This window comes from Ranitomeya variabilis, chromosome 3 (assembly GCF_051348905.1).
Source record: "Ranitomeya variabilis isolate aRanVar5 chromosome 3, aRanVar5.hap1, whole genome shotgun sequence".
NCBI lineage: Eukaryota > Metazoa > Chordata > Amphibia > Anura > Dendrobatidae > Ranitomeya > Ranitomeya variabilis.
This window is the reverse complement of record NC_135234.1, coordinates 638,415,227-638,487,315: the sequence shown is the minus strand read 5'-3', so window position 1 is coordinate 638,487,315 and position 72,089 is coordinate 638,415,227. Positions and strand designations below refer to the sequence as shown.

Genomic DNA, 72,089 nt, shown 5'->3' with positions numbered 1-72,089 from the left:
ACCCTCCCAGCGCTCAGGCCCTGATGCGTGGGATACTCTGACAAGGAGGGAAAAGTTTTTGAAGATGCCGAAAGAGTAACTTGCCGACTGTAACAGCGTCCTCCGTGATTCCTCTGTGCCTTACAGCTATTGGGTATCCAAGCTAGACAAGTGGCATGAATTGTCCCTCTACACCTTGGAAGTCCTGGTCTGCCCTGCTGCTAGCACTTTGTCAGAGAGGGGTTTTAGTGCCGTCGGTGGTATTATAACCGATAGGCGCATCCACCTGTCAACTGAAAATGTGGACAGGCTGACTCTTATTAAAATGAACAAGAGCTGGATAGAGTCAGACTTCTGTACACCACCGAATGCCAGCAGCGGAACATAAACTTAAATCCATTGGGTTTTTATTTCTGGTCTATTGGCATGCACCCCATCCCATCCAAATATGGGTATGCGCTTCACGATTTCGTCTTTTTTGTGTCATCCTCCTCCACCACAATATCAACAGGATGATCACACTACCCTTGCTATAAATATTTTAAGGATTTTTTGATGCCCTCATTAACAATTTTGTGAGGCCCACCTCGAACATTATTTTATGTATTTATATGTACCCCAAGGGTAAATGTTTTTCAGCCCATGCACTTAGTGCATGAGCATTACCAATCTAGGATACCTACTCCTTAATAATGGGAAAAAAAATATTTCTGAGGTATTCCACTACGTCTCTAGAAAGGTGTTTTGGAGTGCTTCCTAATTTTTGAAATCCCTCACACTTAGTGCATACTCTTTACCAATGTAGGAAAACCACTACTTAATAATGGGAAAAAATGCTTTTCTGTGGATCCACCTTCTAATTGAGGGGAACATTTTTTAAACCAAAAGAGCTAATGGGTTCTATTAGTTTATGATCCAGTGCCTTGTTGTGGGCTGTCAGGTGGTTGTCACATATGGAGTTCTCACACTGCATACAGGATTTCACAGCCGGAACAGGAGAGTTTGTACAGAAGATCCTGGTCTCCTCCATATTAGGCTGAGTAGATGCGAAATGCTCCACTATATTCCCCAGCAGGGTTGATGAAATAACAGTCCTTGATGCTGCTACATTAAACTAATCGCTTTTTCAGGGCTAATTAAAATAGATTCTATTCTGTCATAATAATACCGCTCTTATCTGCAATTTGTGTAAGGTGAGGTGTGGCAGTAGGTATAGCGTATGACAGGTATCTAGTCAGGGATTATTGCCTTATAAATTGTAAGCATTGTTGCTGGTTTCTTCCTTGCACTCATTGACCAATTCATGTTTTGCATCATCATCTGTACTCAGAAATTAATCAGAGCTGGCAGTGTTACTTGCGTTATTCCACGTTTTGTTGCTAGCACGTGCAAGAAAAAAGTCAGGGCTGATTAAAATACCTTCTATATTCTACAATAATACCGATCTTATCTGCAATTTGTGTAGGATGAGGGTGGCAGTAGAAATAGTGTATAACAGGGATATAACAGTGTATAGTCAGTGATTATTGCCTTATAAATTCTAGGCCTTGCTGCTGTCGTTTTTTTCCCACTGACTCATTAACCGATTCATGTTTTTTACAGTAATCTGTACTGAAAAATCATCAAAGATGCCAGTGTTACTTGATTCCTTCAGACATTGTTGCTTCCGTGTACAAGAAAAAATCTTTTCATGGTCGGTTCAAATCCCTTCTATTCTACAATAATACCTCTCTTATCTGCAATTAATCCACGGTGAGCGTATTACAGCCATCTAGTCTGGAATTATTGCCTTATAAATTGTAAGCCATGCTGCTGTTTTTTTCCATGCACTCATTGACCGATTCATATTTTTTACGATCATCTGTGCTCAGAATTAAATAAAAGCTGGCAGTGTTACTTGCACTGCTTCAGATAGTTGCTGCCACATATAAGAAAAAAAACTTTTCAGGGCCCATTCAAATCTCTTCTACAGCTCTGGCCAAAATTAAGAGACCAACCCCTGCAAAATGTTCAGTTTGTCTGATTTTTCTCTTTATAGGTATATTTTTGAGTAAAGTGTAAATTGTTCTATTATTCTATAAACTTCTGACAACATGTCTCCAAATTTCCAAGCAATAAATTTTGTATTTTTTTTCTGAAAAGGAGAAATGGTCAAAATTACAAAATGAAACCTCAGTGCTTTTAGACCTCAAATAATCAAATAATGCAAAGAAAACAAGTTCATAATCATTTAGAAACAACAATACTAATGTTTTAACTCAGGAAGAGTTCAGTAATCAATATTTTGTGGAATAACCATGATTTTTAATCACAGCTTTCATGCGTCTTGGCATGCTTTCCACCAGTCTTTCCCACTGCTTCTGTCGCAAATGTGTAGGAAGTTCTTTGTTTGATGGTGATTATCCATCATCCTCTTGATTACATTTCAGAAGTTTTCAATGGGGTTCAGGTCTGGAGATTGGGCTGCCCATGACAGGGTTTTGATGTGTTGGTGTTAGGAGTCGAGTTCCCACCGCTGCACAGGGGGAATCTCAAACTATGTCCTCTGCAGTCTCCCATTCTTCCCTAACCTGCAGTGGAGTCTGCTCAGCAAAGATGTTGGTCCCAGCATCTGGCTCAAGCTGATACTGTGCCTCTGGTTACAGCTGCCGTCCTAGGCTCAGACTTTGTAACCAGCATTGATCAGCGGCGAGCATACATTCCAGGGACTAAGTCCTGCCTTTCGTCTACTGAGCATGCCCGTGGAACGACCTCTCATTGGAGGTCAGAGGTCACATGCTCAGGTCTCCTGTGAAGCAACAGAGTCCGCTTCTGTTCACATCGGGTGATGTTAACTCGCGTGTGTTCATATATTATACCGCCACATAGCGTCCGCCATTACCGGGCAGCGGGTAACATCACTGCCCGGTGGACCCCGGGCTGCGAACGTACCTTATTACTACCTTTCTATTATTTGGTGCATTCCGCCAGCCCTAACACCCTACTGGTAATTCCACTCTATCAGTCTTGACTACCTTGCCTCTCTTTATTACCAACCGGCCACACTTTTCTCTAGTCCGAAGGACATCCTGATGTCTTCACTGTAGATCCTTGTCAGTTGTATCAGTGAATTGATGTCTCATCCTTTTTCACAAACAGCTTGATATCATCCATGTAGAGGAGGTGGCTGATGGTGCTTCCATTCTTCAACTTGTATCCATAGCCAGACTCTAACTATCTGAATGAGATTTTGGCCAATAACCTCCTTCCCTCAGTAAGAGTATTGAAGATGGGTCGTGGCTGGGTCTTCCAGCATGACAATGACCTGAAACACACAGCCAGGGCAACTAATGATTGGCTCCGTAAGAAGCATTTCAATCTCCTGAAGTGGGGTAACCAGTCTCCAGACCTAAACCCAATAGAAAATCTTTGAAGGGAGATGAAACTGAATGTTGCCCAGCGACATCCCCGAAACCTGAAAGATCTGGAGAAGATCTGTATGGAGGAGTGGGCCAAAATCCCTGCTGCAGTGTGTGCAAGCTCGGTCAAGAACTACAGGAAATGTCTGAACTCTAATTGCAAAAAAAAAGGTTTCTGTACCAAATATTACATTCTATTTTTTTATTGCATCAAATACTCACAGTGGGGTAAATAAGTATTTGATCCCTTGCTGATTTTGTAAGTTTGCCCACTGACAAAGACATGAACAGTCTAATATTTTAAGGGTAGGTTAATTTTAACATTGAGAGATAGAATATCAAAAATAAAATCCAGAAAATCACATTGTATAAATTATATAAATTTATTTGCATTTTGCAGTGAGAAATACGTATTTGATCCCTCTGGCAAACAAGACTTAATATTTGGTGGCAAAACCCTTGTTTGCAAGCACAGCAGTCAGACTTTTTTGTAGTTGATGATGAGGTTTGCACACGTCAGGAAGAATTTTGGTCCACGGCTCTTTCCAGATCATCTCTACTGTAAATCATTAAGATTTTGAGGCTGTCGTTTGGCAACTAGGAGCTTCAATTCCTTACATAAGTTTTCTATGGAATTAAGGTCTGGAGACTGGCTAGGCCACTCTATGACCTTAATGTGCTTCTTTTTGAGCCACTCCTTTGTTGACTTGGCTGTATGTTTTGGATCATTGTCTTGCTGGAAGACCCAGCCACAACCCATTTTAAATGTCCTGGCGGAGTGAAGGAGGTTGTCACTCAGGATTTTACGGTACATGACTCCATCCATTCTCCCATTGATGCGGGGTGTATTCCTGTGCCCTTAGCAGAGAAACACCCCCAAAACATAATGTTTCCACTTCCATGCTTGACAGTGGGGATAGTGTTCTTTGGGTCATAGGCAGCATTTCTCTTCCTCCAAACACGGCGAGTTGAGTTAATGCCAAAGAGCTCAATTTTTGTCTCATCTGACCACAGCACCTTCTCCCAATTACTCACAGAATCATCCAGGTGTTTATTGGCAAACTTCAGACGGGCCTGCACATGTGCCTTCTTGAGCAGGGGGACCTTGCCGACACTGCAGGATTGTAAACCTTTACGGCGTTATGTGTTACCAATGGTTTTCTTGGTGGCTGTGGTCCCAGCTGCCTTGAGATCATTAACAAGTTCCCCCCGTGCAGTTTTAGGCTGATCTCTCACCTTCCTCTGCCCCAGATCGATGTCGAATAACAGTCATTTTGTATTCCATTTTCTTACTATTCCACCAGCAGTCTCCTTCTTACCCAGCGTCTTACGTATGGTTTTGTAGCTGGAGCGCCCCCACGTAAGGGCAATGGGGTACTCGGCACCGGGTCCTTCAGTGTTCTGCGGGGATGTCACGGTGGCCCGACCCGGTCCGTGGTCCTTTGAGGGATGTCCAATAAAAGGAAGAGTTTTTATGGTTTTGGGAAAGGTCTTTAAAGGGGAAGTGTTCGTGACGCCACCTGTGGTATTCGGTCAGGGTGACCAACGCTGCTTAGGGGTCCGCTGGGGTGATGTTATGGCAGCAAGATGGTATACCTTCCCACAGGTGAAGTGTATCCCCAGGGCTTCCCAGAAGTGTAGATGGTTATGGTGGATGGTGTGAGGCGCGGTGAAGAACGAGGACACAAGGTTGCAGTCTCTTTACCTTTACTGAAGACTTCAGCATCCACAGTCCAGGGTACAGACCACAGGGTAGGCAGAGTCCAGCCAGTCTGAAGGCAAATCCAGAGTCCCCTTATCCAGGTGGAAATCAGTAGCCTTCCTCTAGCGCCTGTGTCCAGATGGTATGGATAGGACAACCCGTATGACTGATGGCCTGAGGCTTGTTTATAGGGACCCTAGAGATGCCCCGACCCCCACAAGTTGCCACCGTGTCTCCTAGGTATTAAGGTCGGGCAGCCAACTTGGAATTCACTGTCCTGCCGGTCTCTGGAGCAAGGCTTGGAGACGGTTGCTCCCTCAGTGTTCCGGCCACCGGCTTCGCGCCTCAGAAGGAGGCAGCCTTCTACAGGGCAGAACGCCTCCTGGTGTTATCTCCCTGTGCCATGACCTTGCTTCTCACCCTCTACAACACAACTCTCTTCGTGTCCTTTTCTAGGATGCTGCCGCACGTGGGGAAGGCGCAGCTCCGTAGCCCTCTATCCAGGCGTCCGACAGGATCCCACCCCTGTCAGGGACCCTCTGTCTGCAGTTCAGATGTTCCTCCTTTCCCCCTTGTCTGCCTGACAGGTGTTGCCTGGGCAAAGCCCAGCCAGCTTCTCTCTAACTTTCTATCCAGCCCACCAGTTTTACCCAACTGTGAGGAGTGCCCTAGTAGATAAGAGCAAGGCTCCCCCTGGTGGTCTGGAGTGTGAAGTGTGGTGTATGGTTTGTGATACCTGGTAGGAAGATCTCCTTTATTGCCATCAGACGTAACATCACTCCCCCTGGTGGAAGAATGACATTACTGCAATGACCAGGACTCTGGGGCGCTGCACTGCCTATTCCAGCTTTGTGCAGGTATATGATCTTGTCCCTCACATCCTTAGATAGCTCTTTGGTCTTGCTCATGTTGTAGAGGTTAGAGTCTGAATGATTAATTGAGTCTGTGGACAGAAGTATTTTATAAAGGTGACTATGTAAGACAGCTGTCTTTAATGCAGGTAACAAGTTGATTAGGAGCATCTATATGGTCTGTAGAAGTCAGAACTCTTAATGGTTGGTAGGGGATCAAATGCTTATTTCAAACTGCAAAATGCAAATACATTTATATAATTTATACAATGTGATTTTCTGGATTTTATTTTTGATATTCTATCTCTCAATGTTAAAATTAACCTACCCTTAAAATTATAGACTGTTCATGTCTTTGTCAGTGGACAAACTTACAAAATCAGCAAGGGATCAAATACTTATTTCCCCCAGTGTATTTCATGCAATAAAATGCAAAATAATGATTTCTTGGATTCTGTCTCTTACATTTGAAATGTACCTACGATAAAAATTGACTGACCTCTCCATTCTTTGTAGATAGGAAAACGTACAAAATCGTCAGTGTATCAAATACTTGTTTTACCCCACTGTACTTAAAAAAGTTAGAAATCTTGGAAATTAACTGCATACATTTTTTTTTACAAAGTTCTGAACTTTTTACCCATTAAAATATATATATATAAAACCGTTTAGTTTAGTATCGCTGTAATCGTACTTACCTGGATAATTACCGTATATACACGTGTATAAGCCGAGTTTTTCAGCACATTTTTTTGTGCTGAAAACACCCCCCTCGGCTTATACACGAGTCATTGTTCCAGAAAGATGGCGGGGGAGGAGGAGCAGCGGAGCCACTGTGGTGGCACACATCCTACTTACCTTCCCTGCGTGCCCTCGCTGCATCTCATTCGTTCCGGTGCCAGCAGCTCTTCTGGCCTTAGGCGTGGAGTGAATATTCATTATCTTAATGAGCGGGGCCACGTGATCGCTCGGCAGGAAGAGCTGCTGGCACTGGAACGAGATGCAGCGAGGGCACGAAGGGAGGTAAGTAGGATGTTTTTTTGTTTTTGGCATTGAACCCTGAGCTGCAGGGTGAGATGTTGGAGGCTCAGGGGGACGCCCCGGCCTCCTGCCGTTCAGGAAGGTTATTTGTGCCATCTAATCTGCTCCTCAAAGTAATTAAGGAACATTACAACTCTGTGCTTGCTGGCCATCCAGGTGGTAAGGCAACTGCGGACCTCATTTCCCGTCGTTGGTGGCCGGGGTTGCATCTGGATGTGGTTGAACACATATATGCTTGTAGTATATTCTATGGTATCGCATACCTGTCCGCTGCCTATTGCTAACAGGCCATGGACGCACTTGTCCATGGACTTTATTACTGACCTAATGGTATCTGCAGGCAGTACTGTGGTTTTGGTGGTTGTAGATAGGTTTAGTAAGATGGTTGATTTCATCGCATTATCAGCATTTCCGAATGCCAAGACTCTTGCTCAGGTGTTTAAAAATGAAATTGTGAAGCTTCACAGGTTTCCCGCCGATGTGGTGTCAGATCAGGGGACCTAATTTGTTTCCAAGTTCTGAAGGGCATTCTGTTCTCAACTGGGGTGCAACTGTCCTTTTCTTCTGCCTTCCATACCCAGTCAAATGGACAGCCGAGTGCATTTTGTCTCCGAAAATCAGGAGAATTGGGCATAGTACTTACCGCTGGCAAAATTTGCTATTAATAATAATCAGGAGTCTACCGGCAGGTCACACCGTACTTTGGTGGGTACGGTTACCATCCACAGTTTGGTGCTTTTAGCAGGGGAGGGGCTTCGGGAGTTCTTGAGGAGGAACGTTTTGCTTTGTCACTCTCTTTGCTGTGTTGGGTTGGTTCTGAGTAGTTTGAAGATCATGGGAGACAGGTACAAACATATGGCTCACATTCCAGGTACGGACCTGAATGTGAATGACTTTGTGTGGTTGTCTACCAGGAATATCAAGTTAAGGGTTCCTTCCTGGAAGTTGATTCTAGATTTATTGGCCCCTATAAAATAAAGACCGTCATTAACCCAGCAGTATTTTGTCTTGAGATACCACGGGCCCTTAAGATTCAGTGTCTTTCACAAGTCTCTACTCAAGAAATATGTGGAACCTCTTGCGTCCTCATCCCTACTACTGCCCCCAATGATGGTTGATGGAAATCTAGTGTTTCAGATTTTGAGGATTGTAGATTTTCTTTTCCAATGTTGTTCCCTACAATACTTGGTTCACTGGAGGGGTCATGGTCCAGAGGAAAGGATGTGGGTTTCAGCATCAGAGGTGAATGCCACCAGGCTGGTTCATTCATTCCATACCTCTTATCCTGAGATACCTGGTCCTGAGTGACCGGAGGCCACTGGTAGAAGGGGGAAACTGTCACAGGTGTGTCAGATGCTACAGGCAGTCGCTCTGCATCTGGCTGTAGAAGGTTTCTGCGTTTGGCATTGCAGATGCCTTCTTAATCCTTCTGACTTTAGGACTCAGTGGCAACCTCCCGATAGCTCTAATTGACACACCTGGACCTGGGTGTTTATAGACTCCCAGTTTGCTTTAGGGATGCCCCGGTGATATTCTCATTTTCCCTTATGAATGCTTGGAGCAATAGCAGTCAGCTAACTTCCTCTCTGGTGCTGTTGGAAGACGTTTGGTGTTAGCTTTCTGAGTCTGATCAAGATAAATTGCTTCCCCCTTGTTTGTCTCCCCTCTTCTCTTTAGTGTACAATGGGAACTGACCAGGCTCATCCCCCCTTCCCCATTCAAGGCCTAGCTCTAGGGCTTAAGTTCCTGCTTGGCGATTGGTGTGGAACCAATATAGGGACAGTAGTGGAAGAAGGGTGCCGTTAGATCTGCCTAGGGGTCTCCACTCCTCCTTTCCCTAGTGTTTGGGCTTCCTTCCCCTCTTCCACTTGTGTTGCACTTAGTTTTCAAACACTGTGCATGACAGTTGGACAACGCTTTAGCATTGAACAATGACATAAAGGGAATCTGTCACCACATTTTAGGCTTATCAGCTAAAAATATCATTGGATTGAGTGTTAGCTTTGCATTTCCCAACTACTTTTGAAACCCCCTGACTCCCCATGTATCACCCAAAAATACCTTTTTTATTTCACCCGTTCTGTATGTTAATGAGTTGGGTCCGGTCCGATAGGCATTGTCTTTGGTCCTTCACTCCACCCCTCCTTGGCTGCTGTACGCAATATTTCTCATAAATTTCGTAGGTCGCGGCCATATTTTGCGCGTGCGCTTTGCAATGATCTCACGCACGTGCGCAGTATGCTTTGCCCAACTGTGGGCATAGCAGCAGAGCAGCACGTGGGGAGAGAAGCACTGTGCCCGTCCCTCCAGACAGTACCGGCGCTGCGACAGGCCCCACAGCGGAGAATAGGGCCAGGCATACAGAGAAGAGTCGTGCAGAGCCGTGTGCGCAAAGCAGAGCCAAGTCGGGTACTGCAGCAGACAAAAAGGGGAGTTCTCCGTCCGGGGAGCACCTACGCCACACAGACCAGTGACCACAGTCGCCCGCTGCCATCAGCGAGGACAAGAGGAAAGGAGACATACAGTTTGTGCCCCGTGACTGCCATAAAGTCAGGTGCCAGACACCCCGGGAAAGTGAGTACCGTGCACGTGCTGCTTGAAAAGAGACTGGGAGCATGACCTTCAGCTATCCCCGACTGTGTTAGTTAATAGCGGCCCTGACACGCATGACCAGACTTCGCCAGGGGTTATAGTTTTTACAGTTTCTGGTCCATATACCTGCACATGCCGCTGTTGTCGGTGCCATCGTTGGAACCCTGAGAGGCCGGGCACAAGAAGACTACAGTCTGATAAGTTTTCTCTCTCTAATAATCGACTCTCGTTTGTCCCTGGCCTACCCTGCCACTCTCCCAGTTCTTCATCATTTCCCTACCGCCACCCTGCAACCCACTACTCACTGCATGGAGTGTGTTTATTGTTAATAAAACTGTTAACCCTTGCTCTGCCTCCCGTCCGTCACTGCATCCCGCATTCCTGCTAATACCTTACATTTGGTGTAGTCGGCAGGATGCAGTTTACCGGCATGGGGGTGGCAGACCAAGTGGTTAGGGGCCCCAAGAGCCACCATACAGTTGCGGACAATATTGAATAATCTCCCCAAGTTCACAGGGAGCAATGTTCCGTTATGGAGTTGGACTCAGCGGGTCAGGGGGATGATGAGGATGTACCCCATGACTCCTATGTTAGAGGCAGAAGTTGCAGTGATGGCTTTGGATGGAGAGGCCAGGAATTCCGTCATGCTATGACCCCCCCCCCAGGCACAAGACACCTTTCACAAAGTACTGCAATTACTTGAAGAGACGCATGGTGATCCCACGGACATAGTTACGCACACGTTTTTTAGGCGTATTCAAAGAGAAAGGGAGACTGTGACTTCCCTGAGGAAGGTGTAAAAACCGAAACGTGCGTCGGGGAGGGCGCACGGATCCTATGTGCATCCCACCCAGCTTCTTACTAAAAGGTAAAACAAAAAAACGCTATATTTTTCTATTTCTGTGCCCGGTACAGGTACTTGAGACTGGATGTTTCTTTGATACTGTTGGTATTGGTTGTACTTTGAGTTAGGTTCCATTATGGATACTTACCTATTTATATGTAACATACATCCTTTGTTCATGGTTGGCACATGCATTAACCCATATGGGTGGGTTTGTCCTTGGTTCCATGCGCCCTTAACATGTTTTTAAACGTATGTGGTGCCTAGGCACTTTGCAGCACTACACCCCACTTGTTCTTTATATTTATAGCATACATTGATATATCATGTTACTTATGATGTAATAAAGGTTTGTACTTTTAATATATTACTTGGACTTATTGGTCGTTTTCTTCTGTGGGTCCCCGGTGACCCATATCCTCCTGATTGTTCAATTAGCGACTTGTCCAGTGTTATAGTCCCCTCCCCCTTTCCTCTAGGGTTTGTTCATAGTCCTGTCACTTGCTCAGCCTTTTTTGGCAATTATATTAGTATCTGTCACAGCTATGTTCTACTCTGTCCTGTTTCTTGTTACTTAAGATGCTGGGGGAGCAGAGCCATACATACAAGATGGGAGGGGGGAACAGAGCCATAGATACAAGATGGGAGGGGGGAGCTGAGCCATACATACAAGATGGGAGGGGGGAGCAGAGCCATACATACAAGATGGGAGGGGGGACCAGAGCCATACATACAAGATGGGACGGGGGGAGCAGTGCCATACATACAAAATGGGACGGGGGGAGCTGAGCCATACATACAAGATGGGAGGGGGTAGCTGAGCCATACATACAAAATGGGAAGGGGGAGCAGAGCCATACATACAAGAAGTGACGGTGGAGCTGAGCCATACATACAAGATGGGAGGGGGGAGCAGAGTCATACATACAAGATGGGATTGGGGGAGCCGAGCCATGTATGCAAGATGAGACGGGGGGAGCAGAGTCATACATACAAGATGGGGTTGAGGGAGCCCAGCCATGCATACCAGATTGGGGGCATGTATGAAGAAACCATATGGGACAATGAGAGCATGTATGAGGAAACAGTACAGGGGAATGGGGGCATATCTGAGGAAACAGTATGGGGGAATGGGGGGAATATATGAGGAAACAGTATGGGGGATGGGTGCAGACACTATGAGGAGCGAATGGGGGAATGTATGAATGTATATGGACTGTATGAGTAGCGATGTGAAAAATGTATGAGGACAGAGGTCGGGGAGTGAGGGAGATGGGATTTGTGCAAACACAGAATGTGGAGTCGGGGGGTATGTGTGAGCAGGCAGTATAGAAAGTGAGGGGGTAACTATATGAGGAAACAGTATGGTGAACAGGGGGATGTGACAGGAGACAGTATGAGGAGGGAGGAGAATAGAGTGAGGAGACAGTATGAGGGAGAAAAGTGAGTGGGCACAGAATAGAAACTGAGTAGTGGGGGCGTAGCATGGAGGGACAGTGTAAGGGCACAGCCAGGATGGGACAGTATACCAAGGAGGGGGAGTGTGATGAGAGAGTACGGGGGGGACACAGTATGATAGGACAGTGCTGGTATGGAAAGGAGAGGTCAGTGTGAAGAGCATGTTCCATAAGAGGGACAGTGTGGGGGTCATATTTTGTGCAGACAATATAGTGAGGGGCAATTTTTTATACAGGAACATTTTAATGACACTTGTATCTTTAAGGGCATCATGTGGAGATTTTCAGCAAAAGAGCAGTGAAGATGGAAATCTGCAGAGATGAGCTGTGGATGAGAAAACTCATCATGGGGTCTGGACAAGATGAAGAAAAGAAGGAGGACGACTCCAGAGACGACGTCATCTATAAGGTACCTGGATGTAAATGTTATTTGTGATGCTAACTAACTCTCATGTTTTTGTTTATGTTAGGCGCTTTAAAGGGAATGTCCAGGCTTGTGATGAGTCTGCAGTCATTCTTTGTGACCTCAGACTTCTGAATTCTCACAGTGCGCACTGCACGCTGCCAGGATTCTCTCATGCTGGCGATTTACATACATGTGATCACTGTCATGTCGGACGCTGTTCAGACCAGGTTGTTCGACAGACAGCGGTAATTCCGCTTTTGACCACTATTTGCTCATTGGCGTCGGCTAGATTTTATCTAGCTGTTCCGGGGTTAATTTACCTGATCCTCGGATTGGAAGCTGGGCCATGCCCATTGCCTTTAAATAGTTCTCCTGATCATTGGGCGTCGCCGATTATAGCTTCTGTCTTGTGCGTTGTTATCTTGGTCTGGAGTGGAGAGCTGGTTGTTGGAGATTCGTTGCTGGTGGTGTATTTTCCTTTGTCTTATTTACTCCTTCCTATATTTGTATTTATTTTGCCCTGCACATTTATAGTGTATTCCTGAGTGACTGCGGCGTGGTGTATATTTTACTTTATCCTTGTCTGTGCTAACTGTGGGTATTGGTGTATTACCTCTTCACTGGGTGGTGGGCAGTTGGTTTCAGCCTAGGGTTGAAACAGGAGACATGGCGAGGGTCGAGGCCTGGACATGCACACCATCAGTGTTAACTCCAGGTAGAGGGTCAGTCAGGATTTCCCTAGTCTGAGGGAAATTGCAGGGGCCCGGGTTATTAGCTCTCGCTCACCTAGTCTCCCCGTGACAGTCACGTGCTGACTAGACATGTGTGGCCTCCGTCAATGAAAATGAACTGAGTGAGGCCGGGCACGTCTAGTCAGAATGTGGTCAGAAGTATACAAATCACATGCTTGTGCTGACATGACTGTCCACTGGCAAGGGAGAATCCTAAAAGTGTGCAGTGCATTAGTTGTGAGAATTCAGAAGCCTGCAATGTCATTATTCAGCTCTGCAGGTTCCAGTAGTCATCACATGGACACGTCATTCATATGCGATTTTCATACTTGTGGTCCTGTGACAACGAGCTTCTCTTCTGCTTCTCTCAGTTTTTCACTAAACATTGAGAGCATTAGGGAGAGGAGCTCGTGGGTATATGACTAAGTGTGCAAATCACATATATCCTGGGGGGGACCAAACTGAATTCTTGCTCCGGGTGCCAGAAAACCTAGATACACCTCTGCCGGAATGCTACTGCGAGCGGTGGTTACCGTATCTGTTGGAGGGATGTCTGTGCACAGGCAGTGAGGCAGAGACTGAGGTGCTGCACAGAGACCCTGAGACTGCCCGTCCCAGTCTACGCCATAGCCTGGAGACCTCATTATCATAGGAATATGTCAGTTAATAAATTGTTTTTCTAAAGCTTTATAGTGTAGTTTTAGGTCAGGGAGGGATGGTTAGGGATGAGCTAGCAAGGTGCAGGGACAGGTAGTGATGGCTACTTGCGGTCATGTGCGGCACTTGCGGTTTTGCACTTGCCGTGAGACAAAAAAAACACTCCTAGCAGCGTTGCGTTTTTTTCCATTGCTGCAAATACCGCATTTGCCAGATCGCAGCAAAACCGCAAGTGCCGCACATGTCCGCAAGTCCCATAGGGAATGAATGAGGCAGAACGCACTGTTGCCGTAAGTGATCCATTACACGGCAGATGCGGAAAAACTGCCGGATCTGCTGCAAAAGGCTACTTTCATATCAGCGATTATTGCCAAAGTCACTGCCGATAGTGTCATACTCACCAAAGGGGGAGGCAGCACTAAAAGTGCCTAGGGCAGCAGAAACTCTAAATACGGCCCTGTAGATAGGTCAAATGTGGTGACAGATTCATTTTAAGTGCACCTCCCCACCAGCTTGTTTTTCATTTATCTCTGCCCTTCTCTAGCTCTATGGAGCCAGAGTTGTCAATCAAAGAAGAGGTGGGGGAAGAGATATAGGGAAAACAAGCTGGTGGGAAAGAGTAGTTAAATTTTTGGCCACGCCTTTGTGTACCGAATGCCTGTACTTGGTTTGTACAGTCATTCTGTGGTGACAGAGTCCCCTTAAAGAAACCTATCATTTGAAAACATGCTACTCACTTGGAGATATGGGGTTAAGGTGCAGGTTTATAATGTTCTGAACCTGCCTGGCACCCACACTTAGAGCCCCGCTGCCAGGAGGAAACTAACTTTATTCCTCCCGGCATCATTCAGCGTTCAGTCATGGGGGTGGCACCTACATTTCACCACGGCCATGGATCTGACTGTCAGCTGGCTCAGCATTAGGGACAGCTGTCAGTCAGTACCTGGGTTGCGGTTTCAGATACCGCTCTCAATACACGGCACCACCCTGTGACCGAATAACGAATGCTGCGAGGAGGAATAAACTTAGAGCCCTGCTGCCGGGAGGAAATTAAGTGGTGGCTGGTTAATGCCGTTTTTCTCACATAATAGGTTCCCTTTAAATGTCCTGATTTTGGCTATTGGGAAATTTGTTAAATATGGGAATGACACTGATATCGCACTCTCCATGCAGAACATGTGCATGACAACATTAATTTGTACTGTAAATTTTGTGTTTCTCATTGCACATACAGAACATGTCATCATACAATCTAATACGTTATTTGTGAATCAAGTCACAAAATATAGACCCTAGTAGCAAAGTTTAAGCTACAAAGTCATCTTTGAATAGGATGGTGCTCTACTGGACTTGTGAGCCTTTTCTTGTATTAATCATATTGTATTTGTCCGTTATTCCAGGAACATAACATAAGTTATTCAACAATTATTTCTACGGCACTCGGGATAGAGAACTACATGACTGTTCATCATCTTACCAATTACAAATTTGGGGGTGTAACTATAGTAAGTACAAAAGTATCAGACGCACTTCAACAATAGAGACTTAGGGGGTCCAAAGAGTCCTCAGCCACCTTAGAAGAATACAGTAAAAGAACAAGTCATGGGGGGCCCTGTTCCATGCCATATAGGACAGGAAGGTCATGTAACAGTGTTTACATTTCATATGTACAGTATGAACTTACAGAACATGCAGAAATCACACATAATCGCACATAAATAACGTGACAGCCTGGAAACAAAGCGGATATCTATTGTATGAGTATATGAATTTCAGCGCAATAGTTTACTAAACTGATGCACGTCTGGGTCAGTGACTCATTGTTAGTGAGTGTTCCCTTATACACAGATATCACCTGTCAACAAGTAATGACCAGAAGATAAATGAAGATTTGTCAGTGACTAGAAGTTTTTGATCCTAAAGTTGCATAAAATTATTCATCCTGAGTCTGCAGGAGAGGGGTTAATTCTGCATTCCATGCCGGTTTCTCAAGGAGGAAGATGCAAGTGGGAGGTTTGGGAGGAGGAAGGAGTACAGAGTGTTTGTGAGTCATTCTGGCAGGACTCTTAAAGGCTTGCAGGGGGAACCAAGAGCAAAGGAGCAGAGACTTAGTCACTAGGACCTCTACATAGAGAACAACTGCAGGATGCTGCTGCTGCCTTTGCTGGGCGCTTTGGCCTTAACTACTTATGCTGCAACCTTAGTAGACCCCACCGCTGAAGAAGAAGCCTTGGTAAGTCCACTGACATACCTATTAGCCTGGAAATCTTTTGTTTCCTATCACAAACTATAATTCACTAAATTAGAATTTCGAAAATACATTTTGGGTTTATTCAATAAGCAGAATAATTAACGTATCATTGTTTGTAGAAAATCTTGATTTATATTATTTATTAGACAGAAATCCTTTGTTCACAACCTGGTTGAATAAGAGAAAAACTACAAAGATTGTGCTTCTTTTGAGTACAGAGCACATACCGGTATTACACAATGAGGCCATGTTCACATGTTCAGTATTTGGTCAGTATTTTACCTCAGTATGTGTAAGCCAAAACCAGGAGTGGGTGATAAATGCAGAAGTGGTGACGTGTTTCTATTAGACGTTTCCTCTGATCTCAATGTGTGGATGTGGCCATAGAATATGAATTGGTATCTCTATCAACAGGCAATATGAAACCGAGCAGCAGGAGATGAGCAAATAGATGTATAGTTTTCTGTCAAAATATTAAGTGTAAATTATATTTTACTTAATTTGTATGCCAGACCTAGGATTCCAGTGGGTTGGGTTTAGCAATGAATGACAGCATTCCCTATATTCCCTGACTTTGTATGCAGAGATAGGATAGATGTCAATCAGTAAGACCACCCATTATTTAAATGAATAAAACACAAGTTATACTGAATATATTCCCACAAAACTATACATCAATCTACTCAGCTTCTCTTATCTTACGCCATGATGCCAACGGATTGGACTAGATGTACAACCCTTTAAAATAAGCTCCATGTAATGGTACATTTCCCCTGTGGTTCTGTTGCAGGTCAATTGAATACTTTCTATCAAATTGCTCTGTGTGATAAAGCCAATTGGGGACAAACTGTAACCAGATTATTTATGGAGAACCCTTCTAACAAAAAAGGACTGTGAAAAGCTGTCAAGTCCTTTACCAATCACAGGATAGTGTATGACAGCATGGCAAATAGCAGACAAGTACAGTTGTGCTCAAATGTTTACATACCCCAGCAGGATTTTTGCTTTCTTGGCCTTTTTTCAGAGTCAATTGTGTCAACGTCTGTGCATGTTATCAGGCCAAAATCACCAGGGTATGTGAACTTTTAATCAGGGTCATTTGGATGTTTTGGGTTGTCATTATGATTTAAACGGAGAAAACACAGTAGTTTGACAATAAATGGCTTCACCCAACCACTAACCACGAGTGGAGAAAAAGTTTTGGTGTTATCATTCATATTCTCCGAAAAAAGGCCAAGAAAGCAAAAATTCTGCAGGGGTATGTAAACTTTTGAGCACAACTGTATATCTATGCATAAATGCTAAAGCATGTCTAAACTGTAAACCTCTTCATATGAAGCCTCTCCAGTACCCACGCTAGGCCCAGTTCTTATTTAGGAAGGATCATCTAGAGTTGAGTGGGGAAATGGCTTTTTCATTGCGTATTTCATGTCAAGTTCGGTCACCTAATTTCTTTGCTCAAAAGAATACAGGTTTTTCTAAAACTGTTCTTTCTGCCTCTTATTTTAGTAATTGAATACAGTTTCCTGTTTCATTTTTTTTCTTTGGGAAAAATATACTCATCAATTTTATGATAATTGTATGGTAAAGCTTACACTTGGGGATTTAAAGCCCTGTACTCACAATAGATAGCTGTGGGGTGAATGGTCATTTAGGCAACAGCTATCTCTCCCTATTCCTCCATGTACATAACATTTGGCTTGGCTGAGTTTGCCTGTCATTGCTATGAGAAAGTCGCTGCCAGACTCCTTTGGCGGTGGCTTACCTCCCGGAAAACAATAGGATAAGCAGCCTGAAATCAGAGAGTCTGGATCCTTCACTGCCTTGACATCATCTGCCGGGGAGAGTCAGGAGGCCCCCCCATACACATTAGACTTTCACCTTTAAAAGATTTGGGAAACTTTAGGGTGGAGGAAAAGTCATCCATAATTAAGCTAATTTTCTGTAACTAAGCAGAATGTACACTGGACGGAGGATTTATGTGACTAAACACAAGCTTAATTTAAAAAAAAAGGAGAGAAAGCAAATGCAATTTACACAATTATGGATGGATTTTGAAAGTCGAGCAGTAAAAAATGTACCAATAATGAAAAACAGGTATCCTCGCCTTGAATGCATCTTAAAATGCAGTAGACGCTTGTGTTTTTTGTGTATGTAACATTTGATGTGACATTAACCACTATATACATGCACAAAAATCAGTTGTTTAGTCTTATTCTATAATGCCTAAAAGGTTGTTCCCAAGTTAAGCATTTGGGGCATATTTACAGGATAAATGTCTGATAGATGCATTGTACGCCCCATTCCGGGGATCTGCACCTACATAGAGAGCAGCAGGTGCTGCACCCATGTGGAGAGTGAGAGAAGAGGTGGTCTTCTCAGCTGTAGAGGGGTCAGATCAGGTGCTGGTCTCGGGGTTAGGACCAACATCATTTATGGGAAATCCCTGTTCTACCTTCAGTGAATATACTGCACATATGTGAGCTCAATCCAGAAGTAACACAACTTTCTCCTCTATTCTGAACTTCAGGTTGATATTTGTTATCTACACTGTTATGTTATAACAAATGGTTTCTGTGATGTAGGAACAGATCTGTATTGTCTCTCAGCCCCTAAATGAAAGCTGTTAGGGCTCACTGACACGAGCGTACAAATCGGAGAAGTGAAGTGCCAGAAAACATCGTAATGCACGCTGACCAATGTTAGTAAATGAGACCGTGCTCATCTGCGTTTTTTTTTCCTCAACTCTTTTCGGACATAGGAAAAAATTGCATCATGTAGAGAGTAGATGTGAGAATCCACTCGCAAATTCAAGTCAATGGGTGCGAGAAGAAAAAATTGCATGGCACGCAGACCACGCATGTCTCGCTCAATTTTGATGCATACATTTCAAAGGAAACCCGACATTTCATTAGCCAAGTACAGTAAATTCACAGCCCAAACCGTCAGAGTATAATAGATAACAGATATAAAATAGAATAAGATAGATTGATATATAAAGATAGATACCTAGAATAGATGTATGTCATGTAGAAATTTAATGTCACAAGCCCCTACATATAATAAACTAGCATCCTTTAGTTACTTTCACATGGCCCTAAAGGGTGTTTAGCCTTATTAAACCTATTAAATCAATAAATCAATTTAATAAAATGATGTGGAGTCCCTCTTATTAGTATCAGCTTACCGCTATCTTCTTTGCCTTTGCCGGTTATAAAAAAACGGGGGGATGGCCCTTAAAAAAAATGACGTGGGGTACTGACATTTTTGAAAACCAGCAAAGGCAAAGCAGACAGCTGTGAGCTGATATTAATAGACTGGGAAGCGCCATGGTTATCTGTCCCTTCATAACCTAAAAATACCAGCCCGCAGCCACCCCAGAATTGGCGCATATCCATTAGATGTGCCAGTTATGGCACTTTGCCTCAACTCTTCCTGATAGCTCTGGTGAGTCGCAATAGGGGTAATGTTTATGAGGTTGATGTCAGCTTTGCAATGTCTGCTGGCGTCAAGACCAGGGGTTAGTAATTGAGGGGTATCTACCAGACACCCCCATTACTAACCCAGTAATCAAAAATAAAAAACACACTCACAGAAAAGATAGTTTATTTTTAAAAACACCTCCCCACACCTCGTTCACCCATCCAATAAATGAAAAAAATGAAGATCTGAAGTACTCCAAAAATGGCAAGCTGAAATACATAAAAAGAGAGTTAATTAAATAAAAACAGGAACACTCCATTATTCTCCAGTTATAAAGAAAAAAATACCTTGCAGCTCCGATGTAATCCATTGGGGTTTCCACGACATTCAACAATTCTGTACAGCAACCTATGGAAAACGACACCTCATAGGTCAATCTTGGTCATGTGGTTTCATTAATCATGTGCCTGGTTCTTTTATGGTCTCTGTGCAATTAAGACTAGACTCCTGCAGTCAGCGTCGGACTGGAGCACCTTGGGCCCACCAGAGAAAATCATTCTTGGGGCCCACTATGTAGCTACATAGAAATAGATACAAGACCACCAATTGTGGGGTAAAAAGCGCTAATATCAGGGTATAATATAAGGTAGTTCACGTCTTAAGCAAGGGTTGGGGTAGCCCCCTCACAGAATATAATGTAGCCCCCCTCATAAAATATAATGCAGTCCCCTCTCATAGAATATAATGCAGCACCCCACAAAATATAATGCCACCCCCTCAGGTATAAGGCAGTCCCCACCATAGAATATAATGTAGCACCCTCATAGGGTATAATGCAGCCCCCCTCATATAGTATAATGCAGCCCACCACAGAATATAATGTAGTCCCCTGAGAGAATGCAGCCCCACCACAGAATATAATGCAGCCTCCCCATAGAGTATACTGTAACCCCTCATATAGTATGATGTAGCCCCCACAATATAATGTAGTACCCTGAGAATAATGCAGTCCCCCCACAGAATATACTGTAGCCCCCTCATAAAGTGTAATGCAGCCCCTCTCCACCCCCATCATTGTCCTCATCACTACCTCCATCATTGCCTTCTCCCCCTCCACCCCTATCATTCTCCCCCACCACCTCCATCACTGCCCATTCCACCACCTGCATCATTGCTTCCTCCCCCACCATCATTGTCCATTTCAGCACCTCCTTCATCACCTCCATCATCACCTCCATTATTGCCTCCCCCACCACCATCATTGCCCATTTCATCACCTCCATCATTGCCTCCCACCACCACCATTGCCCATCACTTCCATCATTGCCCATTACCTCCATCATTACCTATCACCTCCATTATTACTCATCACCTCCATCATTGTATCCCCCACCACCATCATTGACCATCACCTCCATCATTGCCTCCCCACCATCATTGCCTCCCCCACCATCATTGCCTATCACCTATATCATTGCCCATCACCTCCATCATTGCCTCCCCCACCACCATCATTGCCCATCACCTCCATCATTGCCTCCCAACCATCATTGCCTATCACCTCCATTGCCTATCACCTCCATCATTGCCCATCACCTCCATTGCCTATCACCTCCATCATTGCCCATCACCTCCATCATTGCCTCCCACACCTCCATCATTGCCTCCCAACCATCATTGCCTATCACCTCCATTGCCTATCACCTCCATCATTGCCCATCACCTCCATTGCCTATCACCTCCATCATTGCCCATCACCTCCATCATTGCCTCCCACACCACCATCATTGCCTCCCGACCATCATTGCCTATCACCTCCATCATTGCCCATCACCTCCATCATTGCCTCCCTCACCACCACCATTGCCTCCTGACCATCATTGCCTACCACCTCCATTGCCTATCACTTCCATCATTGCCCATCACCTCCATTGCCTATCACCACCATCATTGCCCATCACCTCCATCATTGTCTCCCCCCACACCTCCATCATTGTCTCCCCCCACCACCATCATTGCCCATCACCTCCATCATTGCCTCCCGACCATCATTGCCTATCACCTCCATTGTCTATCACCTCCATCATTGTCCATCACCTCCATTGCCTATCACCACCATCATTGCCCATCACCTCCATCATTGTCTCCCCCATCACCTCCATCATTGCCTCCCCCCACCACCATCATTGCCCATCACCTCCATCATTGTCTCCCCCCACCAATATCATTGTCCTTCACCACCACACACACACACACCTCACCGCAGCAGCAGCTCATCACACACACACATGCAGGCACACACTTTCTCACACACACACTCTCTCTCACACACACACACACTCTCTCTCTCACACACACACAGGCACACACACACACACAGGCACACACATACACACACACACACATACACACAGCACACACACGCAGGCACACACATACACAGGCACACACATACACACACACTCAAGCGAGGCAGGCACACAGCACAGCTCACCTCCCCACAGCAGCAGCTCATCCAGCAGCCTCTTCCTCGCTGGAAGCTTTCTGATGTCATCCAGCTAGGCTGTCTCAGACAGGAAGCAGGACGCCGGGAGGTGAGCTGCTCTGTGTGAGTCTGTGTGCCTGCATGTTTGTATGTGGTGCGGTGGTGCGGCTTTACATGCGGGCAGTGTTAGCTGCTGCAGCCTGCAACTAACGCTGCCGGCTATTATAGAGAAATGGTATTCACACCTCTCCACGCCCTTAGGGATGTGGGGAAGCGTGAATATTCATTTTGCTTTAGCAGCGGGGACAGGATCCTGTCTCCAGCTGCTGCTACTAGCACAGGGCGGGCCCCCTTGACTCAGGGGCCCCATAGCCACTGGCTGGGGGCCCCTGGAGCAGTGGGGGCCCTAGGCAACTGCTGGCCAGTATGCCAGCAGGTGTCAGTGCCTGGGCCCACTGGAAAATCCTCCGGTTCTCCGGTGGGCCAGTCCGAGCCTGCCTGCAATGTCTCATCCCATGTGACCCCTGCAGCATGTAATTGGCTGCAGTAGTCACATGGACGAGACACCATTGCCAAAGGTCGGGTTCTACCAAGACAGGCAAGAGCTCAGGCACGGGAGCTGCAAATTCACCAAACGAGGTGAATGTGGCCATTTCAGGAATTGTGAATTCTGCTGCAAATATGCATGGAAATCAGCAGCAAAATGCACAGCAGATTGGGACTGCCCAATTCAATTCAATAAGGAAAATCTATGACCCATGACACAATTCACTGTATTGGTAGGTTTACACGAGTGTGTAAAAAAAATCGTTCAGAGTTTCATCCAGAAAAGTGAGATGATTTTTTTCTCACTTGCCGTCTGTGTACAATCTTCTTTTTTTTACAGAAGCAGCTATTAATCATTTATAAGACCACTAGATGGTGGCCCGATTCTAATGCATCGGGGATATTCTAGAATATGTATGTAGTTTATTTATGAAGTTTTCAGAATAATGCAATTTATACACAGGATTCGGCTGGCCGGGCGCGACTAATTAGCGAAGCGTGGTTCAAATTCTGCTCCAATTTGCGGCCGGACTGCACCTGTCGCTGATTGGTCATGCCCGGCCGCGAACAATCAGTGAAGCTAGGGCTGGCTCCAGGTTTTTGAGGGCCCCGGGTGAAAGAGTCTCAGTGGGCCCCCCTCTTTAACACATACCACGATTCATGATGCACAGATACAGCAGAGAAATATAGCACAGCCAAGTAGCATATAACACAGCCCACATAGTATATAACACAGCCCACGTAGTATATAGCACAGCCCACGTAGTATATAGCACAGCCCCCGTAGTATATAGCACAGACACATAGTATATTGCCCAGGCACGTAATATATTGCCCAGCCACGTAATATATTGCCCAGCCACGTAATATATTGCCCAGCCACGTAATATATTGCACAGCCACGTAATATATTGCCCAGCCACGTAATATATACCACAGCCACGTAGTATATAGCACAGAGACACACTATATAACACAGCCCATGCAGTATATAACACAGCCTATGTAGTATATAGCACAGATACGTAGTATATAACACAGCTCACGCAGTATATAACAAAGCCCATGTAGTATATAGCACAGCGATGTAGTATATAGCACAGCCCAAGTAGTATATAGCACAGAGACGTAGTATATAACACAGCCCACGCAGTATATAACACAGCCCACGTAGTATATAGCAATGTGTGCACCATATCCCTGTTAAAAAAAGAATTAAAATAAAAAATAGTTATATATTCACCTTCCGTCGGCCCCCTGATCCAGCCCAGGCGTTTACCGATGCTCCTTGCGACGCTTCGGTTCCAAGAATGCATTGCGGTCTCGCGAGATGATGACGTAGCGGTCTCGCGAGACCGCTACGTCATCATCTCTTGAGACCGCAATGCATGGACCGGAGTGTCGCGAGGAGCGGGAAACGCGACGGAAGGTGAGTATATAATGATTTTTTATTTTGTTTATTATTTTTAACATTAGATCTTTTTACTATTGATTTGCTGCATAGGCAGCATCAATAGTAAAAAGTTGGTCACACAGGGCTAATAGCAGCGTTAACGGACTGCGTTACACTGTGGCATAACGCAGTGTAACGCAGCCATTAACCTTGTGTGAGCGGTGATTGGAGAGGGCACTGACAGAGAGTAGGAAGGGGCCGCGGCCGCGACCAATCGGCGATGCGGGATTTCCGTGACAGACAGACAGACGGAAGTGCCCCTTAGACGATTATATAGTAGATTTAATCTTTCCTATTACAGAATTGCAATGTATCCGTAAAACTTGTGGAGCGCCCCCACACCGCCGCAGGGCCGAGGGGTACCCGAGAGCCGGGCCTCTAGGTCTCAGTCCTGGGGTTGTCACGGTGGCTAGACCCGGTCCGTGGCCCTGTCTGTCAGTGGGGGACGTCCGGTGCAATAAGTGGTGTAGTAACGGTGTAGCGGTGCAGTTGTGGGGTGCAGGTCGCGGTAAATAACGAGGACACCAGGTTGCAGTCTCTTTACCTCTTTACTGAAACTCTCTGGGTCCTCAGTCCAGAATACGGCTCACCAGGCTGCGCAAGTCCGGCCGGTCCAATGGCACTTCCAGAGCTCTCCTTGCAGGTGGAAATCGGTGCCTTCCTTCTAGCGCTATGTGTTGCAGTCCTTCCCTGCTGTGCTTACGGAAAGTACCCCACAACTGTTGTGTCTGTTTCTCGTGTTCCCTCACAACAACTTAATTCGCAATGATCTTCCTCGTCCCTCCAGATACTATGGTAGGAACGCACCCGTATGACGGGGAGGCTCGGAGATCTTCCGGGACTCTATCTGCGCCCCTCTCCTGTTGGTACCCCCCTTTGCCTTCCTGGGTGATGCGTGAGACAGTCCGCCTAAAGCTAACTGCCCTGCCGTAGGTCTGAGGTATGGCTTGAAACTCTTTACCTCCTCGGCGTTCCGGCCACCGGTAGTGCGCCTCAGTAAGGTGCTGCCTCTTTCAGCACAACCCTCACTGGTATCTCCTTTCGCTTGACTTCGTTTCTCACTCAGCACAATCTATCTCGCTTCTAGTCCTTTCTTGAGTCCCGCCGCTTCCAGGAGCCTGCGCGGACCCGTTACGTTCTTTCAATGCCAAGCCTCTGCCAGGATCCCACCCCTGGCAGAGACCCTACAGTCTCTCCCTTCACAACACCCCCTGCCACAGGGTGTTGCTCCGTTCAATCCCGTCAGCGTTCTCTCTAACTTCCTGCCTGACCCCCAGTTTACCCACTATGGTGGGGAGTGGCCTAATGAATAGCACCCTTAGCTCCCCCCGGAGGCCCAGCTGTGAAATGAATTGGTGACTGTGATACCTGCTCAGAGAACTCCTTCAGTGCCATCGAACGCAGCATGGCCCCCCCTTAGTGGCTGAACCATGCTACTGCAACGACCAGGACTCTGGGGCGCTGCACTCCCCCCTGGTTAAACACAGTACTCCGGGACTGGGAAGAAAAACAACAATACAGGTTAGCAAAAAGACATACAGTTTTGTTGAGTGCAAATAACAGTAAGTATACTTAAGTAAGCTTCCCTTTATGGGAGGTGAGGACACTTTTAACGTTACAAACATAATCAACATTATAAATTACAGAGCATAAATAACTTCTGTTACCCAACCGGGTATTCTACTTAGTGCAATTTTTGGAACAATAACTTAACATTGCCTTTAAGAAACTCACACTCTTAGTCTATCAAAGGCCTTCCTATAATCACATTATAAGGCATTTCAACTTTACATTCTCCTTCTTGTGAACCTGCAGGACCGCCTGTCCCTACGGCACCAGGCCTACTGCCTCTCCTTTCTTTTACAGGACCGCCCTGTTCAGCCAGGGCCTACTGCCTTTCGCTACTATACACAGTATAGACATAACATTCCTTTCATTTAAAGAACTCTGAGCCCGCTCTACTCGGCTCCTTTAAGGACTCACTCTCTAACCCCTACGGGTTCACTCTCTGTCCTTAGCAATAAAGTAACTTTTCAATGGGGACGCAGGGTTTACCTTCTATCCTCACCCTCATTATTACTTCTTTTACTTTCAACTATGCAGGCTTCTACATCTACCCCTACGGGCTCTCTGCATCTTTCCTTTCTACAAAACATTATTCAGATTTCACATTTCAACAACTTCAACACATATAACTTAGCATGTAAAACAGTTACATTTTCTTTTTCAAGGCATCATTATCACATTACTGTTCGGTAACAGTATCTCTCTCAAGTTCAGTTTCTCACATCCCCTTTAAGAGGAGACCAAGTCTCTCTGAGGTAGCTCGTCTTCTCAGCCTACCAGCCCATGCAAAGGTTCCGGCATGGTATCTTCGCAAAGTGTCTTTAACTAGAACCGGTAGGAAAGGTATCTTCGCAAAGTGTCTTTCAAACAAATAGGGCAAATATCTTCGCAAAGTGTCTTTAACTCAAACAAATAGGGCAAATATCTTCGCAAAGTGTCTTTGGCTAAAACCAGTAGGGAGCACCTTTAAGAAGGTGCAAACTTTTTACAAGGGAGAGTTTGAATCATGCGCAGTTCATGATTTCTGCAGTTTTTTAAACTTTGTGGAACAAAAAGCAAAAAATGAAAGTGAAAGCAAAAATAAAAAGCAATAGGGATCCCGGGTAAACAAAGGGATCCCTTTAAGAATAACCCTAGTCGGGTTTAAGGCAGCAAAACAGCAAGAAAACAAACAGTTAACTATGTACAGTTTCAGGTTTCCGAGGTTTAGTTGGACGGCTTCCAGGGCTGCACCTGGCACTTAACCCTTCCTGGCCTGGGAAAAGTGAGGTCCAGGGCTACACCCAGTGCTGGACAAACGCCGTTAATCCGTCTTTCATGTATGGTTAAATCATGCGCAGCGATGGAGGTCTGCGCAGCTTGAGTATGGGCATCTGCTGCAGCAGAGGTAGCGGCCGCTGCAAGATCAGTCACTGGAACGGAGTCAGCAGCTGTGGCACTAGCAGTCGCTGGGGTGGTGTCGGTCGTCAGGGCAGGGTGGCTCTTCCTACCTGCTTCAGATGCGGTTCCTCCGGTGCCGGTCTGCTCCGTCTCCGCTGGGGTCTGGAACGCTGGTTGCAGGGCCTTGTTCTGCGACGCTGTCATCTCTGCTTGCAGCACCTCGCTTTCCGGCAGGGCCTTGCTTTCCAGCTTCGGAGCGCTGGGACTTCTTCCCTGCTCCGGACCAGATGAGGCTGCCGACAGATGTCCGGTGAGGCTCCTGATGATGGCCTTCTTCCACCCGGCCTCGGTGCTCAGCTGCGTCCGCCGGGGTCGGTCGCTGAGCTCGTCCACTCCGGCCTGCAGGAATTCAGCATCAGCGGTGGAGGCCTGGTTGCGGTGCCCCTCCGGGTGGCTGGGGGAGTCCTCTGCTCCGACCCCACGCTCTGACTCCGGGCGGCTCGCCATGGCGTCCTCCATGTCGCTCGCTCCTTCTTCCTGGTCCTTTTCCCGCTCTCTTCTTCGTGGGCGGTTTCGTTTTCGTTGTCTCTGCCCACCATTAAGGATCAGGAGGCGGATCTCGGCTGCTGACGGACACGTCCTCAAGGGGCCGAGATATTTAGACTGGGCGGCCATTGTCTTTCGCGCTCTTCAGCTTGTTCACGCCCACTTCCACGCCCTTCTTCTTCTCCTGCGCTCTCCTTAGCGCTGTAATGGCGGCGGTTTTGGCCGGAACTTCTGGCGGCAAGTGGCAGCACACAGTCCTTGTAATAAAGCACAGTCCAAGCACGATAAATCACAGTTCCAAGGCACACATGACCTGATTCTTCAGGCTTAAGTAGATCCTGTTCGTGACGCCAAGTTGGAGCGCCCCCACACCGCCGCAGGGCCGAGGGGTACCCGAGAGCCGGGCCTCTAGGTCTCAGTCCTGGGGTTGTCACGGTGGCTAGACCCGGTCCGTGGCCCTGTCTGTCAGTGGGGGACGTCCGGTGCAATAAGTGGTGTAGTAACGGTGTAGCGGTGCAGTTGTGGGGTGCAGGTCGCGGTAAATAACGAGGACACCAGGTTGCAGTCTCTTTACCTCTTTACTGAAACTCTCTGGGTCCTCAGTCCAGAATACGGCTCACCAGGCTGCGCAAGTCCGGCCGGTCCAATGGCACTTCCAGAGCTCTCCTTGCAGGTGGAAATCGGTGCCTTCCTTCTAGCGCTATGTGTTGCAGTCCTTCCCTGCTGTGCTTACGGAAAGTACCCCACAACTGTTGTGTCTGTTTCTCGTGTTCCCTCACAACAACTTAATTCGCAATGATCTTCCTCGTCCCTCCAGATACTATGGTAGGAACGCACCCGTATGACGGGGAGGCTCGGAGATCTTCCGGGACTCTATCTGCGCCCCTCTCCTGTTGGTACCCCCCTTTGCCTTCCTGGGTGATGCGTGAGACAGTCCGCCTAAAGCTAACTGCCCTGCCGTAGGTCTGAGGTATGGCTTGAAACTCTTTACCTCCTCGGCGTTCCGGCCACCGGTAGTGCGCCTCAGTAAGGTGCTGCCTCTTTCAGCACAACCCTCACTGGTATCTCCTTTCGCTTGACTTCGTTTCTCACTCAGCACAATCTATCTCGCTTCTAGTCCTTTCTTGAGTCCCGCCGCTTCCAGGAGCCTGCGCGGACCCGTTACGTTCTTTCAATGCCAAGCCTCTGCCAGGATCCCACCCCTGGCAGAGACCCTACAGTCTCTCCCTTCACAACACCCCCTGCCACAGGGTGTTGCTCCGTTCAATCCCGTCAGCGTTCTCTCTAACTTCCTGCCTGACCCCCAGTTTACCCACTATGGTGGGGAGTGGCCTAATGAATAGCACCCTTAGCTCCCCCCGGAGGCCCAGCTGTGAAATGAATTGGTGACTGTGATACCTGCTCAGAGAACTCCTTCAGTGCCATCGAACGCAGCATGGCCCCCCCTTAGTGGCTGAACCATGCTACTGCAACGACCAGGACTCTGGGGCGCTGCACTTGCAGGCCTTACTGCGGCTCCGTACGGCATCTGATTTTTTTCACATTCCAAGAATGGATGAGTCTCATCCGATTTAGGGAGGAAACTAATGCATGGTGCAATTATTTGTAACACTCAGATTTGATCAGTGAAAAAACTTGCTCATCTGCACTGCCCAATTGAATAATATTGGTCTGAGTGCAGTCCATTTTTTGGACTCAAAACACGGCCATGCGAATGAGCCCTAAAAATGTCATTGGTTCTGAAAGTCTTTAGCATTTCACAATAGATTAACTCCTTAGTGACGGAGCCAAATTTTTGAAATCTGACCAGTGTCACTTTATGTGGTAATAACTCTGGAAGGCTTCAACAAATCCCAGTGATTTTGAGACTGTTTTTTCGTGACACATTATACTTTATGATAATGGTAAATTTATGTGGATATGTTTTGTGTTTATTTGTCAAAAAAATCAGAAATTTGAGAAAAATGTTAAAAAATGAGCCATTTTCAAATTTTGACTGATTATTTATTTAATCCAGATAGTCATACTACAGCAAATCATTGGTAAATAACATTTCCCACATGTCTGCTTTACATCAGCACCATTTGTAAAATGTTATTTTATTTTGTTAGCATTTTAGGAGGTTTAAACATGTAGCAGTAATTTTTCATTTTTTCAAGGAAATTTACAAAATTTATTTTTTTAGGGACTTATCCATGCTTGAAGTGCCTTTAGGGGTCCCATATATTGGGAAACCCCCAAAAGTTATACCATTATAAAAATAACACCCGCTGACATATTGAAAACTGCAGTCAGGTAGTTTATTAACCCTTAAAGTGCTTTTCAGGAATTAATGCAAAGTGGCATGACAGAAATGAAAATGTGTATTTTTACCACCTAAATGCCTCTAACTTCTGAACAGGTTACAACAGCCGGCAGACTCTAAGGGCATGTGCACACGTAGGAAAAGTGGTGCAGAACTTTCTGCACAAAATCTGCATCTCCTGGCAGAATCCGCAGCCGCGGTTTTTATGCGGATTTTGTGTGGATTTGCCACGGATTTTGTGCGGATTTTCTGCAGTTTTTGCCACTGCGGATTTCTATCATGGAGGGGTGCAAAAACGCTGCAGATCCGCACAAAAGAAGTGACATGCACTTCTTTTAAATCCACAGCAATATCGCACTGATTTTTCTGCACCATCTGCATAACTTTTTTTTTTTTTACATTGATTTACATAGTACTGTACATCACAGTGCGGATCTGCAGCGTTTCTGCGCGGAAAAATCCGCTGCGGATCCGCAGCAAATCTGCATCGTGTGCACACAGCCTAAGGGTATGTGCACACGTATTTTGGAGCTCTGCGGATTTTTCCGCAGCGGATTTGAGAAATCCGCAGGTAAAAGGCACTGCGTCTTACCTGTGGATTTTCCGCAGTTTTTATGCGGATTTTGTGTAGATTCCACCTGTGGTTTTACACCTGCGGATTCCTATTGTGGAGCAGGTGTAAACCGCAGTGGAATCCGCACAAAGAATTGACATGCTGCGGAATGTAGCCCGCAGCGTTTCCACGCGTTTTTTTCCGCAGCATAGGCACTGCGGATTGCATTTTCCATAGGTTTACATTGTACTGTAAACGCATGGAAAGCTGCTGCGGATCCACAGCAAAATCCGCAACGTGTGCACATAGCCTCAGGCTGCTATTTGGTCGTGAATTGCCATGGCAAACATCAGGACCACACAATCATGATCTGAGGGCACCAATTGGGATAAAGGAGAAGCCCCCACACTCTGTTAACCATTTATAATAATGTAGTCACTATTGACAGCAGCATCTAAGGGTTAAACAGATTTGGAAGGTGCAAACACTGATTGTGGCAGATGCAGCAAGTTGTCAGCTTTATTGTACAGCTGATAGCTAGAGGATTGTCACCTGTATGAGGATGCTATTCTCTTATATCTCAGGTCAGTTAAAAGACGTATAGACGGTCATTAAGGGGTTTTAATATTCTGATATTTCCCCGTGTCCTTCAAGAAAGCCAGAAGATAACTGTCCCATGTGAACATACTCCAAAAATACCACATCACATGTCAATTTCAATGCTGTTTTTCCACCATTTTTACAGGAATATCTAAAGCAGTTTGGATACTTACAGAAGCCGCTTGAGAGTGACAGCAAGGATTTCAGTCCTGAAGAAATTCAGGAAGCTGTACAGTAAGTTGCTATATCGAAAAAGAAAAGCATACCGTCTTTCTTCTAAAAATTTCACCTCTCTTGTCCATGGACTGTGTTTGGTATTGCAGCAATAAGGACTTCCATGTATAAAGCTGACATTGGAAGCTTTTTGGCCGATGACAAAAAAAAGGGGGTACCTACTTAACATGTGACATATATGACAAGTGAAAGTCAATTTAGCATAGGACATATACAGTGTGGGAAATCAGTATTGGATCCATTGCTGATTTTGCAAGTTTGCCCACTGACAAAGACATGAACAGTTTACAATTTTAAGGGTAGGTTAATTTTTTTTTTTAATATTTATTTATAACCGTCTACAAACAAGATAAGAGGCAGGCAGTAACATACACAGCATATAAAGACAAAGAAGGGCATAACAACATCCAGAAAGTGTAGCTTGAAAGATTCAAAAGAAGACTGGGTTCTTCAGTATAACAATCAATCCCGACCCCAACTCCCCCCCCCCCCCAGGCACGTTTGAAACCCTGCAGGTTTAATTAGGTAAGCCTAATAGGCGTGTTACCAGATATAAGCTCTCTCATATACCAATCGGTGAATTGAAATTAACCATGTAATGCTTGATGAACTGATAGTCTTCCTTTATTGATCTGCAGCCACTATGTGAGGAAAAAGCGCTCCGTATGACTTTCTGGGTAGGTTAATTTTAACATTGAGAGATAGAATATCAATAATAAGATCCAGAAAATTACATTGCATACATTTATTTGCATTTTGCAGTGAGAAATAAGTATTTGATCCCTCTGGCAAACAAGACAATACTTGGTGGCAAAACCCTTGTTGACAAGCACAGCAGTCAGACGTTTTTGTAGTTGATGATGAGGTTTGCACACATGTCATGAGGAATTTTGGTCCACTCCTCTTTGCAGATCATCTCTAAATCACTAAGATTTTGAGGCTGTCGCTTGGCAACTAGGAGCTTCAACTCCAGGCCACTCCATGACCTTAATGTGCTTCTTTTTTGAGCCACTCCTTTGTTGCTTTGGTTGTATGTTTTGGGTCATTGTCTTGCTGGAAGACCCAGCCACGACCTATTTTTAATGTCCTGGCTGAGGGAAGGAGGTTGTCACTCAGGATTGTACGGTACATGGCTCCATCCATTTTCCCATTGATGCGGTGAAGTAGTCCTGTGCCCTTAGCAGAGAAACACCCCCAAAACATAATGTTTCCACCTCCATGCTTGACAGTGGGGACGATGTTCTTTGAGTCATAGGCAGTGTGGCGGGCACTGTGTACTGTGGTCCCAGCTGCCTTGAGATCATTAACAAGTTCCCAAAGTGCAATTTTAGGCTGACCTCTCACCTTTCTCATGATCAAGGAAACCCCACGAGGTGAGATTTTGTATGGTGCCCCATATCGATGTCCATTGACAGTCATTTTGTATTTCTTCCATTTTCTTACTATTGCACCAACAGTTGTCTCCTTCTCACTCTGCATCTTATGTATGGTTTTGTAGCCCATTCCAGCTTTGTTCAGGTCTGTGACATTGTCCCTGACATTCTTATTTAGCTCTTTGGTCTTGCCCATGTTGTAGAGGTTAGAATCTGCCTGATTAATTGAGTCTGTGTACAGGAGTCTTTCATAAAGGTGACTATGTAAGACAGATGTCTTTAATGCAGGTAAAGAGTTGATTAGGAGCGTCTAACTGCTCTGTAGGAGCCAGAACTCTTAATGGTTGGTAGGGGATCAAATACTTATTTCTCACTGCAAAATGCAAATAAATGTTGGTCCCCCTGCTCAAGAAGGCACATGTGTAGGCCTATGGGAAGTTTGCCAATGAACACCTGGATGATTCTGTGAGTGATTGGGAGAAGGTGCTGTGGACAGACGAGACAAAAATTGAGGTCTTTGGCTTTAACTCAACTTGCCATGTTTGGAGGAAGAGAAATGCTGCCTATGACTCAAAGAACACCGTCCCCACTGTCATGCATGGAGGTGGAAACATTATGTTTTGGGGGTATTTCTCTGCTAAGGGCACAGGACTACTTCACCGCACCATTGGGAAAATGGACGAAGCCATGTCCCATAAAATCCTGAGTGACAACCTCCTTTCCTCCGCCAGGACATTAAAAATGGGTCATGACTGGGTCTTCCAGCAAGACAATGACCCAAAAGATACAGCCAGGGCAACTTAGGAGTGGCTCAAAAAGAAGCACATTAAGGTCATGGAGTGGCCAAACTAGTCTCCAGACCTTAATCCCATAGAAAACCTATGGAGGGAGTTGAAGCTAAGCAACAGCCTCAAAATCTTAATGATTTAGAGATGATCTGCAAAGAGGAATGGACCAAAATTCCTCCTGACATGTGCGCAAATCTCATCATCAACTGCAAAAAACATCTGACTATTGTGCTTGTCAACAAGGGTTTTGCCACCAAGTATTTATTTTTGATATTCTATCTCTCAATGTTAAAATTAACCTACCTTTAAAATTATAGACTGTTCATGTCTTTGTCAGTGGGCAAACTTACAAAAAGAGCAAGGGAGCAAATACTTATTTCCCCCACTGTAGGTAAAATTTGTATTGGCATTTGGAAAGTTTGTGGTGCTCTTATTTGCCCTCTAATAATGTTCTTGACTTATATAATTGTACAGAGTTTTCCAGCTGGTTTCTCAGCTCCCCAAAACAGGGGTCTTGGACAACGATACACTGGACAAGATGAAGCAGCCACGGTGTGGATTAGAAGACCCATTTAACCAGAAGACTCTGCGATATCAGCTATTAGGTACTTTCTTCCTATGGTGTTGCTGGGCTAATAGAAGAGCGTACAATTATTCAACTACATAATAAAACATAAGAAATATATGTCATAATAAAATTAGGGCTCATGCAGACGTCCGTGAAAATCAGTCTGATCTGAGAACGCTATTCTCGGACTGGCCATGACTCTCCCGACCCATGAGTGACAGCTTCTTATACTTCTATGAGGCTATCACACTGAGGTATTGAGAGACAGTCCATGCATTAGCCCTTAGGATGTATATTTGCTATAACAACAGATTTTAGAGATCCTATCGTTGGAATGCTAATGGATTTAAGCAATGCTTTTCTCAAAGTCCTATGATGATCCCACTTGAACCATATGAGTCATGTTTTATTGTTTTATTTTTGTTAAATGGACCATAAAAGGTACCCATATTGCACTCCCATTAAACAGTCAAAGCTATTGGGTCATTGATATGGATTATAGGTTCATTAGTACCTGTGTATGATTATTGCATTGCGGCAAATTGAGCCATTCCAGTTCATTCCCATCATATTACTGAAATAGCCACCACTGTAATCGCAGGTACCTATTTCAGATCCCCAGAGCAAGTTCTGTCCATGCAATTATTATATAAACCATCACCATATACTCTATGCAAACCTTCCCTGCCAATGACAACAATCAATAGTCTGTATATAAGGATCAATAATAGGAGAACAAAAAGTGCATAAAATCAGTCATCCTCAATCATCAACCTGTATAAAAAAGCTGTTTTACCCCCCATTCACATGTTATTTGTGCCATTTATGCAGGCCAATAAATCATCGTTTTCAGCTGCACACTTTCCCAATGGGGGCCAAGCAATCTTTTGTCCCATGTCAACGGTATTTTAAAAACAAGCGCCGAGCGACCTGTTTATAGTTGACCAGCGCTCTTTGTTGGCAGTGATCTGCCCAAGTAAATACACATTTATTGACGTTTTTCAACACTTTTCAGTTTTCCAGAAGCCACACTATATTATGTTTTTCCGGGGTAATACCCAACAGCACACTAAATACGGAGTGGTTGTAATCTGCGCTAACATTCTGTTTCTGATTGTGCTTTTCACAACCTAACAGGTCAATGGAGGAAGAAAAACTTGACTTATCGCATTCATAATTACACACCGGACATGAAAGAAGATGAGGTGAGGTCTGCCATCAAATCTGCTTTTAAATACTGGAGTGATGTCACCCCCCTGAAATTCAAGGAGATCAAATATGGAAGAGCAAACATAAGGATCTCATTCCACAAGAAGGGAGACAGCTGTTCACGGCCATTCGATGGTCCTGGTATGTAATACTGTATAGGCTGTACGCTCAGATGGAGCTTTCTATATAGCGATGTATGTGGTGTATATTGTGTGCGCCATGGTGTAAGAGACATGATATACTAATGGTCCTCATACACATTAGACCAATGTCGGTTGAATCTGACGACAGTCTAATGTGTATGGGAGACATCCAAACTCTCCCCCATATTGAGGATGATAAGGATCCCGCATGTCCAATAGGGGCCAACAGTTGCCTACTAGGTACCTCTTTTTGACCAATGCATGTACACCTTGAGTAGTTGCATGTAGAAAAGCTGCGGAGACACCATCATGTGTTTCTCAACGCAAGCAATGAATAGCCCGGTCTTTCATGTTTTGATCTCCCCGAGGTCATTCACCCTTATGTTTATAGTCTTTTCACCAGGCACTGCTCCTAATAGCCAGTTTCCTACTCCACACTGATGAGGGGCAAATACCCCGAAACAGCTGTCTGTGGATGGATACCATGTTTTGGCATAGGTGGTTTTCCTTTGTTGGATGCTGCCCTTCCCGTGGTTGTTCCTTCCCGGTGAAAGACCTGGCTATTCATTGCTTGCGTTGAGAAACACGTGATGGTGTCTCCGCAGCTTTTCTACATGCATTTGCATATTTCCCATAAGGGATGGGGGCAGTGTTCTGGATCACTGCGTTGAGAAACACGTGATGGTGTCTCCGCGGTGTTGGATGTTTTGATCTCCCCGAGGTCATTCACCCTTATGTTTATAGTCTGTTCACCAGGCACTGCTCCTAATAGCCAGTTTCCTACTCCACACTGATGAGGGGCAAATACCCCGAAACAGCTGTCTGTGGATGGATACCATGTTTTGGCATAGGTGATTTTCCTTTGTTGGATGCTGCCCTTCCCGTGGTTGTTCCTTCCCGGTGAAAGACTTGGCTATTCATTGCTTGCATTGAGAAACACGTGATGGTGTCTCTGCAGCTTTTCTACATGCATTTGCATATTTCCCATAAGGGATGGGGGCAGTGTTCTGGATCACTGCGTTGAGAAACACGTGATGGTGTTTCCGCGGTGTTGGATGTTTTGATCTCCCCGAGGTCATTCACCCTTATGTTTATAGTCTTTTCACCAGGCACTGCTCCTAATAGCCAGTTTCCTACTCCATACTGATGAGGGGCAAATACCCCGAAACAGCTGTCTGAGGATGGATACCATGTTTTGGCATAGGTGGTTTTCCTTTGTTGGATGCTGCCCTTCCCGTGGTTGTTCCTTCCCGGTGAAAGACCTGGCTATTCATTGCTTGCATTGAGAAACACGTGATGGTGTCTCCGCAGCTTTTCTACATGCATTTGCATATTTCCCATAAGGGATGGGGGCAGTGTTCTGGATCACTGCGTTGAGAAACACGTGATGGTGTCTCCGCGGTGTTGGATGTTTTGATCTCCCCGAGGTCATTCACCCTTATGTTTATACACCTTGAGTAGTTGTCAGCTGTCCACTCAGATAGCTGACAGCTATTCCTTCCAATCCCCCATACATTTGCACTCTTATCTCAGCTCAGCGTGTATGTATTTTCAGTGGTGTGAGGGCCATAGACATCTACATCCAGAATAGGAGAAGAAGAATAGAATCATAGAATGGGAGACATGAAACACCACCAATGGAAGTGCATGCTTCTGCCCTTAATTTTTTTAATTAGTCCATAATGGGACAACTTTGAAGAAATATTTAAAAAAATGTGTGAAGGGCAGAATAACCTTGTAATATTGGAATTCACAATCAGCCATACAGTGCTATTAGCGCATATACATGATGACATTCGTGTGACTGTATGGTCACATCTACAGTAATAATAGAATACACTGTTCCTATTATGGTAAATATCACATTGTGCTATCTCTTCAGCCTTTAAAAGGGCAAAAACTGTTCTAGTAATGCTCAGAGACAGTGGCGTAACTACAAAGTTATGGGCCCCGGTGCGAACTTCCAAATGGGGCCCCCCCCTACCCCCCCCCTACCCCACCCCCTACCCCCCCCTACCCCCCCCCCCCACAACCCCCCCACCTTCCCCCGCCCCGCTTCCCCTAGATACGCCTCGGACTGTTGCAGGAATCTCCTGCACTGCAACATGGTGTTGGGTGCCAGCACAGCCCACACAGTGGTATATCCAGCACAGCCCGCACAGTGGTATATCCAGCACAGCCCGCACAGTGGTATATCCAGCACAGACCGCACAGTGGTATATCCAGCACAGCCCGCACAGTGGTATATCCAGCACAGACCGCACAGTGGTATATCCAGCACAGACCGCACAGTGGTATATCCAGCACAGACCGCACAGTGGTATATCCAGCACAGCCCGCACAGTGGTATATACAGCACAGCCCGCACAGTGGTATATACAGCAGAGCCCGCACAGGGATATATAGAGCACAGCCCGCACAGTGGTATATCCAGCACAGCCCGCACAGTGGTATATACAGCACAGCCCGCACAGTGGTATATAGAGCACAGCCCGCAGTGGTATATAGAGCACAGCCTGCACAGTGGTATATAGAGCACAGCCCGCACAGTGGTATATACAGCAGAGCCCGCACAGGGATATATAGAGCACAGCCCGCACAGTGGTATATCCAGCACAGCCCGCACAGTGGTATATACAGCACAGCCCGCACAGTGGTATATACAGCACAGCCCGCACAGTGGTATATACAGCACAGCCCGCACAGTGGTATATACAGCAGAGCCCGCACAGTGGTATATACAGCACAGACCGCACAGTGGTATATAGAGCACAGCCCGCACAGTGGTATATAGAGCACAGCCCGCACAGTGGTATATAGAGCACAGCCCGCACAGTGGTATATACAGCAGAGCCCGCACAGGGATATATACAGCAGAGCCTGCACAGTGGTATATAGAGCACAGCCCGCACAGTGGTATATACAGCAGAGCCCGCACAGGGATATATAGAGCACAGCCCGCACAGTGGTATATCCAGCAGAGCCCGCACAGTGGTATATACAGCACAGCCCGCACAGTGGTATATACAGCACAGCCCGCACAGTGGTATATACAGCACAGCCCGCACAGTGGTATATACAGCACAGCCCGCACAGTGGTATATACAGCAGAGCCCGCACAGTGGTATATACAGCACAGACCGCACAGTGGTATATAGAGCACAGCCCGCAGTGGTATATAGAGCACAGCCCGCACAGTGGTATATAGAGCACAGCCCGCACAGTGGTATATAGAGCACAGCCCGCACAGTGGTATATAGAGCACAGCCCGCACAGTGTTATATACAGCAGAGCCTGCACAGTGGTATATAGAGCACAGCCCGCACAGTGGTATATACAGCACAGCCCGCACAGTGTTATATACAGCAGAGCCCGCACAGTGGTATATAGAGCACAGCCCGCACAGTGTTATATACAGCAGAGCCCGCACAGTGGTATATACAGCACAGCCCGCACAGTGTTATATACAGCAGAGCCCGCACAGTGGTATATACAGCACAGCCCGCACAGTGGTATATACAGCACAGCCCGCACAGTGGTATATACAGCACAGCCCGCACAGTGTTATATAGAGCACAGCCCGCACAGTGTTATATACAGCAGAGCCCGCACAGTGGTATATACAGCAGAGCCCGCACAGTGGTATATACAGCAGAGCCCGCACAGGGATATATACAGCAGAGCCCGCACAGGGATATATACAGCAGAGTCCCCACAGGGGTATATACAGCAGAGCCCGCACAGGGATATATAGAGCACAGCCCACATCTCATCTCATCCCCCCCCCCCCCCCCGATAATGGCCCCACAGTCCGGTTAAAAAGAAAAAAAAAAAAAAACTCTCCTCACCTTTCCTTGTGCCCGCGCTGCTCCTGGCGGCTGAAGTCTGCCCAGGACACTGCAGGTGCGCGATGATATGACGTCATCGCGCACCCGCAGTGTACTGTCAGAGGCAGAGCGGGGAATGATGGGAGAGGAAGCGTCAGGTGACGCTCTCTCCTCCCATCATTGCATTGAACTATACCGGTGTCATAGACGCCGGTATAGTTAAATGCGGCGGCGGCGGCGGCACTGGGGGGGGTTCCGGGGGAGGAACAGTGCAGCGGCCCACTACTGGCATCGGCTCTTCTGGCATTTGCCAGAAGTGCCCGATGGCCAGCCTGGCCCTGCTCAGACCTGCCGGCCCGGGGCCCCTGACCTGCGGGGCCCGGTCGCAATGGCGACCGCTGCGACCGCGGTAGTTACGCCCCTGCTCAGAGACCTTGGTACAGGTCTGTACACAGCGTCTTAAATATTTGGAAAGAGTCCAGTGTTATCTTTGCTCATTCCTGTCAGGCAGCAGCTTGTGTATTGGCAGAGTCTAATAAAGTGGTATGATTTCCAGTTGGTGCTTCGTGAGTACATTCCATATACTAAGGACGGTGATGTAGTGCATGGAAAAAAGTGTTTGTGCCGGACACTTCGCTCTTCTTTCCCACATTAATTCAAACCATTATTTCATTGTATAGAACACAGTGTAATTCAGACTTAGAAATGCCTAAATATCTTCCTATTAATCCTGCAGGCAAAGTCCTGGCACATGCTGATATCCCCGAGCTTGGCACAGTACATTTTGATGAAGATGAGCTTTGGACTGAAGGAACATACCTTGGATTCAATCTGCGCATCATTGCAGCCCATGAACTAGGACATGCCTTAGGCCTAGGCCACTCTCGATATGGCAGTGCTCTGATGGCCCCCGTTTATGCTGGATATAGACCTAACTTCCATCTCCATGATGATGATATTAAAGGGATTCAGGCTTTGTATGGTAAGTATAGTTATTAGTAATGTAATTCTCCTATAAATAGGTAACGTCGATCGTATACGACCACTCAAATTATTCTAAGGGTATGTTCCCACGGTCAGTAAACGCTGCAGGTGATACAGCATAGTGGATGGGATGTCAAAAAATCCCGGCGCCCGTGGCTTACCTGCGGAGACGGACATGCGGTGCATCTTTCCAGACTGCAGCATGTCAATTTATCTAGCGGAGACGTGAGTCTCTGCAAGATAAATTTTACCCGTCCAATCACCTGCGTTCAAAAGCCGGCAGCACTTTGGACGCAGTGGACATATCCTGCATCCAAAGCGCTGCCAATTACTGACCGTGGGGACGCAGCCTAAGGCCACATGCACATATTCAGTATTTGGTGAGTTTTTTTACCTCGATATTTGTAAACCAAAACCAGGGGTGGAACAATCAGAGAGAAAGTATAATAGACACACGTGTATTTTTTTTACTCACTCCGGATTTTGGGTTACAAATACTGAGGTTAAAATCTCACCAGATACTCAACGTGTACAAGTGGGTGTAGAGAAAAAAACCCTGACACTCATGTTGAGTAGAAACCATACAAAAGTATTAAAGGGAACCTGTCACCACGTTTTTGGAAGATGGGATAAAAATAGCGTTAAATAAGGGCAGAGGTGGGCGTTACATTAGTGTGTTTGTTATGCGTTTATTACCCACCTAAGTTGCCGAAATACCTTTGCAAAGTCTCCGTTTTCGCCTGTCAATCAGGCTGGTCTGGTCAAAAGGGCGTGTTGTCTTAAATCCTCTGCCAGGGGATTTAAAAGAGCGCGCTGTTCGTTATTTCATTGGTGATCGATGGCCGCGCGTGCGCAGAAGCGGCGCTCTGCTGGCCGCGGCTTCAGGAAAATGGCCGCAAGATGCCGCGCGTGCGCAGATGGATATCGCGGCGGCCATTTTCCTGAAGCCGCGGCCAGCAGAGCGCCGCTTCTGCGCACGCGCGGCCAAAGGAAGATGGCCGCGCCCACCGATCACCAATGAAATAACGAACAGCGCGCTCTTTTAAATCCCCTGGCAGAGGATTCGGGACCTTGGGCATGCGCACACCACTACGCCACCAACGGAAAACTACGCAAAATCTGGGGGAAGACAACACGCCCTTTTGACCAGACCAGCCTGATTGACAGGCGAAAACGGAGACTTTGCAAAGGTATTTCGGCAACTTAGGTGGGTAATAAACGCATAACAAACACACTAATGTAACGCCCACCTCTGCCCCTATTTAACGCTATTTTTATCCCATCTTCCAAAAACGTGGTGACAGGTTCCCTTTAAAGCCTAGGCCATTTGGCTCTTTCAGTTATCGTTGAGACAATTCTCACTGCAATATGATTTTAGCAGCAGGAGATACATAGTAACATAGTAACATAGTTAGTAAGGCCGAAAAAAGACATTTGTCCATCCAGTTCAGCCTATATTCCTATATTCCATCATAATAAATCCCCAGATCTACATCCTTCTACAGAACCTAATAATTGTATGATACAATATTGTTCTGCTCCAGGAAGACATCCAGGCCTCTCTTGAACCCCTCGACTGAGTTCGCCTTCACCACCTCCTCAGGCAAGCAATTCCAGATTCTCACTGCCCTAACAGTAAAGAATCCTCTTCTATGTTGGTGGAAAAACCTTCTCTCCTCCAGACGCAAAGAATGCCCCCTTGTGCCCGTCATGTGATGAGTTTTTGGGAGACAGTGCCCTGCCCACTTACGTAATTACAGTGAAGACATAAGATGGTAGACAGTGTAATAGAGTAAGAAGGGAACAGATGAAAACTACAAGGCACAGATAACAGATGTAGAATCATAGAATGTTAGAGCTGGAAGGGACCTCCAGGGCCATCGTGTCCAACCACCTGCTCAGTGCAGGATTCACTTAACCATCTCAGACAGATGTCTGTCCAGCCTCTGGTGGAAGACTTCCATTGAAGGAGAACTCGCCACTTCTCGTGACAGCCTGTTCCACTCATTGATCACCCTCACTGTCAAAAAGTTTTTTCCAATATCTAATCTGTATCTTCTCCTTCTCAGTTTCATTCCATTGCTTCTTGTGTTTCCATGTGCAAATTAGAATAATGATGATCCCTCTACACTGTGACGTCCCTTCACATATTTTTGTAGACATCTATTAAGTGTCCTCTTAGCCTTCTTATTTGCAAGCTAAACTCTCCCTGTTAAATACAATTCCATTAGTCACTGCTTTAGCCACAAGCTTTATCTAGATCCTTCTGAATCCTTTCTCTGTCTTCTCTAGTGTTAGCTATCCCTCCTTGCTTTGCATTGTCTGCAAATTTACCTTTAGTTCCCTTATCTAGATCATTTATAAAAATGTTGAACACCACTGGGGCCAGGACAGAGCCTAGTGGTATCCCACTTGAAACACTCTTCCAATTGGATGTGCAACCATCTATTACCACTCTGGGAGTACGATCACTGAGCCAGTTATGAGTCCACCTATCTGTAGCCTTGTTAAGCCCATACTTGGTCATTTTTTTTCAGTAAGGATAGTATGAGAAACTTTATCAAATGCTTTATCAAATGCTTTGCTGAAGTTGAAATATACTTCAACTGGTATGTCTAAAATTCTGCTTCTTTTTTGGAATGTACTAAAATTACCTTCCACCTTGGGACAGAGTATTGAATAAACATTTCTCAGTCATACTCACCCTTCCTAGTCCTTCTTCAAAGATAGCTTTCACATTATCATGGCGAGTGTAGTTTTATGTCTGGTCCATTCCTCACTTGCCTTTCCTGTGCAGTTTTATTTAGACTTACCGGTACACTCGCTATGCCACTGCGGTGGCCATCTTGGAAGTAGGCGCAAAGGAACCAATCTGAGCAGAGGAGGCAAACAACGAGCACCAGGAACAGTGACTATTAATGTGAAATGTATAGTCGCGTTTCAATCTCAGGATGGGGGGCCACTTTAAGACGGGGATACAAAGATAATTAACTTGGCAGGCACACACCTAATACCAGGGTAAAGATGTTGAGCATAGCTATGTATATATAGCGTGTGATGGTATTTGCCATATACACATTTAGTAAACTAAATTTAAAAAAAAAATCCAACCCAGGTTAATGAGCTGCACGGTTCACTTAGCTGCACTTATTTCTCTCATCCGCACAGCTCTGCTAGAGTACAAACTTTCTAAGAATTAGCTGTCCGGATGTTTCGAATGAAACCCAGCCTGTCTACATTCAGTCCGGTCAGAAAAAATAAAAGACAGCTTCAGCTTAGGGTTACTGGATCAGTGAGGAAATACTTAACTCTTCCTTTGCCTTACTTAAAAATAACCAAGTTGCTACTGCTGGGCGGCAATAAACATTGTATTGTGTTTGTGAACTTCCTGCACATTTCCTGTGCTGACTCTCACAGTGAAGTTCAGACAATGAAAGGAAGAGATTACTTCCGGAATTAAAATAGAGTTCGCCAAACTTGTTATTAATAAAAGTTTAGATTTGTGTGGAAACTGAACCATAATTTGTATTTTTTTTTTACTTAATAAAGATGTCAAACTGTAAATGAGAAAAATGTTATTATACAGTGTTACATAAATATATTTATAAATATAAATATATATAACTCACCTATCCCCCTCTAAATGCATCCAAAGGTAAAAACAGCCGCTACATAAAAGACAAAGAAGAACGTGTCACAACAGTTGCACCTTCCATCTCTCCAACTCCCACCAGTCCGATGCCGGATCCATGCCAGGACAACCTAGATGCCATGATTCTCGGTAAGCGTCTATATTTCCATATTCTAGGCCTGTTTGAAAAAATTCTTGTAATATAATTACCGTATATACTCGAGTATAAGCCGAGATTTTCAGCCCATTTTTGGGGGTTGAAAGTCCCCCTCTCGGCTTATACTTGAGTCATACCCAGGGGTCGGCAGGGGAGGGCTGTCTAATTATACTCACCTACTCCTGGCGCGGTCCCTGCAGGTCCCTGCTTCCCCGGCACCACAGCTTCTTCCTGTACTGAGCGGTCACATGGTACTGCTCATTACAGTAATGATATGCGGCTCCACCTCCCATAGGGGTGGGGAGGGGAGCGCAGCGATGTGCGATATTCACCTGCTACTCGTTCCGGCGCCGCTCCGTCTTCTGCAGTGATGCTCAGGAAAAGTCCAACACAAATTTAGGCGACATTGTATATCACAAATTATCTCTTAAGAAATATACATAATCATAATGTCACCAATAATAGGACTAGTAAATGGCCAATCATCAATTATGAGAAACAAACTGCAAAAGAACAAAGATGATACATAGGCCAAAAATAAATATAAAAGTAAACAAACTTTATTGGGAAAATATACAAAGCAACAAGTGAAAAAGTGGATGCAACCACAGTGCATATATACAACAAGGAGAACAGGATGGGTAGACCACGGCTGCTACATAATAAGTACTATATGTCCCTTAATATATGTGCAATGCTGCATATAGGTATATACATAGAGTATAGATCATACTGTTAACCCCAAACATATAGGTATGAATAAGTCAGGTCAGAGGGGGCGGTGACGCTAGTGTGCGCCCTCTGCCGGAACGTCAGTGCAGAAGACGCTGAAGATGGAGCGGCGCCGGAACGAAATCAGATGAATATTGAAAGTGTCGGGGGCCTGAGCGACGGAGAGGTGAGTATGTGATTTTTTTTTTACCGCAGCAACAGCAAATGGGGCAAGTGTCTGTGGGGCCATAATCAACATTTGTGCAGGATTATATGGGGCAAATATCTTTATGGAGCATCTTATGGGGCCATAATCAGCATTTGTAAATACAAGAGAACCAAAATAGAGAGACATAGTCCCAGATAAAAAACAAATAATTTATTCAATACATACAATTTTTACTTGTGACATATATAAACATACAATTTCACATAGAGACAAAAGTGGATAGATATGACTTCACGGGTGTAACACCCAGGGCCAGCAAATGTGTGTGGATGGGAGGGCCAGGCAAAAGAGTCTTCCTTTATCCCCAAACTACAACTCACATAGGTGGTAGCATAAACCGCTAGATGAAATAGTAGCAGATATCAAATTCTTTAAAGTGCTGCGTACATAGGAATAAATCCATATAAATAAAGTGCCTATTTTGTCAAGGGCGGCTACGCCATACCGTGTATCCTATAACAAGTAATTAAATAACTCGGGGGGTAATGCCAGGCAAACTCACCCATAATTCTCCACGCTGGACCCTGAGTGATATAGCCCCAACGCGCGTTTCGCGTCGGCTTCCTCGGGGGGCTGTAATATCGGGCATATTTTAATATGGAGCATCTTATGGGGCCATCATAAAGTTTATGGAGCATTTTATGGGGCTCCTGATTCATTATGGATATTCAAAAACACTTAACCTACTGATGTCTCAATTAATTTTACTTTTATTGGTATCTATTTTTACTTTTGACATTTACCGGTAGCTGCTGCATTTTCCACCCTAGGCTTATACTCGAGTCATTAAGTTTCCCAGTTTTTTGTGGTAAAATTAGGGGGGTCGGCTAATACTCGGGTCGGCTTATACTCTGGTCGGCTTATACTCGAGTATATACGGTAATCCTTCAGTTATACAATATGTTATATAAGTCTTCTTGTTTTCTTATTTGTAGGACCTTTTGGGAAAACATACGCCTTTAAGGGATACTATGTGTGGACAGTCACCGACCATGGCACTGGTCCTCTCATGAAAATCCAGTCCCTATGGAAAGGACTACCAGGAAACTTAGATGCTGCAGTTCACTCGAAACGCACCAAGCTCACGTATTTCTTTAAAGGTGGAACACTTTTATTTCCGATGGTCATATTGTAATCGTAATACATACAGTAGATGTTTATTGCATTGATCTGATACAATATCAATACCAGGGGTGTAACTACAATAGGTGCACGGGTTGCAATCGCAAAGGGCCCAAAAAGTCCATTTTGCGTATAGGAAGAGACCAATACTACCGTATTAAAGACTTGGAATAATTGGGGGACCTGTTGGAGCTTTTGCATTGTGTCCCATGAGCTTCAAGTTATGGCACTGATCTGTACAAGGAACACACAAAGACATTTGAGGGCCCTGTGCAAGAAGATTATATGGGCCCTTTGCAGTTCAATAGCTCATCATAATGCATAATTCCATTGCTTTGGAGCTGGATGTGGCCCCCTTAGGTCCTGAGCAGCTGCACAGGTCGCACCAATGTCTGTAGTATTTCACTTTTGTCACATTACAGTATTGTATTGTACAAGTAAGGAAGAAAATAATTTTTCCAAATCCAGTATGACATCTTCTGTTGTGTATTCCGTTTATAGGAGACAAATTATGGAGGTACACTGATTTTAAACTGAACTATGGATACCCTAAATTATTAACTAGAGTCCCCCCAAATATCGGAGCAGCCTTATACTGGGAAGGAAACCAGAAGATATTCCTCTTTAAGGTAAACTATCTACTATCTATTTCCACAAAAAAAACCATATACATAGTGTGATGTGTATGCTAGCAATACACCGGTCATCTGATGGCTATCGCCCCTTACTCCCCAATAGACATTCGTGTATACTCAAGCGGATGATCATGCATAATGGTATAAAGAGGGCGGATAAGTCACTGCCAGGAGCAAAAGATTATCGTAATTGTCCATAGTAGAAACAAGGTGAAAAGCTGTATTATTCCAAGATCATATTAGCTTGAAAAACAGTTTATAGCAGTAAAGCAGTGTCCATGATTACAAATAAATGGCAGCTTCCCATAACAGCCCCATCTGAGAAGGAGCAGTCACTGACACTCTAGTTTGGCTTCTTTAAAAGGCACCTATTGTTTAAATATTTTGTTTAATACGAGTACTACCCATCTTAGGCTGGTTTCAGACTTGCGTATGGGAGGGCCACGGATGGCAGCGTACTTCCTCCCTTCTTCCTCCCTGAAACCCCGCCTACGATCCGCCTACTTCTCCTCGCGTCCTGCGTTGCACTGCGTACCTATCTTTAACATTGGGTATGCAGGCCATGTGAATGTATGTGGATGCCTCCGCATGCGCCATTTTGACGCTGCGCCGACCGCAACAAAATGCAACATGTTGCAACTAGTAAGTATCTAGTTTGGAATGAGCTGCTTCTAAGGGTGATTTCACTGTGTGCTTCGTCATACATTCGTTGGTCCCGCCAGGAATGTCCGAAACCCCCCCCCCCCCAAAAAAAAAAGAGGGATTCGGGCGTATCTGCTGACACGGCCATGAGCTGGAGTGGTGCATGCATCATTTTCAGGCGTTTACCCCTAATGGAGGCGGACACTCGGATTCAGACTACTATGCCTCCAACTCCATTTATGCACAACGGACCACACGTTGACTCTGTCGGCACGATTCTAGTCATTGGCTCTGACGTTGCATATGCCTAAATCCCATTTTGTGAAGGGGTTCGGACGTAAACCCTGATGAGAACACTGAACGTGGCGAAGAATGCAGTGTTAAAGGGCTCTAAGAACTGACATGCAGCTTCTTTTTTCCCACCAAGTGCTTTTCAAAACTAAAAGAGGAAAAATTGCTTAAAACAGAGCACATATGAACAGCAAAGTGGTTTTATAATAGATTTTTATAGGAAACACCGTTTACGTGATGTTTCAAGCATTTTTCAGAGTGGACCCTCTCGAGAAACTCCTCTAACAACCTCATGTGCATGTAGCCTTGCTCAGTCTATAGTGATAGCTGTGTTAAAAATACAATATTTCAATATTTTTTTTAAATATATTTAATATTAAACCAATGTATCTGACATGTCTTGTGCTTGTATAATATAAAATGTAATCTTTGATTTCCCCAGGGTGATGACTATTGGCAGTGGGATGAGTTGGCCTGGAGTAACCTAGCGCCCAAAAAGATCTCTACCCTATTCACGGGTGTTCCTGGGAAGTTGGACGCAGCTCTGACTTGGAAGAATGGAAAGATTTACTTTTTTAAAGGAGACAAGTATTGGAGAGTGAACAAGCAGCTACGGGTGGATCGAGGATACCCTCTGAGCAAGTCAGAGCGGTGGATGCAGTGCTACAACATGGATTAATAAACTGCCTTATGGGGTTACAGCAGTCAGCAATGATAGAGGTCACCACACAACGACTATGGACTGATGAAAGCTGCAATCTCAGACATGCTCACCAATTAGAAAGCGATCCAGTAACCCTCAACACAAGTGATGAATTTTGTAAAGTATCGTTAAAAAATATTCTGTCTTGTAAGAATCTAAGCGCACTTTCTTCACGTATTCAGACGTTTTCTCACTTCTCAGAGATCGTGCTACTGTGACTAATTGATGGGTCAGCTCCTGGACCAATGAGCAAGCGCGGCCTACAGAACAATCAGAACACTGCCACCTATGGACAAACATCGATACTGCAACGTACATCTTAGTTTTCAACATCAACTCAATACTTCTGCAACTTCAGTTTGGAAGAAATCAATCAACTATATATATATATATATAATGGGATATAGGATAAAAGCTTCCCAGGCTTTTAAAGTGGTTGTCCAGACAACAGGTTGATTTCTTTTCCAGAAACAGACCTACTCCTGTCAATGGTTTGCCTGATATTTCAAGTTTAAGTTAGGACCATTGCCCAACTTCTTCTCAAGACAACCCCTTCGTCTCATGAAATGCAGAAGTCTGCAGTGCCTCCTGCTGGCAGGTGACACAAATAATAAATTTAATAAAAGTATTTTCTTGGTGAACTTATTATGTAACCTTTCCAAACACATATACAGGCTTCCAAAGTTGAAAAAACACGTGCTGGATGGGTTCACATTCAGTCTTTTTTTCACATTTTTTGAAGCAGAACCTGAGCAAAACCTCAAAGTTTTTGAGGATTTGAGGATTCTCGAGTTTGTCACGAGGATTTTGGAAAGTTTTCGCTCAGTTTCTGCTCCAAAGCTCAGCAAAAAGGGTTTGTGCACACAGCATATTTAAGATGCTTGTTTTCTTGCCGAGGTGTTCCTAGGCAAAGCCGCTTTAGAAGAAAGCTGGCGGTCTTTAACTATCAATCGGCTTCTTAGCGGAAGCCGTATGAATAAATGAATATTCTACTTCCGAGTCACAGTTTCCGACCCCTTAAGCAGTTAAAAGAAGTAATGAAAGACTAAACATGTGCACAACAATGTCGTTTTTACATTGCTGTGTGTTATGTTTACTTTTTGTGGCGGTTTGGGGGTGTTTTTGCAAGCGGATTTCAAGCCACTCCAAAATAATCACCAGAAAAATCATTTAAAAAAAACGCATGACTCTTCCTTTTCTGTTCATATGTTCAATGTTTTCAGCTTTTTTTTTCCACTTCAGGTTTTGAAAAACACTTAGCGAAAAAATAGGAAATTGCAGGTCGATTTTTTAAAATGGCTCCTAATGGAATCTGCTCCAAACTATATACCATCCAATCAGAAGGAAGAACTCCTCCAAAATGCTTCAGGAGACCATTTTAAGGGTATGTGCAGATAACATCTCCGCAACATAAAATGAACATAGTGTAAAACAATATCAAAATGACATTGTGGTGCACATGTTCCATCTTATCTTCTTATGTCACTCCTTTTAACTGTTTCAGGTCTCAGAGACAGTGAAGCAGTTAAGGCCTCTTTCACACTTCCGTCGGAATGTGAACGTCGCAATGCGTCGTTCCGTGAAAAAAACGCATCCTGCAAAGTTGCCCGCAGGATGCGTTTTTTTCACATAGACTTGTATTACCGACGCATCGCTACGTATGGACACACGTTCCATACGTTGTGCACTGGATGCGTCAGTAACTGGCGGACCGTCATCACAAAAAAATGTTCAATGTAACTTTTTTTGTGCAACGGGTCCGCCATTTTCGACCGCTCATGCGCGGCCGAAACTCTGTCCCCTCCTCCCCGGACTGCAGAATGGGCAGCGGATGCATCCATCCGCTGCCCATGTCGTGCAGAGGATTCACAACGTCCGTCGGTACGTCAGCCCGACGCATTGCAACGGGCCCGTACCAACGGAAATGTGAAAGAGGCCTAAAAGTAGTGCTATGCTCTTTTTTCAGGTGGCTCTCTATACCTTTCTATACTTAAGGCCTCTTTCACACATCCATGTCTCCGGTACGTGTGGTGACAGTTTTCACATGTACCGGAGACACACACGTAGACATATTCAAGTGAATGGGTCTGTGCACATGTCAGTATGTTTCCACAGACCGTGTGTCTTTGGGCAAAACACGCTGACATGTCCATTTTTTTTACCGACAACACGATCTACAAAACATCCCACACATGTGCACACGGATGACACACAGAGATGTCATCCGTGTGACACGTACCGGCACCTGAGAGGCAGGGGTACAGTAAGCACTGTTGCCTGGCGCCGGTGCTGAACACGGCTCTCATCATTCTCCCCTGCTTTGCAGGCGACATCGTGAGCAGGGGAGAATGATGAGAGTAATATTCAAGAGATAACAATGAGAGTAGGTGGCTGATGATGAGTCTATTACTCCCATCAACCTACACCTGCTGCCGCTAATAACTGAGAGCAGGAGCGGCTAGTGGACGTATTCATCACCCGCTGCCTGTAAAAATTCCAGCGTAGTTTCCCCTTATTTTCTATAACCAGCCAGGCAAAACTGACAGCTCAGGGCTGCAACCCTCAGCTGTCAGCTTCAGCATGGCTGGTTATCAAAAAGAGATGGGTCCCCTCATTGTTTTATTTTATTCATTAAATAAATCATTTTAAAAAAACGAAGTGGGGTCCCCCATTTTTGGTAAGCAGCCTTGCTAAAGCTGACACCTGGGGGCTGGTATCCTCAGGCTGGTAAGGAGCCATTCATATAGGTCCCCCCAGCCTAAAAATAGCAGCCCAGAAAAGGCACATCTATTAGATGCACCAATACTAGCGCTTTGCCCTACTCTTCCCACTTGCCCTGCAGTGGTGGCAAGTGGGGTTCATATTTGTGGTGTTGATGTCACCTTTGTATTGTCAGGTGACATCAAGCCCATGGCTTAGTAATGGAGAGGCGTTTAAAAGACACCCATCCATTACTAATCCTATAGTTAAATGGCAAATAAAGACATAGCAAGTATAAAGCCCTTTATTAGAAATAAAACAAAACACACTTTTTTTTCTGAGGCCAGTTTCACACATCATGTTTTTTTCTGGAATAACAGTGTAGATAGAAAATCGCAAGCTGTGGAACCGCTACAGGCGAAGTTGCCTCAGGAAAACAACCACTAGCGATTTACTGATGCGGCTTCTCCTCGGAAAACTTAACTGCTGCGCTGACATCTAATTGACGCCATGTCGACATACCCAAAGAAGGAACGTTCCCTGAAGATTTACTGCACCTATTTTTTTTTTTTCCATTTTGGGATAGGGGATAACCTTCTGATTGAAGGGGTCTGACAACTGGGACCCCCATCGCAAGAGCAAGAGCTCTAAAGTGTCTCATGTGAATGAAGCGGTGGTTGATTATGCTGCTCCATTCACACGTGGCTCCTCAAACAATGCCATTTAGGGTATGTGTGGAGCGCCCCCAGACGCAGGGCCGCGGGGTACTCGGTACCGGGCCTCTCTGTCTCGGTCCTGGGGTTGTCACGGTGGCTAGACCCGGTCCGTGACCCTGCTAAGGGGCGTCCAATGAAAGATGTATTAGTGATGCGTGATGCAAGTCGCGATGAATAACGAGGACACCAGGTTGCAGTCTCTTTACCTCTTTACTGAAGGCTTCAGGATCCACAATCCAGAGTACTGCCAACAGGGCTGACTGAGACCGGCCGGCACATCCAGAGTTTCCTTTGCAGGTGGAAATCAGTGGCTACCTTCTAGTGCCTGTGTGTTGTAGCACCTCCCTGCTGAGCACCACGGGATAGTCCTCACAACTGTTGTGTCTGTTTCTGATGTTCTTCTCTCACAACTCGTATCTGTTCTGATGTTCTTTCTCCGTCTCCCAGATGATATGGATAGGACGCACCCGTATGACGGGTAGGCCTGGAGGTCTTCCGGGACCCTAGCGTCGCCCCTCTCCCACAATTGCCCCCTATGTCTGCTTAGGTGATTTAGGTGAGACAGCCAACCTAAAATTAACTCTCCTGCCGCTGTTTGAAGTACTGCTTGGAGCCTAATACTTCTTTTTGCTGCAATCTCGTTTCTCACTTCTCCACAATAAACCTCGCTTTGTTTCCTTTCTTAGGATGCCACCGCAACAGGTGCAGGTGCGGCTCCGTAACGTTCTGTTCTGTTCGCTAGGCCTCTGTCAGGATCCCACTCCTGACAGAAACCTCCCTGAATCTTCCCCCGCAACACCCTCTGCCACAGGATGTTGCCTGGATCCAACCCAGTCAGCTTCTGACTAACTTCCTATCCAGCCCCCAGTTTTACCAGATTGTGAGGAGTGGCCTAATACATAGAACCCTTTGCTCCCCCTGGTGGCCAGAATGTGAAGTGTAATGTGTGACTGTGATACCTGGTCAGGTGAACTCCTTAAGTGCCATCAGACGTACCATCACTCCCCTTAGCGGTGGAGCGTCAGTACTGCAACGACCAGGACTCTGGGGCGCTGCACTCCCTCCCGGTTAAATCCAATACTCCCGGACTGGGAAGAAAACAACAATACATGTCAGCAAAAGACATACAAAATTTTGAAATGCAATGAACAAGTAAATATAACAGTGCTTCCCTTTATGGGAGGTGAGAACTCTTGAACGTTACAAACAAAACACGGTTAAATATTTTTAAATAAAATACTATAAATAAATAACTTATATTACCCAGCCGGGTATTCTACTAAGTGCAAATTCTGAACAATAATTTAACTTTTCCTTTAAGGGCGTATAAGCTGGACCCACTAAAGGCTTACTATAAAACTCTAAAATATAAATTAACTTTTTCTTTATTTCTCTCTTCTAAGTGCAACACTCTTCTTTTTACTCTCTGATTTTTCATATGCAGGACCGCCTGTCTATCTGCCTAGGCCTACTGCCTCTTTTCTTAGTACAGGATCAATTAACCATCTCTCTATGGCTCTCAGGAGGACTCACTAACTAACCCCTATGGGTTTACTTTATTGAAATTCGGCTTTCAACTCTTTCCTGTCCTCATTCTCTAGTAACATTATTAAACATTCTCTATAACTATCTAACTAACTACATATTACTTCTATGTAAAACATTATTACCATCTACTTTCTTTAAGGCAACATTATACTTTAAGTGCAACTGGTGAACGTTCCCTTTAAGAGGGAACCAAGTCTCTTTGAGGTAATGCAGACTCTCTCTATCTGCAAGTCCGGTTAAGGCAAGAGCTTCCATGCTGTACTCAGGAACAGTCTCTTCACAAAGCTCTCCTTCTTGTAAAACCAGTAAAGGGCACCTTTAAGAAGGTGCGAACTATTTACAATACAGTTTGTGAACCATTCACCGTCCATGATTCGGCAGTCTTTGTAACATTGTTGAACAAAAGCAAAAATTAAAACAAAAGCAAAAATAAAAAAAACAATAGGGATCCCGGGTAAACAAAGGGATCCCTTTAAGAATAACCCTGGTCGGACATTAGCAGCAAAAAGCAGAAAAACAAACAGTTAACTATTTACATACTCATGGTTCCGAGGTTTATCTTTACAGGAGGTTACACTGCATCAGCTGGTGACGGACACTCTCCGGCCGGTAAGGCTGCGGTCCTCTGTCCTCGGCGGATGCAGGGTCGATGTCATTGGCTGGTCTCCAAGGCACGGTTAGATCACCCGGTGTCTGGATTCGAATGTCAGCTGTGGTTGCAAGTTCAGTAGCGGCGATAATACACACCGTGGCGACAGTAGTAGCGTTTGTCAAATCAGGATTAGTCGTAGTCGGGACAGCAGGTGGCGCTACTGCCGGCTCGCATCGTTGGACGTCTCGAGCGCACCACCCCTGCGCACTCCGGTGGCGGGTGTAGGTCACCTGGTCCCCTTTACATGGTAGCTGATTGTCACATCTATTGCGGGACGGGGTTTTCACATTGTAGCTGGTAAAGAAGATTTCAGTCAGCAGTCCCGGTTCTTGTATAGAGCCCCAACCCCGCTTCGGGTGAAAGGCTAGTACAGTCCCCTGCCTTACCGAGTTCCTCTTATTGTGTTCAGTCCTTGGTCTCTGTACTCTTGGTGGGTCATTTGGTTCTGTCTCTTTTTGGTTTTGCCATTGTAGAATTAAGCATTGCTAATACTGTTCCCAGGTGAGCGCAGCAATGCTGAGGCCCTCCTGCCTGGCCCCATCCGCCCAATCCGTGGGGTGTCCCACTGGAAGATCACCCCCTCTGAGCTCACATCTAGTGGTTTCCCCATCATTGTTGGTAACGGAGGCACCAGCTTCTCCATCGTGCTTGGGGTTATCACTACCAGCTCAGTGGTGAAAACTCGGTTATTGTCGGGCTGGGGAGCGGTCACGGGAACAGGATCGGTCGGGGGAGCAGGGACGTTTTCCATACCTGCGTCTGATGTGGTTCCACCGATGTCGATCTGTTCCATTGATAAGGACACTGGAATCGGCTGCAGCCCGGACTGCGGTTCATCCAATGCGACCCTCTCGCCCGGCTCCGACTTCCGTCGCTTCACAGCGGCTGGCTTCGCGTTCGGGATAGGCTGGCTCGGCTCCACCGCCGGTAGCTCTGAGAAGTCCGGATCCTCCAGCGGCGGTGGGTTCGAGTCCGTCTCCGGTGGGCGAGGACAGGCCGGGATCACTTTGCCGTCGCTCTGGGACTCGCTGGTCGCCATCCTTGCTCCGGGATCTTCGGTGGCACAGGCACATTGCTCCTCCATTTTCTGAGGGCGTAGCTTCTTCTTCCTCTTGTTCCCGCCGTTGCAAATCAGGGGGCGGTTCTCCTCTGCTGGCAGGTCGTCATCTCGCAACAGTAGTCGGAGGGGGCGGTTGCCACTTTTGGCGCCGCTTTGATAGTCTCCTCCCATGGCACGCCCTTCTTCTTCCTCTGCACTCCCCGTGGCGCTGCAATGGCAGCGGTTTTGGCGGGAACTTTTGGCAGCAAGTGGCAATCCACAGTTTTCGCAATAAATCACAGTTCAAGCAAAATTCAGTCACAGTTCCAAGGCACACATGACCTGATTCTTCAGGCTTAAGTAGATCCTGTTCGTGACGCCAAGTTGGAGCACCCCCAGACGCAGGGCCACGGGGTACTCTGTACCGGGCCTCTCTGTCTCGGTCCTGGGGTTGTCACGGTGGCTAGACCCGGTCCGTGACCCTGCTAAGGGACGTCCAATGAAAGATGTATTGGTGATGCGTGATGCAAGTCGCGATGAATAACGAGGACACAGGGTTGCAGTCTCTTTACCTCTTTACTGAAGGCTTCAGGATCCACAATCCAGAGTACTGCCAACAGGGCTGACCGAGACCGGCCGGTCCGAAGGCACATCCAGAGTTTCCTTTGCAGGTGGAAATCAGTGCCTACCTTCTAGCGCCTGTGTGTTGTAGTACCTCCCTGCCGAGCACCATGGGATAGTCCTCACAACTGTTGTGTCTGTTTCTGATGTTCTTCTCTCACAACTCGTATCTGTTCTGATGTTCTTTCTCCGTCCCCCAGATTATATGGATAGGACGCACCCGTATGACGGGTAGGCCTGGAGTTCTTCCGGGACCCTAGCGTCGCCCCTCTCCCACAATTGCCCCCTATGTCTGCTTAGGTGATTTAGGTGAGACAGCCAACCTAAAATTAACTGTCCTGCCGCTGTTTGAAGTACTGCTTGGAGCCTAATACTTCCTCGGCGTTCCGGCCACCGGCTACGCGTCTCAGTAGGATGTTGCCTCGATCTTACGGCACGACTCCTACTGGCTTTATCTCCTTTTTGCTGCTATCTCGTTTCTCACTTCTCCACAATAAACCTCGCTTCGTTTCCTTTCTTAGGATGCCGCCGCAACGGGTGCAGGCGCGGCTCCGTAACGTTCTGTTCTGTTCGCTAGGCCACTGTCAGGATCCCACCCGACAGAGACCCCCCTGAATCTTCCCCCGCAACACCCTCTGCCACAGGATGTTGCCTGGATCCCACCCAGTCAGCTTCTGACTAACTTCCTATCCAGCCCCCAGTTTTACCAGATTGTGAGGAGTGGCCTAATACATAGAACCCTTTACTCCCCCTGGTGGCCAGAATGTGAAGTGTAATGTGTGACTGTGATACCTGGTCAGGTGAACTCCTTAAGTGCCATCAGACGTACCATCACTCCCCTTAGCGGCGGAGCGTCAGTACTGCAACGACCAGGACTCTGGGGCGCTGCACGTGCACACATTGCGGATTTTGCTGTGGATTCGCAGCAGTTTTCCATGAGTTTACAGTACCATGTAAATCTATGGAAAACAAAATCCGCAGTGCGCATGCTGCAGAAAAAATCGTGTGGAAACGCTGCATTGTTTATTCCGCAGCATGTCAGTTTTTTGTGCGGATTCCGCAGCCATTTACACCTGCTCCATAATGGGAATCCGCAGGTGTAAAACCGCAGGTGGAATCCGCACAAAAAATGCGGAAAAAAACGCTGTAATCCGCGGTAATTACGCAGTAAATCCGCAGTGTGGATTTCCTGCAGATTTGCCAAAATCAGTGCGGAAAAATCCGCACACCTTTCCGCATTGTGTGCACGTGGCCTAAGGGAATAGTGAGGGGCATGACCAATTAAAGCAAAATTCGCTGAGACTTGCATGGCTCCTCAATGGGGGAGGTGTTCTAGTATGTGGGCTGGTGGAGTTTGTGTGCAAGGGCTTCTTTTTTGTTCTTTTCCGTCCTTGCCAACAACCACATGTGCTGGCGGCAGCTGTATAACATCGTAGATCTACAGTTCACGTCCTAAAGGGTAATTCTTGTTGCTATGTGGATCTCAAATGGGGAAGTGAAAAATAAAAATTCCAGCTCCACAACATGACAGTTAACCTCTTACATGGATCAATCTCTTCAGCTATAGAGATCTAGGTCTTTCTTGGAAGAAATCTAAGTTTTTTTAGCAACATTGTGACCGGGTTCTGACTTTCAGGGATTTCCACTATATCTACCGCTTTCAGGAAAAATTCCCCTACTATATAGGCTTTGCTTCAGCGTTCTTTTTTCTTTACATTCTCTTTTTTTCTTGCAGTTAACCTCTTATGAAACAGGTTGCACTTTAAACAATGGCGTCTAACGGGCACTCACAAAGTGATAACCTAGTAGATGTACAATGCACCATGAAAACAGTCTATGCTGCTGGCAAGTGAATGCAATCTGCAGCCTCCACCTCCTGGGCTGTACGGTGGGCTAACCAAGAATAACTTAGGTGGGATTCAGAAGGGCAAATATGGCAGGATTTCTGCTTTGCACTCGTATAATATCTGGGCTAAGCCAACCTAGAGCCCTTATTCAGACGTCTGTTTTTTTTATTCTTGTGCTCCATACATGTTTTTCACCAATAGAAGACGTACCCATTATAGCTGATAGCGCTGTTCAAATACTCAGTGTGTTTTTTGGGGGCAAGTATTTGCAAAATAAAAAAAAAGAAGAGATAAGTTAATATGTGACCCAAGTCACAAATATAACTTGTCCATTCAAATCAATGGGTCCGTGAAAAAAGTGGACAGCAGATGGGTGCCATCAGTGTGTCATTTGGGTGCTGCTACAAGGATAGTAATAATGGACACACGAAACGAGGATGGATGAATAATAATGATAATAATGATAATAATAAATAAGACATGTTTTCTGTTTTGCAATAAAAAGAACATCTGAATGAGGACTTATAGATAGATTTTTCCTGAATGGTACACATTAATTATGTTGCCGTCCCTAAGAACCTTTTAGGGAGGCCTATTTTTGCCATACGCGGGTTTACGAAACTGACTTATTCAATCTGTGTCCACAATTATAATTTCAACCATGCCCTTTTTTTAATAGCATGTCTGGATTTCATTAGTTTTTGGAGCAGCTGCCTGGCACCAGATGTTGATAAATGACTTCATGTCCATCTGACTTTGATAATTGGTTTTGGAAGATTAAAAGATTACATGTAGGCAATTTATAATACACCCTGGTGAGGTGATGAACATTTTTTAACTTTAGGACTCTTTGGTGTGTCTTGAGCCAAGTCCTTGTTCATACAGCACCAAAGTGGAACTAGGACATCCTGGAAATGTTTATTTAGTAGAAGCGAATTCCTGTAGCAGTAATTGAGGAACCAAAAATATATTTACACGCAATATATTGTAGAAATTTCTGAGACCGAGGCTTCGTTAAATGTCAGTCATTTTTCTGATACAGAAAAAAAGGCCTGATTTCCATCAGTGTTTGTCAGTTTCTGTTTTTACAATCAGCGATTCATCAGTGATTTTTCTTGTATCAAAAATAACTAAATAAATTGACAATAATCTCCAATGCATTACAGTCTTAAAAATGGATACCACATGGACTGCACACAGATGACAATGTGCGCTGACCGTAATCTTCACAGACACATAGACTTACAGTGGAATGGAAAAGTTTAGCTAAAGATGACACATTTCCTTTGTATGTTAGGCAAAAAAATATATATGTACATTGTCATTTTTTTACAATTTAAAAATTACGAAAAGGAAAATGGGCAAAAGTTTGGGCACCCTTGGAGATTTGTTTGCTCAGATAGCTTTGACTAAGGTTTCAGACTTTAATAGGCTGTTTTGGTTATGGATTGTTTGCTATCAAAGTTAGGAAAGACTAGGTGATGCAAATTTCCCAGCTTTATACAAGCCCAGCCTCCTCTAACCTTGTGCCAAAAAACTGAAGCCATGGGATCTTCTAAGCAGCAGCCTAGCACTCTGACAATGAAACCTGTGAAGGCCCACAAAGCAGAAGACTATAAGAAGGTAGCAAAGCATTTTCAAGATGGAAGACCAAGCTAAATTTCAGTGAGAGCAGCTCGTAGGATTGCTAGAGAGGAAAATTCGAACCCCTGCTTGACTGCAAAAGACTTTCAGAAAGATTTAGCAGACTCTGGAGTTGTGATACTTTGTTCTACTCTTCAGAGACACGTGCACAAATACGCCCTTGATGGAAGAGTAATCAGAAAAAACCTCTCCTGCGTCCTCACTATAAAATTCAGCGTTAGAAGTATGCACAAGAACATCAAAACAAGCCTGGTGCATTTTGGAAACAAGTCCTATGGACCGATGAGGTTAAGGGAAACTTGTCAAGTCCCCCTGTGACCACAGAACCAACAGCAGTTGTGTCTACATAGCTAAACACCCTGCCTAACAGTCCCTTTATTATATTATAATTAAAAAAATCTTCATCAAAATGGCGCCGGTGCCTACACAGTACCATCTATCGCGTTCCTATAGATGCTATTGCACAAGCACCGACGCCATTTTAATGGAGCTAAATTTTTGATTTTGCAGCTTGCTACAGATATGATAAGCTGCAATGATGTATTTGGTATTTGGTACATTGTTGCATACATACCACCTACCTAGCCAGGGCTCTTGGCATCAGAACCTAGTATTTTAATTCAAGTATCCCATGAGGTAGGTATTACTGAGTCCCATGTTTTTTTATTCTTTTTTTTTATACTATGATTTCTTTGGTGAAACATTGAGTCCTTCTGGTGGCGCATCCACTTCTTAATTTTGTGTATGTGGATTAAATTAAAAAAAAGTTTGGTTCTGTGATGTTGTTTGAGTGTGCTGCCTATGTTTGTCTGTCTGAGTGTCCTAATGGTTTGTAGGCAGCAGGTGTACTGCTTGCAGTAAATGGAATGAATGAATGTAACACTGCGCGTGTCACTGTGGACCCTTGGCCATTATCTGGCTGTGCGGCAGGAGCCATCCTTTGTCTGCTGAAGAACCTGCAGCAGGTAGGTACTCAGCAGCAGGAGAGGTAAGGGAAGACAGCTGCTAGTTTGTTCGTTAATTGGTCTTCCTCCTTCTTCCTGGTGCTGAGGTGAGTGGGAACAGCAAAGGGGAGGGTGTGTTAAAATAGGTGGGTTATGCAGCTTAAAAATGTGTGTATTGCAGCTAGAACAAACAGTAGAACTTGTTTTTAAGGCGTCTAGTGTTTGTCAAGATGTTTTCCTATGGGAAATCTTTGGCTCTATCTCCACAAGGGGTGTCTGTAGGAGGCACACAAGTGTGAAACCAATTTGGGTTATCACTTCTTGGCCTTTTGGCTAAAGGTACCTTCACATTAAGCGACGCTGCAGCGATAGCGACAACGATGCCGATCGCTGCAGCGTCGCTGTTTGATCGCTGGAGAGCTGTCACACAGACCGCTCTCCAGCGACCAACGATGCCGAGGTCCCCGGGTAACCAGGGTAAACATCGGGTTGCTAAGCGCAGGGCCGCGCTTAGTAACCCGATGTTTACCCTGGTTACCAGCGTAAAATGTAAAAAAAACAAACAGTACATACTTACATTCGCGTCCCCCGGCGTCCGCTTCCTGCACTGACTGAGCGCCGGCCCTAACAGCAGAGCGGTGACGCCACCGCTGTGCTGTACTTTCACTTTCACTTTACGGCGCTCAGTCAGTGTGGGAAGCAGATGCCGGGGGACGCGAAGGTGAGTATGTACTGTTTGTTTTTTTTACATTTTACACTGGTAACCAGGGTAAACATCGGGTTACTAAGCGCGGCCCTGCGCTTAGTAACCCGATGTGTACCCTGGTTACTAGTGTAAAACATCGCTGGTATCGTTGCTTTTGGTGTCAAACACGACGATACACGCCGGTCTGACGACCAAATAAAGTTCTGAACTTTGTTCAACGACCAGCGATATCACAGCAGGATCCTGATCGCTGCTGCCTGTCAAACTAAACGATATCGCTATCCAGGACGCTGCAACGTCACGGATCGCTAGCAATATCGTTTAGTGTGACGGTACCTTAAGATCAAGTGCAGTGATCTAAAAACTGCAGTGCTTGGTCTGGCCTAAGGTGCCCAAGGTACCTGGCTTATTGACATGTGGGATCGCTGCATTTAGCGATGTAGCTTCACCCCCTGCTGCTTTTAGGGAGTCGCCTTAGTCCCTGGGCAATGAGAAGCAATCACCTTTGCCACTACATTTTTAGGGAGCAACTGCCATCACACATAGCTGTGAGGGCAACATTCTATATGCCAGAGTGGACGACAGCCTGTGCATGGGCAATAGAAAATCTACTATCCTGGCGCCATTTTTACGATACGATACAATACACTTTATTGATCCCAGGGGAAATTACTGTATTACAGCAGCAATACAAACAGCAGTACATAAAATATTAGGACAGAAATCTTGCACTAGTATACCAACATTACATAACAAATAAACGTGGGTAGTTCAAGTATATAAGTCACTGTTAATTAACATTAGTACACCAGCAATCAGTCATTGTTGTCTACCACCCTTAGGAAATTATTATACATCCCCATAGCAGTAGGTACAAACGGTTTCCTGAATTTCTCCTTCTTGCACCCTAGTAGGATTAGATGGCTGCTGAATGTGCTCTTCTGCTACAAGAACAGCTCGTATAGCGGGTGTGTATTATTGTTCATTATAGCCCTACACTTCTTCTGAATTCAATCCTCCAATACCTCCTCCAGAGTCCAGATGGAGGCCAACAGCCGTGCTTGCCTTCTTGATAAGTTTGTTGAGCTTATTAGCGTCAGATACTCGCACACTACTGCCCCAGCATATGATAGCAAAAAAACGGCGCTTGCCACAACGGACTGGTAAAACATTTCCAGCATTTTACTGCACACATTGAACGACCTAAGCTTCCGAAGAAAGTAGAGTCTGCTAATTCCCTTCTTGTAAACCTTTTCTGTATGACACCTCCAATCAAGTTTACTGTCAAGGTGAACCCCCAAGTATTTGTAGCTCTCAACAATCCTCCTTTTCCCTTCTATAACTCACCACCAACTCCTGTAAAGTAAAGATGGACTAATTACATATAATTTTATAAGGAACACATCGCGGTTCTCCACATTATCATAAGACAGAGCAAGTCCTTCTATTGGCTCACATATTAGCATTCAAAACCTTGTGCCACCTATCACGGTCCGCACTGGACCCGGGTCCCCCCCACTCTGGACCCCGGCTGCAGCACCCCTGCCGCATCATCCAAGTTAAGCCGACAGTCAGCAACTGGGATGCGCCCCCAGGCTCCACCCCGATGCATCGCCATAGTGACCCAGGCCACGTCACAGGGCCCGACCAGGGCACATCACCAGCCGAGTCCCCGGCCGGCCCCCGGACCGCCCTGGCCGCGTCCCACGGCACGACCCCAGATGTCGCCAGAGCCCCAGGACACACCCCAGCCCCGGCTGCACACCAGGCAGTACCACGCCGGAGACCACGCAGCATCTGCAGGGACATACTTACCTTCTTCCGGCGCTGACCTATTGGAGCTGGTAAACCTCCTGGACACTGCTCCGCTCACTGTCATGTGGTCCACCCTGAACCCACTGTGGCGCTTCCAGGGACCCCGCACCAGCCAAGGCAGGGGACCATCGCTGCCTAAACCAACTGGTCGGGCCTGGGATCCATTGATTCTTCCATCCTTACACAGGTATGTCTGTAAGGAAAGGATTCCCATCAGGGACAGGAAACCAACTGATGCTTGGGAGAGGTGCCACCCTTTTATGTCTGTAGGTTTCCTGTCCCTGAAGGGTGGATCCCCTTTCTCGTGGTATTGCCATGGGAGACTGAATAAAAAAAGATTTTATGATTTCGCAAATAGACAACTTTTTTTTTTTTTAATTGAAGTGTATTCAAAGAATAAACTCATGGAGGGGATAGCTGTGATTCCACACTATCACCCAAAGGAAAAAGTGGTTACTGTTAAAATGTTTTCACCTGTGATTATAGAGGATGTTATTGTTGCTTTTTTAAGGAGCATTGTAAAGTTATTGTGCCAAAAGGAAAGATTGAATATGGTTTCTGGACTTCTAAGCAGAGGTTTGTGATGAGGTTTAATGAAGATGGTGAGGGGAAGATGCGCTTTCCTCTTGCACGGTTTAAAATTGGAAGGACCAAAGGAGAGTTTTTCTTTGATGGAATGCCAATGTTTTGTCATAATTATGAATCTTATGGGCATACTAGCAATAGTTGTACTAAGGAAGTATGCTGTATATGTAAGAAGATGGGTCATGAAGCTAAGGATTGTGGTGAGAAAAAGAAATGCGTCAGGCTGATACGCATTTGTTTAGGGATTGTCCAGAATGGCTGTACTGGGCCCCCGGCCCTCGAGGGAGGCCAACATGACGGGGTAACGTGGGAATGTTAGGAGCCTTTAGGTTAATGGGGCAATTGTGGGGTTAAATTCGGGTTGAGCCAGATTTTTAAAAGAACAAGATTGTGTTAACCTGAAGGGGGGGGGGGGGGGGGCGGGGCTGGATGATGGGAGGTGGGACATAATGATTGGACGCCGAAAAGCCCGCCATTCCTTGGAGGTAACCATTACAGTTACCTCATTCGTAGAAGGCGGACGAAGCTCCCAGCAAAAAAATGGCGAGCAGGGAAGTGGAAGACCTGCTGAAAAGCTTGTGCGCTGCAGCAGGCACTCAGGACACAGCCTGGCTACAGCACTCTGTACGTAGCCTTCTAGGGGGAGCGGTGACGGGATCTGCCCAGGTCCCCGTGGAGAGACGTCTGCCGCGGAGGTCCAGGCCAGCGGCGCGCCTGAGCCCCGAGGTCACCCCCCGGGCCCGGCGCCGAATTAGGACCCCCTCCAGGGACCCTCCGGCTGTTGGTGTGAGCAGCAGGCCGGCGCAGGCACATGGCAGAGCTGGGAGGAATCCTGCAGCGCGGCGGGGACTGCGACAGGGGGAGGTGTCGGCCTCCCCTTCTTCTGAGAACTCGCGCAGGGGATCCGGAGCTGGAACGGCGGGCACCACCAATCCAGGTGAGCCTGCTTTGCGGGGATCACTGAGGGGACCCAGGAGACGGAGGCCTTATCAGCAGGCCTCTCGGCGGGGAGGAAATAGCGGGCGGCGTCCTGCCGGCTCAGTCAGCAGCGCTTTGCAGGCAACAGAGCAGGGAGCAGCAGGGCAGAGCGTGGCGCAGCTGCACAGGTCGGTTGCAATTGTTGCGCAAAGGTCTGGTGGTCCTATTTCACCCTCCGTTGCTAGCAGTGTTTTCCAGCATGGGCAGCACTACGCTGGCCTAGACAATGATGCACAGGCTGTTCCAGCGGAAAGAGCTTCACCTTGCTTAGTGGGGGTACCGCAGGATGATGGTCGACAGCCCGGAGTAACAGAGGATCTGCGCAGTGGGAATTAGGAAGAAAATCAGCATCGTCAGGCTTCAGGATCTGCGGCTGCCGGGGCCACAGCACTCGGGCAGCTAGGTGAGAGCAACCAGATTTTCTCTTATAACCCTATGCTAACTTCCTCTGTGAATAGTAGCGGGGGTTTGTTTACAGGGGGAGTTGGCGGGGGCTTGAGTTTAATCATGCACGAGCTTAGAGACTTGGCTTCGCTTTGGGGGTCTGGGATGGCTCAGGTAGGGGCGCCACTGTCTGCGGCGTGGGTCGGGAATGCCGGTGAGACATCAGTTTCTCGGGGTCCGCTAGGCAGTAGTGTGTGTTCTAGAGACAGGCTGTCAGACGTTTCTCAGAACGATAATGTGATGTCGGGAGTCAATTCGCCGTTGGTTAATGCGTCGGAGGCAGAGAAGGAAAAGGAGGCTGCCATTCACTAGTGCAGCGCCCCAGAGTCCTGGTCGTTGCAGTAATGTTGTTCTTCCACCAGGGGGAGTGATATTACGTCTGATGGCAATAAAGGAGATCTTCCTACCAGGTATCACAAACCATACACCACACTTCACACTCCAGACCACCAGGGGGAGCCTTGCTCCTATCTACTAGGGCACTCCTCACAGAAGGGTAAAACTGGTGGGCTGGATAGAAAGTGAGAGAGAAGCTGACTGGGCTTTGCCCAGGCAACACCTGTCAGGCAGACAGGGGGAAAGGAGGAACATCGGAGCTGCAGACAGAGGGTCCCTGACAGGGGTGGGATCCTGTCAGAGGCCTAGCAAGACAGAAAGACATGGAGCTGCGCCTGCCCCACGTGCGGCAGCATCCTAAGAAAGGACACAAAGAGAATTGTGTTGTAGAGGGTGAGAAATGAAGTCATAGCACAAGGAGATAACACCAGAAGGAGTTCTGCCCTGAAATAGGCTGCCTCCTTCTGAGGCGCGTAGCCGGAGGCCAGAACACCGAGGGAGCAACCGTCTCCAAGCCTTGCTCCAGAGACCGGCAGGACAGTCAATTCCAAGTTGGCTGCCCGACCTTAATACCTAAGAAGACACGGTGGCAACTTGTGGGGGTCGGGGCATCTCTAGGGACCCTATAAACAAGCCTCAGGCCATCAGTCATACGGGTTTGTCCTATCCATACAATCTGGGGGACAGAGAGGAAGAAATAACATCTAGAACATCTACAAGAGTTGTGAGGACCTTACCGAGAAGCTCAGCAGGAAGGTACTACAACACACAGGCGCTAGAAGGAAGGCTACTGATTTCCACCTGGATAAGGGGACTCTGGATTTGCCTTCAGACCGGCCGGACTCTGCCTACCCCGTGGTCTGTACCCTGGACTGTGGATGCTGAAGCCTCCAGTAAAGGTAAAGAGACTGCAACCTTGTGTCCTCGTTATTCTCTGCGCCTTACATCATCCACCATCACCACCTACACTTCTGGGAAGCCCTGGGGACACACTTCACCTGTGGGAAGGTATACCATCTAGCTGCCATAACATCACCCCAGCGGACCCCTCACCGCAGCGTCGGTCACCCTGACCGAATACCACAGGTGGCGTCACGAACATTATCCCATACAAACTTTCCATTTTATTGGACGTCCCTCAAAGGGCCACGGACCGGGTCGGGCCACCGTGACATCCCTACCGAACCAAAGGACCCGAGTACCCCATTGCCCTAACGTGGGGGCGATCCACTTAGATGATACGGCATGGGGTGAGGTGTATGTATGTTTCGAAGGCCCGTTGGGGGCGCATCTAAAAAACGAGATGAGGGAAAAAATATGGAAAGGGGAGTTGTTGTGAATTCCGTTCTCGGGCTCCCTCCTGTGGTCATGAATGGTACTTTGGTGAGTTCTGTCCTTGGACACCCTCTGGTGGCTTTAAGTGGAACTGCTGATCTTTGAGGTTGGCTTTCTCAGCTGCCCTCGTTTATTGCTGCTGCTGGCTTCCCTATTTAACTCTGCCCAGGTCGTTAGTTCATGCCAGCTGTCAATGTCTCAGTACTGGTTCAGATCTCTCTTGGATTTCTCAGATGACCTGTCTACTCCAGCAGAAGCTAAGTCCTCGCTAGTCCATTTGCTGTTTATTGGTTTTTGAATATATTTCTCAGTACATGCTATGTTTCTAGTCCAGCTTGCTATTATGATATTTCCTTGCTAGCTGGAAGCTCTGGGGGTGCAGAGCTGCACCTCCACACCGTGAGTCGGTGTGGAGGTCTTTTTGCACACTCTGCGTGGTTTTTGTAGTTATTAATACTGACCGCATAGTTCCCTTTCCTATCCTCTGTCTGTCTAGAGAAGATTCGGCCTCCTTTGCTAAAATCTGTTTCATTCCTGTGTTTGTTACTTCCTCTTAACTCACAGTCAATATTTGTGGGGGGCTACCTTTACTTTGGGGAATTTCTCTGAGGCAAGGTAGGCTGCTATTTCTATCTTTAGTGGTAGTTAGCTCTTAAGCTGTGAAGAGGCGTCTAGGGAGAGTTAGGTACGCTCCACGGCTACTTCCAGTGTGTGTGATAGGATTAGGGGTTGCGGTCAGCAGAGTTACCACTTCCTCAGAGCTTGTCCCAGGTTTTTCCATTTTAACCATCAGGTCATTTCGGGTGCTCCTAACCACCAGGTCGATAACAGTACAGCTGGCCAACAAAGTGTTAATGCATCTCAAAAGAGGGAAAAGAGAAGTTCTGAGTCAATTTTTTTTTCTTTGCTGCTTGTTTTGTCTTTCTTTTCCCCTTAACCTCTGGGTGGTTCAGGACTCAGGTGTAGATATGGATATTCAGGGTTTGTCCTCTTGTGTGGATCAACTCGCTGTTAGGGTACAGACTACAGAGTATTCAAGATTATGTAGTTCAGAATCCGATGTTAGAGCCTAGAATTCCAATTCCTGATTTGTTTTCTGGGGATAGATCTAAATTTTTGAATTTCAAAAATAATTGCAGACTGTTTCTTGCTCTGAAACCCCGCTCTTCTGGTGACCCCATTCAGCAAGTAAAGATTGTTATTTCTTTGTTGCGTGGTGACCCGCAAGACTGGGTATTCTCCCTTGAGCCAGGAAATCCTGCATTGCTTAATGTAGATGCATTTTTTCTAGCGCTTGGATTGCTTTATGACAAACCTAATTCTGTGGATCAGGCAGAAAAGATCTTGCTGACTCTATGTCAGGGTCAGGATGAAGCAGAAGTATATTGCCAGAAGTTTAGAAAGTGGTCTGTGCTTACACAATGGAATGAGTGTGCCCTGGCAGCAATTTTCAGAAAGGGTCTTTCTGAAGCCCTTAAAGATGTTATGGTGGGGTTCCCCACGCCTGCTGGTCTGAATGAATCAATGTCTTTGGCCATTCAGATTGATCGGCGTTTGCGCGAGCGCAAAGTTGTGCACCATTTGGCGGTGTCCTCTGAGCAAAGGCCTGAGCCTATGCAATGTGATAGGACTTTGACCAGAGCTGAACGGCAAGAACACAGACGTCAGAAGGGGCTGTGTTTTTACTGTGGTGACTCTTCTCATGCTATCTCTGATTGTCCTAAGCGCACTAAGAGGTTCACTAGGTCTGTCACCATTAGTACTGTGCAGCCTAAATTTCTCTTATCTGTTACTCTGATTTGCTCATTGTCGTCCTACTCTGTTATGGCATTTGTGGATTCGGGCGCTGCTCTGAATTTGATGGACTTGGAGTTTGCCAGGCGCTGTGGTTTTTTCTTGGAGCCTTTGCAGATTCCTATTCCCTTAAGGGGGATTGATGCTACGCCATTGGCCAAGAATAAACCTCAGTACTGGAATCAGCTGACCATGTGCATGGCTCCCGCACATCAGGAAAATATTCGCTTTTTGGTGTTGCATAATTTGCATGATGTTGTCGTGTTGGGTTTGCCATGGTTACAGGTTCATAATCCAGTACTGGATTAGAAATCAATGTCTGTGTCTAGTTGGGGTTGTCAAGGGATACATACTGATGTTCCTTTGATGTCAATTTCTTCTTCCACTCCTTCTGAAATTCCTGAGTTTTTGTCGGATTACCAGGATGTATTTGATGAGCCCAAGTCCAGTGCCCTACCTCCTCATAGGGACTGTGATTGCGCTATTAATTTGATTCCTGGTAGTAAGTTCCCTAAGGGCCGACTGTTTAATTTATCTGTGCCAGAACATGCCGCTATGCGGAGTTATGTAAAGGAGTCCTTGGAGAAAGGACATATTCGCCCGTCTTTGTCACCGTTGGGAGCAGGGTTCTTTTTTGTGGCCAAGAAGGATGGCTCTCTGAGACCCTGTATAGATTACCGCCTTCTCAATAAAATCACGGTCAAATTTCAGTACCCTTAGCCTCTGTTGTCTGATTTGTTTGCTCGGATTAAGGGGGCTAGTTGGTTTACCAAGATTGACCTTCGAGGGGCGTATAATCTTGTGCGTATTAAACAGGGCGATGAATGGAAAACAGCATTTAATACGCCCGAGGGCCATTTTGAGTACCTGGTGATGCCATTCGGGCTTTCGAATGCCCCATCTGTGTTTCAGTCCTTTATGCACGACATCTTCCGGAAGTATCTGGATAGGTTCATGATTGTATATTTGGATGATATTTTGGTCTTTTCGGATGATTGGGAGTCTCATGTAAGGTAGGTCAGGATGGTGTTCCAGGTCCTTCGTGCTAATGCGTTGTTTGTGAAGGGGTCTAAATGCCTCTTTGGAGTTCAGAAGGTTTCCTTTTTGGGCTTCATTTTTTCCCCTTCTACTATCGAGATGGACCCTGTTAAAGTTCAGGTCATTTATGATTGGACTCAACCTACATCTGTGAAGAGTCTTCAGAAGTTCCTGGGCTTTGCTAATTTTTACCGTCGCTTCATCGCTAATTTTTCTAGTGTGGTTAAGCCTTTGACTGATTTGACGAAGAAAGGCGCTGATGTAATGAACTGGTCCCCTGAGAATTGCGCGATGATCTGGCGGTCTGGGCGGAATTTTTGCAGAATTATAATGGAAAATCTATCTGGATCGATCCGGTAGTGAATGCCGAGACATTAGGTTTGTTTTTCGCCATTGTAAACGATAGAGGTTTTGGTTTGTTTTTCCAAGGAAGTTGGTTGTTGGCCAAGTGGCCAGTTTTTGGGAGATAGCGGGGTTGGTCATCTAATCGTGTATTGCTGCACCTGTTTCCAATTGTTGTCGCGTTATCTGTGTGGGGCACCAGGGTGCAAAACAAAAAGATCTGTTTTCCATGTGTGGCCGAAGGGGCGGCAGTTGCTTTAAATTCCTTGTCGGCAGCTTCTCCGGCTGTGGTCAAGGTGTTACAACGCTTGGTGTTCTTGGGGTTATCTTGCAATCTGTGGATCGTGGCTGAGGTTAGGCCGATGGCACTTAACCCTGTCATTGTTGCTCTTTCTCATCTTCATGGGGATCGTTTTCGAGAACTAATTCCTCAAGCGGATTCGGAAGGCCTAGAATGTTGAGCGGAATTGTGGAATCTTCCTGGCGAACCGTAGATCATTTGTTTGCAAATTCTCTGTCGGCCAGGTCGTGAAGGCAATATGAGCAAGCATGGGGTATTTGGGAGGAATGGATCATGTCGTTGGGTGAAGGTTTGCAGGATGAGAGCGGATTGCTGTTGCTGATCGGTCATTTCAAAGAAGCCGGTTGGTCCGTGTCAAAACTAAATAAATTAATGGCAGCTTTCGCATTTGGTTTTAAAGCGAGAGGCCTCACAGACGTGACAAAATCCTTTTTAGTGATTCAGACGCTAAAAGGGTGGAGAAAAGGTTGGTCGGTAAGGGATAAGAGACGCCCCGTTTCTTACGAGGTGTTACTGATTTTGGGCGAACAGTTGTCAGCGGTGTGTTCATCACGTTGGGAGGTAGATCTTTTTAGGGCGGCGTTCGCGCTGGCCTTTTTCGGAGCTTTTCGTCTTGGGGAATTGGTGAGCCCTTCTAAAATTAAAAAAGGAGGCCTATTGAGAGATGAGGTGGATGTATATAATGATAGAGTAGTCATGTTTTTGCGCTCCTCCAAAACAGATGTGCTGGGTAAAGGTTGTAAAGTGGTTCTATTTAGGGTAGTAGGTTCTGTCATGTGTCCGATTTTGTGTGTGAAGAATTTTGTGGATCGTGGCGGGTCTTTATCCAAACCCTTATTGGTTCATGAAGATGGCTCTTTTTTATCTTGATTCCAGTTCATTGCGGTATTTAGATAATGTTTGGTGTCAGGCGGAATTTCGCCTGAAGATTACAGTGGTCATTCATTCAGGATCGGTGCGGCGACTGAGGCGGCCAGAAGTGGACTAGGGGAGGATGTGGTGAAGAGAATTGGGCGGTGGGAGTCAGTGAGGTTTAGATCATACATTCGCCCGAATCTAGCTTGATGTTTGGTTTGTATTTCAGTTGTTGTTACTTAATGTTTTTATTATCTTTTGCAGGCTGCATGCATCAGCTTGTTTGGATCATGGGCCATTCTTTCGTTTTTTGGGCGGCATTGCGAGCAGCGGTTCGGCCTGATGGGCGGCAGCTGGGGTTCCCGCGAGAAACGGCAACACTACGTTGGATTGGAAAGCGCGGGATGGTTTGGAGTCAGTTTTTACCTGAGTTTCATCAGTTTGTGCGGTTAGATAGGGCTCCGGATGTAGTGGTAATTCATTTGGGAGGGAATGACTTAGGAAAAAGGCCCTGTAGGGAATTGATAAAGGATGTCAAATTTGACATGCTGAGGCTTTGGTCATTGTTCCCAAAGGTTCTAGTCATCTGGTCTGACATTATCCCTAGGAAAGTATGGTGGGGGGCGCGTTCTATTGACGGGTTAAATAAGGCAAGAATAAAAGTGAATAGAGCAGTATCTCGCTTTATGGTGCGGAATGGGGCCGTAGGGGTGCGTCATGTAAATTTGGAATCGGGTCAAGGTGAATACTGGAGATCGGATGGCGTGCACTTGAATGCGATAGGCACCGATTTGTGGTGTCTGGCCGTTCAGGAGCATATCGAAACTGGTTTGAAAGTATGGAGGGACTTAAATGTTTGAGGGGTCAGAACATTTAAGTTTGTGGCAGGGGAGGGAGGTCCTCGAAGTTGGTGAAAAGTGGGACTGGCGGATTGTAGGGGGGGGGGGGATCTCTAGTGGTCCTGGACTCCCCCTAAGTGGATTCGAGTGGATGTGTTAGATCATCCCCTGGAACGGATGATTAAAGGGTTTGATAATCGGTTGGTTTGGCTGGGTTTGGTCACTATCTGCCCCCGAGCTGGTGCGTAGCGGCTGGGAGGTAAGACTAAGCCTGGAGGCCAAGGTTAAACATTTTGGCATTTATGTTGTTTTATTTTGAGGCTTTGAGGACCACCCCTCCTCGGGGGGGATATTGTTAAAATGTTTGTAATTTTATGTTTAATAAAAAGGCTGCTGTGGCCATTTAATCCAAAATCAGTATCATGTCAGTTATTTGGGTTTTATTATTGTAACACCTGCACTGGGAACTGTCAGGGCAGCTACTGGTATACTGGGATTTACAGACACTAAGAAGAGCTTTGCAGCTGCTGTTAAGCGGGGACCTACAGACATTAGCAGATTTTCCTGAGCTGCAGTGGACTACAATTCCCAGGGATCCTTGTTTCAGTCAGATGACACAGCCTGGATTGGATGAGGAGGGACTTGGAGGGAGGAGCTGGGCAGAAAGTGAAAGCAAGAATTCAGAGAAAGAAAAAGAGCGTGGCATCTTGCTGGGAGAGACTGAGCACGGTGGATTTGCATCGCACCACGCTGCAGGGTTGCTGTCCCCTCGGATATACCCGCGCTGCTGGAGAGAGCGCGGCTTTGTTTTACCCTCTGGAGCAAGTTGCATTAAGAACTTGGAGAGTTCTGCCGGCACTCCCACCGTATAAAGGACTGAATGTGGCCGCCCCCAGCTGGTGTCCAGAGAACCATCCAACCGTTGGAGATGCGCAGTGAGTGCCCTTCTGAGACTTGTGGTCCTACCAGCGCTATTTACAGTGAGTACATTACAGCC

The 72,089-nt window shown here is 46.1% G+C and overlaps 1 protein-coding gene across 1 annotated transcript; it reads left to right on the top strand.

Moving 5' to 3' along the window:
- The first annotated feature begins 15,708 nt into the window (after nucleotides 1–15,708).
- On the top strand, nucleotides 15,709–48,631 carry MMP19 (matrix metallopeptidase 19). The gene is made up of 9 exons (XM_077297600.1): nucleotides 15,709–15,891; nucleotides 30,912–31,000; nucleotides 33,636–33,766; nucleotides 34,867–35,079; nucleotides 39,645–39,890; nucleotides 43,548–43,673; nucleotides 45,556–45,720; nucleotides 46,244–46,371; nucleotides 47,753–48,631. Exons 1-9 carry the CDS (start codon nucleotides 15,805–15,807, stop codon nucleotides 47,987–47,989), a joined length of 1,422 nt encoding a protein of 473 aa, XP_077153715.1. The 5' UTR covers nucleotides 15,709–15,804; the 3' UTR covers nucleotides 47,990–48,631.
- Nucleotides 48,632–72,089: the final 23,458 nt, after the last annotated feature.

Bases quoted from the DNA above. Each gene is read 5' to 3' on its own strand.
- MMP19 (XM_077297600.1), top strand. From the start codon at position 15,805: ATGCTGCTGCTGCCTTTGCTGGGCGCTTTGGCCTTAACTACTTATGCT. The intron at 35,080-39,644 runs GTATGTAATACT...TTAATCCTGCAG, and splicing joins ACGGCCATTCGATGGTCCTG to GCAAAGTCCTGGCACATGCT. The intron at 43,674-45,555 runs GTAAGCGTCTAT...TCTTATTTGTAG, and splicing joins CCTAGATGCCATGATTCTCG to GACCTTTTGGGAAAACATAC.